At 40.4% G+C, this 72,089-nt stretch overlaps 2 protein-coding genes across 3 annotated transcripts; one reads left to right on the forward strand and one right to left on the reverse strand.

The window, feature by feature from the left end:
* Nucleotides 1-373: 373 nt before the first annotated feature.
* LOC131227341 (uncharacterized) lies at nt 374-11,784 on the forward strand. Of its 2 annotated transcripts, XM_058223125.1 has the most exons (9): nt 374-452; nt 614-766; nt 844-1,048; nt 1,374-1,464; nt 7,150-7,295; nt 7,706-7,952; nt 8,113-8,400; nt 9,769-9,970; nt 10,700-11,784. In XM_058223125.1, exons 1-9 carry the CDS (start codon nt 389-391, stop codon nt 11,248-11,250), a joined length of 1,947 nt encoding a protein of 648 aa, XP_058079108.1. In that variant the 5' UTR covers nt 374-388; the 3' UTR covers nt 11,251-11,784. The 2 variants fall into 2 exon arrangements, with proteins under 2 accessions (XP_058079108.1, XP_058079107.1); XM_058223124.1 differs by having other exon boundaries at nt 421-766.
* A 48,144-nt stretch (nt 11,785-59,928) lies between these two features.
* Nucleotides 59,929-62,886, reverse strand: LOC131227908 (protein XRI1-like). The gene is made up of 5 exons (XM_058223742.1): nt 62,740-62,886; nt 62,376-62,518; nt 62,210-62,288; nt 60,445-60,633; nt 59,929-60,342 (listed from the first exon to the last, which is right to left on the reverse strand). The coding sequence occupies exons 1-5, from the start codon at nt 62,828-62,830 to the stop codon at nt 60,062-60,064; spliced, it is 783 nt and encodes a 260-aa protein (XP_058079725.1). The 5' UTR covers nt 62,831-62,886; the 3' UTR covers nt 59,929-60,061.
* Between the last annotated feature and the right edge of the window lie 9,203 nt (nt 62,887-72,089).

Below are 72,089 nucleotides of genomic sequence, written 5' to 3' on the forward strand. Positions count from 1 at the left end.
GGTGGGGCCCACAGAACACCGACCACCAGCCAGTGGCTGGTGGCAGGGAAGTAGCCAATCCGTTTCCGACTCCCTCTCCCTCACGAATCCTTTTTCTTTCTTCCTCTTACGGCGCACGAAACCGTGGGTCCTGTACCTATCATTATCTTTAGATGAATTTACAAACATCGAAAAAATAAAATAAAATCAATGGCTCTCATTCTACTCTAATAATCAAAGGTTAGGATCATTACTGAAGCATAATTATAAAATGTTAGGTTATTTACAGCAGTGTATAGATTATGGACGGCTCAAATAATCATAAAGTTTCATCAAGTGGGCTCCACACGGTGACGACGCACGTTGGATCCAGTGTCGCGACAGACGCAAAACGAAAGAGCGCGCTTTAATGTCCCAGCTCTCCAGTATATATTTGACGATTCTTTCAGTGGTATTCATATGTCTGAAGAAAAGTTCCCAAAATTACAAATACACCCTTCCCTCTTAAGAAAAAAAAGAAAAGATCCCATGCAAACCATGGCACCCAAAACCGTACGCCCTCATCTCCATCTCTCTCTCCTTCTCAGCTTTTTCTTCCTCTTCTTCTCTCCCACGCTTTCATCATCCACATCAGAATTCAAAGCTATCTACAAAGATCCTACGGCTCCGATCGAAGATCGAATCTCCGACCTCCTCTCTCAGATGACAATGCCTGAAAAGATCGGCCAGATGGCCCAGATTGATCGTTCCGTCGCTTCCAACGACGTCCTACGTGATCTTTTCATCGGTCTGTCCATCATCCATCTTCTCCTTCTTGGATCTGTCCTGAATTTCAACTTCATTTCATTTATTTATTGATTTTAGGGAGTGTGTTGAATGGTGGAGGAAGCGTACCGGCCCCCAACGCTACTCCGTCGATGTGGGCGGATATGATCGACGACTTCCAGAAATCGGCCATGTCATCAAGGCTCGGAATTCCGATGATCTACGGTACAGATGCAGTCCACGGGCATAACAATGTTTTGGGGGCCACCATCTTTCCACATAACATTGGCCTCGGAGCTGCAAGGTAAGGGGTTCTTGAAAGATAATCAGTGCTGTAGTGTAAGTCTTTCACCATTTCTTAAATTGTTGTGAGTACGATTCATCTACGGTATCCATTGCTGTTGCATTCAAGAACGTGGGCCACCATCAAGATCACAGCGATCGGACGATCGGACGTGGTTATTCAACGGCTGATATCAGTCTCGATTGATGTAGATGTGGGCCGCACATGGTTGCTATGAATCACCACCATTAAGAAATGGTGCATAAAGCATATATTAGTCTTGCATGTGTTGAAATTATGATAGAATTTATGTAATTTATCCATGCATCCATGGTTTCTTTTGAAGAGACGAGGATTTGATGGTGAGAATTGGAAGGGCCACTGCGTTGGAGGTTCGAGGGACGGGAATACCATACGCTTTCGCTCCCTGTTTGGCTGTAAGATTTTCGTGATTTTCACTTTTCCTTTTTTTTTTTTTTTTTTTTTTTTTTTAATTTTTAAAATTTTAAATTTAATTTAAATTTTTAATTCCTTTCTGCAACTAGGTGTATAGGGAATTAGGTGTATAGGTGTAATAAAAAAAAGGGTGTATAGGGAGTGAATTAGGTACGGCCCTGGCCTGTGCGGCCCTTACTGTGGGGCCCACCTTGATGTATGTATTATATATCTGAACCGTTCATCCGTTTTCCCAGATCAATTTACGATGCGAACCTAAAATTAAGTGGATCAAACTCTCAGGTGGACCATACCGTAGAAAAAAGTGGTGATTGACCATTAATGGGCTACATAAGTTTTTAATCAAGCTGATGTTTTCTTTTACCCTTCATCTAGGTTTATTTGACCTTATCAATAGGTTGGATGACTAATAAAAATTAAATAAATGTTACTTTGGGTGCTAAGAAGTTTTTAATGGTAGTACTCTCAATCACAACCATTTCCTATGAAATGGTCCACCTGAGATTTGGATCTTCTTAATTTTTGAGTACATGACATAAAAGGATCTGGAAAAACGGATGCACGGAGTGGATATGGAATACGTATATCAAGGTAGGGTCTACGGTAAGGCTCGTACCCTCGCGGGTCAGGCCGGGGCTACACCTAAATCGCTTCCAGGTGTATAGGGCAAGGCGCGGATTGGGTACTACCCCCGCCGGTTCACCTTCATGTTAACGGTTATATCCCCACCGTCAATCCATTTTTTCATATCATTTTAAGGATATAATATAAAAAATAAGATGGATTCAAGGCTTAAGTTACCGTGACGGTTAATTGCCTTACAACCTGTTCACACAGACCTGGATGAAGGGTAAACACAAATATGAGCTTATCCGAAATTTATGTGACCCCGAAGAAGTTTTCAACAGTAGATGTTTAATCTCAACTGTGTGGTCCACTTGAACCATGGATCTGCCTCATTTTCAGGCTTATTTACTAAAATGATATGAAAAAAAATGAATGAACGGTTTGGATAAGACCCAAAAATCACAGTGGCCCGTGAGGGTTCCTACAGGGCCTACCGTCATGTGTTCATCACACCCACTCCGTCGGATGCGGATTGCATACTGACTCGGCCAATATCGAGTCGCTACTGGACGGTGATATGTGGGACCCACACAGTACATCCAATTTGGATAATTATTGTACAGTACTAACCTAAAAAATGAGTCCGATCCAAAACTCGCAATAATGGTGATTGAACACCCACCGTTGAAATAATTACTGTTTTTAAGGGTGAGAGTTCAATCATTGGTCCACTTGAGATTTGATCTACTTCATTTTTGGACTCATGTGCTAAAATAATGATCCAAATTTGATGAACAACATAGACAAAAAAAAAAAAAAAAAAAAAAAAAAAAACCATTGTGGGGTCCACAGAGCACCGTCCAGCAGCAACGTTGCTATTGACAGCGTCAGTACGCAATGCACGTCCCACTCCGTCAATTATGCGATCCCATCAGGAACATCTAAAAATCAGGTGGCCCACACCATGTCAAATCATGACTAAAACTTCTGAACTCACCTCGCGTGGCTTACTTGATTTTTGTAATGGCCCCACACACAATGAAAAGTGTTTTGGATGGTTTTCAATCGGTCTGATTTCCTGGATACCGGGGGAACAGTGAATTTGAAGTGGGGCGCCATATATCTGGAGTGTATATGGCCCCCACATCACCGTTGGCCCACAAGCGTCGGTGTAGAATAAACTATTATATAAGTGGACTGCACGGTGATTGAATGCCTGCCGTTAAAACCTTCCGTGTCTGACCTCACAGGTTCGATGGAAAATAAACATTATAGGCCCTGCTAAGGTTTCAACGGTGGTTGTCGTTATCCCAACGGTTTTCTATGTTGTGGTCCACTTAGCTAAGGTTTCAACTGTGGTTATCGTTATCCCAACCATTTTCAATGTTGTGGTCCACTTGATCTTACGCTGTGCTGTATTTTTGGGCTCATGCCTAGGGTTGTACATGAGCCAAGTTAGCTTGAAAAGCTTGACTGGCTTGGCCCGATCAAGCTCAACCTGACTAACGCTCGAACGAAGGCCTGAGGCAAGCCAAGTTTCATAGGACTTAACTCGTTTTGAAAGCAAGTTGTGTTCGATCGCAGTTGATCTTGGCTTAATTTGAACTTGGTTTGGTTAGAAGCTCGAGTTGGAGCTTGGCTCGATTCAAATATATATTATATTATATATGAAAATAAAAATAAATTAATATAATAATTTAATATAATTAATTAATTAATTAAATATTTGATTTAGGAGTTGGGTCGGTGTGGGTTATAATAATTGGGCTGGGTGGCTATGTTGAATCGGGTGCGAGTTGAGTTGGGTTAGAAGCAAGCTTAACTCAACTTGACATAAAGCTCACCTCGGCTTAATCTACTAGCTCGCTTCATGCTCAACTCCAAATTTGTAAAATATAAGTAAGTTCCGATGATAAGCACGAGCTTAAATTCCAGGAGAGCACGGAACAAAAACAAGCCTGCTATGTGTACAACCCTATCATGTCTTGAAATGAGCTTGGGAAGCGGACTTAAATGGATGATGTAAAATTGATGAAACCGGATTTACTCAAAATAAATGAACTCCTTTTTTTCCTAAACTGTGATGATCCATGTCATCATTGCTATATTAAATACAGTCTCATGATGTGGTTCAATCATATCCCGTCGTCATTGCTACATTAAATGCAATCTCATAAATCATCTTCCATTCATGACAAACAGACGATCGGGACTCAAAACAGATACGTCAAGGGGACGCGGATTAGATACTGACACCTTGAGTAGCGAGTACGCGACTGAAGTGACGTCACCAAGCGCCCACTATGATGCATGGTGTGGTATCCACGCTTTCCATCCATTATATTATTTTAGGGCATGAGCCAAAGAATGAGGCGGATGAAAAGATACAGTGGACCCGCCACAGAAATAAGTGGGGAGAGTGATTCCCACCGTTGAAACTATCAGAAGGCCCATTATAAGTTTTATTTGAAATCCAACCCATTCAAAAGTTGAAAATGATATGAAATAAGGTAAAACAAAAATATCAGCTTTATATGAAACTTTCGTGGCCTTTAGAAGCTTTTAATGGTGGGCGGCACTATCCCCACTGTTTCTGTGCTGGGTCCACTGGAGATTTGGATTTAATTCATTCATTGGATATTACCCTAAAATGATCTTTACAAATGGATGGAAGGTGTGGATACAAAACATAAATTATGTGGGCCCATGGAACTTGGTGACGTCACTTCAGTAGCCAGTCTCGCTACTCAACCTGTCAGTAGCTAATCCGCGCCCCATCAAGGGTGGGCAAGACGCTAACCCCACCTATATCAGTGGGGCCCACAGTGCTTGGTGAAGCCACCCAATCAATTTCCAGGCTAATCCAGGCACGAGAGGGATAGAGCGTAATCTGCGGGTGATTAAGAGTTCGTTTGTCGCGACTCAGGAACAATTGTCTGTCGCTGTCTTGATAAATTTAGAGAAATGAGAAGAAAGTTTCAATGGTTCATATTCGATTCTACAAATCGAAGGTGAGGATCACCGTTAACACTTGATTGTGAGAGAGTGGCTTAATTGATAACGAGGGACGGTTCAGATAATCAGACCATCTTAGCATGAATCCAGTGGTGATTGATCGTCGGTCTCGACGGAGGTAAAAGGATTTGATAGGACGCGGTGGTTTTTTACCCGTGATGATCTGAACCGTTCATGTTCACATTGCTAGCTTATAGAAGCTATGATCTTATAATCATGTTTTATTTATGACCCTACCCTTGACGCCTGGATTTGAATATGAGCCATTTAAATTTTACTTTTCAACGGTCCAATTTCATCTTCACAAACGACCATCCACTCAACCACTCAAGGGTTCCGTAACTGACGGTCGTTGAATCTTCAATCTCACCAATGTTTTGGAAGCATGCGTATGTTGGGGAATCTATCTCCCCCTCATCTCCGGTGGAAATCGGATTGAGTACTGAGTTACTCAGTACGCTTTTATCGTACTGATTAAACTCAGTTGCGCCCACTGTGAATGTACGTGGTTCATCCACACCGTCCACCCATTAAACTCAGTTGGGGAATCTATCTCCCCCTCCTCCTCCCCGGTGCGGTTCAGCCAGGTCATGGTCCAAATCCTCAAACGACTTAATTAATTCAAGGCTTTACTGCTGGAATGGTTCAACCTGAGTGTGACCTTGCTATCATTAGGGCACCCCTGATTCTCCTGGTCCGCTTATTTGTTGTCCAACCGTGATAACGGCTCAAGTGGGTCATGGTTCGATTGTTGGAATGGGAAGGTCCTCTTGGTCCTTCCATTATTTTGACTCTGTTTCCTCAAAGGCTATGTATTGGAGGGTAATCGGACTCGGGAGGGTATCAATGAGATTCTAAGGTTTCTAAATCATTCAAAGATTTCAAAAGGTATAGCAAGAGTGAGATTTGAGGTTGTTCGAATCGGATAAGCTATCATCTATCACTTTGTGCTATGGTTTTTTTTCAAAAGAATTTTTTCATATTAAATCGTTATGTTATCTTTATGTTTGTTTGATGCTATTGAATTGCTATCTTAAATTCATCTCTGTGTGCTTCCGCAATCCCCCATCAATTAAGGCTATATCGACTACTCCTCACCTACTAGCGCTAACCGTTGTCTTTAACAACAATATCATCTCTCTCTCTCTCTCTCTCTCTCTCTCAGCCTTTCTTACCACGATCTTTTGCATGATAGGATGATGAGTCAACAAATTCCAGTCGGCTATTTTGGTTGGTGAGTCAGCCATAGGGTTTAACTCGGTTGAAAGTTGTTAAATACCTCTTAAAGAAATTATCAAGCACTAGGGTGAATGCCTCTACTTAAGCCCCGTTGCCCTATGCAATCTATCGTAAATCTTCTCACAAGTTAAGAATGTGATTCACAGTGTTTGCTAGAGCTGGTTGAGAAGAGGATACTGCCTCCACGTATACATATTCGTACACATATTCGTTTCGTTGTTCCTCGTCTGATGACTCATCCGTAACCTCAGGAGATTACTTGCCTTTTTTGTCTTCGAACCATATTCACTCTTCCATAATCTTAGGGCTTATTTGGCACCTTGGATTTGGGGGGATTTCAAAGCTCCTGGTTGTTTGGCACTACAAAATAACTGAGTTTTTCAAATCCAGGGCGTTTAAAATCCCCCTCAAAGAAGGGGTTTGAAATTCACGTAAGAGCTTGGAATACATCTAAAATCCTTTCAAGAATTACATGTGTAACATGTATGTCACCAGACTATTATTCTATCGAGCACATGACCTACTAATGATGTCCCAAAATAATTACATTATCAATTGCATTACTTTAATTACTGTCATATAATGATCAACACCATCCCATCATTATTCATGTAAATCAATGGTTAAAAATAGTTGGTTAGTCACTCAGATACGATTTTGTGCTTGTGGCCCATCCGGGACTTAAAAATGACAATGCTCAACGTTGATGACGTCGGCTGGGCCATTCGTAATGAGCCAGGCCCAATACATTAAGATGAGCTAAGCTGATTAGTCCAAGAGCCGGGCTTCACCTCTGGCCCATTGCCAACGCTAATGATTTTTCATGGGCTTTTTTTTTTTCTTAGGTATGTCGAGATCCAAGGTGGGGCCGATGTTACGAAAGCTACAGTGAAGATACAGAGATTGTCCGAAGCATGGCCCAGATCATCAAAGGATTACAGGGTTCTCCACCCCAAGATCACCCAACAGGCTACCCTTTTGTAGCCCAAGGGTAAGTGGGGCCCAATTTTTTCCTTCTAGGGTTGTTGAATTTTCAAATGGCCCAGCAAATCGGCCCATGAGAAAAAGGACCATGGCCCATTCCAATCCCAGCCCTTGCCTAAGGTGGACCGGGTCCCCATTTACCATGCAAGCCATAGGCCCCTCTAACAAGATCAATCATCTTGAAAACAAGCTTCATCCACTCATTGGATGGGCCACACCTGTATGTTGAGTCCTGCTGTAATCTATCCATCTATTCCAGGGTGACCCACCTGAAGATCTGACCAGTCTGATTTTTGTGCTACGTGATCTTGATGGTGGGACCTAACGTATGCACGGTACAGATTTTCTGCATGGTGCACGTCGTGTGCAAATTAGCAAATGACCCGTCGTTCATGCAATCTGTGAAATGTGGGGCAGGGGCAAGAGCGTGGTCGGATGCGCCAAGCACTTCACGGGCGACGGTGGGACCCAAGGAGGGGTGAATGAGAACAATACCATCGCGACATATAAGGAACTGTACAGTGTCCACATCCGGCCGTACATCGATGCCATACGTATGGGCGTATCTACGATCATGATCTCCTACTCGAGCTGGAACGGTATCAAGATGCACGCCAATGCGTACCTCCTCACTAGGGTCCTCAAAGAAGAGATGGGCTTCCAGGCAAGTTCCTCGATTTTTTATTTTATTTTATTTTATTTTTTTATCAAGGTGGGCCCATGGTATCAATGGTCGTGATCGCTTAGTGGGCCCCAGTTGACGGCTCATGGTGGGAGTTACCACTTTAACGGTTCTGATCAAATTGTGTGTGGTCCCATTGCAGGGATTGCTGATCTCAGATTGGGAGGGCGTCGATCGGATCGCGAGTCCTGCTGGATCGAACTACGAGGAGTGCTTGATGGCTGCGATCAACGCGGGCATAGACATGATCATGATCCCGAAAGATTATCAACGGTTCATCACGGATCTGACGGACCTGGTTTCGTCTGGCAAGGTCTCAACTGCCAGGATCGACGATGCCGTCAGGAGGATCTTGAGGGTCAAGTTTGCATCAGGGCTGTTCGAGCAGCCGATGGCCGATCGATCACTCCTCCACATGGTGGGACATGAGGTGGGCCCCTGATCACGTTGCAATCACCCACACCATATATTAGGGCTGAAAGTCGGGCGGTTTGGGGCCCTAGTCCAACCCCAGGTTTACCTCAACCCTAACCCAACCCAACCTAACCTGATACGCTGGATAAATCTTGAAACGAGACATGACCCACAACAAACAAACTAAACTATGTGGTTCGATCAAAATGTATGTTTTGACTAAACAGTCATGGATGAATTGACAATTCCAATTCATTGGAAAAGGAAAGAACTAGAATGTATCTATCTCGAAACAAATGAAAAGGATTAGAAAGATAAAACATAGGAGTACGCGTAATCGGACCGTGGGTTAGGAATTCTCAACCCATTCTTGACCCAAGCAGGCTCGGTCAGGTTGAACCGGTAGATATATGCTAATATTTTTATTATTACATTAGTTTATTATATTTTAAGTATACGTCTTATTTTTTATACCTATAATTTTATTACACACACACACACACACATTTATCATAAAAAAGTTCATTTTTTCTAAACAAACAAGTTAAAGTATAGGATAAATATTCATTTAAAAGTTTTATTGTGTATCAAGCAATTTATTTTGGAGAGAGAAATCTGGAATATCTTGTTCGCTTGAGTAATTGGAAATGACATCGACCAATGAAACCCGACGGCATTGGAATTTCCTGTGCCTTCAACACAAACGATCCATACTCAATTATAATTAATTTATAAAGAATTTATATATTGATCGGGTTCGAGTTGTGTTGGGCAACTCGAGACCTCAACTTGAGCCCAACCCAAGTTTTATTGGGTTAGTGTTTGTATGGCCCAAGCTCAAGACCAGACCCGATACATCCTGCCCAATCCCAACCGTCGGGTTGAACCCGCCTAACTTTCAGCCCCACCGTATAAGTGTGGTAGGAGCTTTGAGTGACCACTGTGATGCTTATCCATACCGTCCATCCATTTTTTCCTATCATTTTGGGATCAAATCCGAAAAATGAAGCAGATCCAAGGCTCCACAGGAAGTAGCGGTGACAAAGATTCTCACCGTTGAAACTTTTCTAGGGTCCACTGTGATGTTTAATTTCCATCCAACCTATTCGGAAAGTTACAAAGCCCTGGATGAAGAGAAAACACAAATATCAGCTCCATCCAAAACTTCGGTGGCCCCAAGAAGTTTTCAACCGTAAGAGTTGAATCCCCATTGTGTAGTCCACATATGTCTTCGATCTACCTCAAATTTGGGCTCATGTCCTGAAATGATACGAAAAAAATGGATGGACGGTGGATTAGACCCATACATCACGTCCTGCTTCGATCCACAATTTTCTCAGCATTAGTAACACGTATTTTTTTAAATTGTTATGGTACAAATCAGGAGCACAGAGAATTGGCTAGAGAAGCAGTACGGAAGAGCCTTGTTCTGTTGAAGAATGGTAAGAAGAAGAAGGAAAGGATGCTGCCATTGAGCAAGAGGGCCCGCAGAATTCTCGTCGCTGGGACCCACGCGAACGACATCGGCTACCAGTCTGGCGGGTGGACCATCACTTGGGAAGGTGGCCAAGGAAACACCACCACTGGTAAGTTGGGTGATATGGTGGGTCCATGAGTGAAAAGTCCAGTGAATGGATGGTTAAGATCTACTTAGTTGATGTCCCCCACGTGTATGGATGCCTGGTCAATGCTATGTGGGCCTCACCATGATCTATTTGTTTTATCCACACCGTCCATTCATTTTTAAGCATCATTTTAATAACATAGTAGGAAATTGAGGCAGAAAAAAATCTCAGGTGGACCACACCATGGGAAAACAGTAGTGATTGAACGTCTACCATTAAAAACCTCCTAGGGCCCACTGTAATGTTTATTTGACATCCAACCTGTAGATTAGGTCATACAGACCTGGATGAAGCAAAAAAACAAATATCATCTTGATCCAAAACTTTTGTAGCCCCAAGAAGTTTTTAATGGTGAGAGTTCAATCAAGACTCTGTGGCCCACTTGAGATTTTTTATCTATCTCAGTTTTGGTTTAATACCATAAAATTATCTTGAAAAATGGATGGACGGCATGGATGAGACACATACATCATGTTGGGGTCCACAGAACACCGACCACTAGTCATTGGCTAGTGGCAGGGGGAGTAGCCAATCCGTTTCCGGGTTGGACCTACTAGTTCGTCCACTGGGCCGGTCTTGGGCCTTCTGTTTAGGCCCATACGTGCTTGGGCCCGTCTGGGCCTCTTAAATAAAATGACCAATATATCATCAGGACCGTGGCCCACTCATGATAATTTCTTTCGTATTCAGGGACGACGATCCTGGGAGGGATCAAGAATGCAGTCAGCAAGAGGGCCCAAGTGGTCTTCGAGGAGAAGCCGGGCCCACATTTCTTCGAGTCCAACGGTAACTTCTCATACGCGATCGTGGCCGTCGGTGAGGTCCCTTACGCGGAGACCCAGGGTGATAATTCAGAGCTGACAGTCCAGCTTGGTGGTGTGGAAACAATCCAGACCGTATGCCGCAACGTGAAATGCGTGGTGATCATAGTGTCGGGTAGGCCGCTGGTCATAGAGCCGTATGTGGATGCGATGGACGCACTGATTACTGCATGGCTGCCGGGGAGCGAGGCTGGCAAGGGGATTGCCGACGTTATCTTTGGTGACTATGATTTCAGTGGGAAGTTGCCGAGGACATGGTTCCGCCGGGTGGACCAGCTGCCGATGAACGTTGGGGACCCGCATTATGACCCATTGTACCCGTTCGGGTTTGGGCTCCGTATGGGTGTTCGGCCACGCAAGCAAACGGGCATTCTTTCATCATCATCATCATCATCACCATCTTCATCTTCTTCTTTGTGATTTGTTACGTTGTGATCAATGCATGGAGTTTCACACGTGGACATATATATATATATATATATATATATATAGAGAGAGAGAGAGAGAGAGAGAGAGAGAGAGAGAGAGAGAGAGAGAGAGAGAGACATGTATACATGCACATTGGTACAAAAATATATGCACTGGGCTATCAATTGCTCAGATCGTCTGTTGGGCTTTTGAGCCGTGTTTGGTATCGTGTAGAAGGCCCAAGGACTGGGCTCAAACCTTAAATTCAAGATCATCTATTAATCGGGCCTTGCCCAAGCCTTAAATTCGGGTTCTGTTCTTGGAATAATTCAAGGATTGGAGATGTGAACCGTATGATGTACACTAATTTGTGAATGGATCGGGTCGTGGAGTACTTGCACCCGGGCTTATTAGGTTCTTAGGTTCGGGGCTTGTTTTTATGACACAGACATGGGTCTGATTGGGTCTGGGCATCCATCAGGTCTTTGGACCTTAGTTTCGAGTTGGATTCATGTAAAATAAGATCATTTAAATGGTTGGGGCCAACTGATGGGTGGATTAGATTGGACACAAATGTGGCCCTTTTACACATGCATGATGTGCAGGGCTATTTTTACGTATGCATCACTTGGCAAACATCATCGAAATCAATCGATCAAAGTCGGATAGGTTTTGTCTGTTACACGATCTTTTTCATAGAAATTTTAGGGTTTCTATTCCATCTATTTTCCTTTTATAAACTTGATTAATAAAAGGGTTTGACCCAAAACTAATTACTGATTTTCTATCAACAGAAACTAGGGAAACAATGGGTTGTTCGGATCCGTAATATCCGGCTTGTGAAGTCAAAGTGATTCTGTGACATTGTTTATCATCAACAATACATTCCGTTGATCGTTGCGAGGAATCCATTCATCATATCAATATAGTATTAAAGTCTCTAAAATGATTTGGCCTTTAGATTCATAGGTTTGAGTTTCCATAGACCAAGACGACTGGATTTCACACAACCGATCTCTTAAAATACAGAATCTCGGTTGAAAAATTAATTCTAAACATTAAAACTTCCACGGGTGCCTCTACTACTAGTCTTTGTGCTTGGTTTTTGTTAATGTTGGCCTTTAGATTCATAGGTTTGAGTTTCCATAGACCAAGACGACTGGATTTCACACAACCGATCTCTTAAAATACAGAATCTCGGTTGAAAAATTAATTCTAAACATTAAAACTTCCACGGGTGCCTCTACTACTAGTCTTTGTGCTTGGTTTTTGTTAATGACTAGAAAATCAATTTATTAGTTTGGTTTTCATATCGGTATAAAAAATCAAGGTCGTTACACAAATGGTCGGATATTCTATATGTGAGTGTCAAGTCTTTTATCATTTGCAGGTAGCGTAACACTTTCTTAACAACTATCCAATGATTCATCCTTATATTGCTAATGTACATGCCCAACATTTCAACCATAAAAGGGAATATCCAGACGTGTATATAATTGAGCATATATGATACTCCTTATTGTTGACGCATACGGAATATCTTTCATATTGTTCTTTTATAGGTCATTCGTAGGGCACTGAAATTGGCCAAACCTGCCACCTTTTACAATAGGTGCTTGGTTAGGAGCATAACCTTTCATGCCAAACCTTCCGAGTATCCTATCAATATAGGCCTTCTGCGATATGTCAGGAAATCCACGTGATCTGTCATGGCAAATCTGAATGCCAATGATAAAGGAAGCATCACCAATATCTTTCGTCTTAAAATTTTGTGATAGAAATTTTTTAGTCTTACACAACAATCTAATATCACTACTGGCTGACAAAATGTTGTTAACATACAAGATTATATAATAAACTTATTCCTACTGACTTTTACATATATACACTCATCTGGAGTATTTGCAATGAAACCATATGAGGAAACAACTTCATAAAACTTTAGGTACCACTGTTGTGATACCTGTTTCAATCTATAAATGAATTTCTTAAGCTTGCAGACCAGATGTTCTGATCCTTTAGCTTTAAAACCTTCCGCCTACAACATATATACATTCTCACTTAGATTTCCATTGAGAAACGTAGTTCTCACGTCCATTTGATGCAGGTATAAATCTATATAAGCTATAAGAGACACAATGATCCTAGAGTCTTTCTTAAACATATTTGAGAAGGTCTTCTTAAAGTAAATGTCATCGTGTTGACTGAAATCCTTTGCAACTAGTCTAACTTTATACCTTTCAAAATTGCCCTTAAGAGTCTTGTTTAGTTTTGAACACCCACTTATAACCAATCAGCCTAATCCCTTCAGGCAATTCAACTAGGTCCCAAAGTTTATTATCCTTCATGAATTTCAAATCATCTTCCATGGCATCGAACCAATGAGAAGAATTTGTACTTTTTTTGACTTGTGAAAAAGAAATAGGATCCTTTTCTACCCCAATATCAAATTCATGCTCTTACAGATAGACAAAGTAATTGTTTGGAATCACATATCTTTTCTCTCTATGTGATCGTCTTAAGGGCTTATTATTTTAAATTGGGTTTGTATTTCCTCGTTAGTGAGTGTATTTGAGGCTCTATATGACCATCCATGAGGATTTCAAGGTCCATTGTTAGATGGACGACACACTACTCTGAATGATTATGGTGGAAATTATAATATGGTTTTCCTCAAATATAATATTTCTTAAGTCTGTACTCTCACTATCTTCAGTATTCTCAATAAACTTGGCATTCACAGTCTTAATTACTCTAATTGAATATGAATGACTAAAATGTGAATTTTTTGGATCTTTCTGGGTATCCAATAATGAAGCAACTAACGGTTTTTGGGTCAAGTTTTCTTTTATGTAGGTTATTTGGTTTGAGTTTTCTAGAATAACCCATACATTAAAGTATCATAGACTGGGCTTTCGCCCTGTTTACAATTTATATTAAGTTTTCATTACAACATCACTTGGGACTCTATTTAGGATATGCACAACTATTTACAGTGCATTACCCCACAAAGATTTTGACAACGTTAAATTACTAATCATATACTACATTATGTCTTCTAGGGTGTGATTACGCCTTTCCAATACACCATTATGCTCCGATGTACTAGGCATGATGTACTGGGCGGTGATACCACAATCATATAGGTATCTAGCGAATGAACCTGGATTTTGCCCAAATTTGTCATAACTTTCGTAGTACTCGTCAACATGGTCAAATATGACGACTTTGATTTTTCTGTCGAGTTGATTCTCAACTTCTGCCTAATAGATCTTAAATGTATTTATGGCATCTGATTTGTCGTTATGATGTACAAGTATTATAATGAGAGTAATTTTTTATAAAAGTGATAAAATACTTCTGCCTATTCTAGAATACTATAGCGAACGGTCTGTAGATGATTTTATGAATTACTTCTAAGAGTCTTACACTCCTACGCCACTCTTTTTCTGGTTCTAGTTTATTTACCTTTAATGCAATCTATACCGATTTAAAAGTCTAAGAAGTCCAAAGAGTGAAAAATTCCTTTACGCATAAGACATTTCAATCTCTCATAAGAGATGTGGCATAATCGCCCATGCCACAGCATGGAAGAATTTTCACAATCCAAACTTCGCTTGATGCCTTCAGTATTTTTATTTGAGGAGTTAATGCTATAGACATGTGAAACATCTAAATTTAGTTGATAAATGTTATTAATTAAAGTGTCAGAATTAATCACAACTTAATCATAGTAAATGCTTAATTTTCTATTTTCAAATTTAAACTCATAACCACACTTGTTTAAATGAGAGACAAAAATAAAATTATACCTTATAAAAGGCATACAAATAATATCTACTAGATGAAGAAAGTGTCGTGACGATAACCTAAGCTTATAAACTCCAATAGCTTCCATGCCTACCATAATGTCGTTGCCCATATATATCAATCTTTCTACATTAGTTGGCGTCCAACTTTTAAGCATATCTTGTATGAAATTACATATGTGACTAGTTGAACCACAATTTATCCACTAAGAGTCTATGGATATATCAACTAAATTAGATTCAAAACAGACTAAAACTTGATTTTTTTCTTAAAAAATAGTTATTCTTTAAATTATGCACAAATTTTTTTTCTGATGACCTGACTTCTTACAAAAGAAGCAGTTATCTTTAGGACTCTGTTTTTTTTTTTTTCCTCAAAGTTAAACTGATTGGCACTCGCAGGACCCGTAGAACACTTTCCTGAATTGCGATACCTTTTCTTATTCCCCTTTCGTCTATGACCAGATGTCACTAGGTGTGCATTTTGTATTTTACTCAACTTTCTGAGTCTTTCTTCCTCCTAAACGCACTAATATATCAGTTTGTTTAATGTGTACTTTTCCTTTTAGGTGTTATAGCTAATTTGAAATTGACTAAACTATGGAGGGAGAGAATTCAGAACCAAGAAAATCAGAAATTCATCCTTAATTTTAAGGCCCAATGCATAAATTTTAGCCATCACATCGGACAATCTACTGATATACTCCCTGACATTTTCCTAACCATTATAAGTAGCTTGAGTCAACTTATACAGGAGCGAACTCATCTTAGCTTTATACGATTTCATAAATCGGTTATCTATTTCGGTTAAGAACACTTTAGCTTTCTTGGTGTTGAGCATGACACCTTGCATGATCTGAAAAATAGAGTTCTTTATGATCTTGAGACATATTTTATTTAACTTAGTCTAGGCCTTATAGTGCGTATTTTTTGATTCAGAATTGGAATAAGATGGAATGAGAGTCTCTACTTCCTCCAGGGCTAGATCCAAGTCCATGCAACTTATGACTATTTTAACAAATAACTTTTATTTTGGTTAGTTAGACCTCATAAGCTAATGAATAGAATTGAATTAGTTTGGAACATTGGAAATAATTACAACTGAACATATAAAGTAAAACACTCACATTAATAAATAAATACATTCCCCATAACATTACATGAATATAAACCACAAATATTATGCACGTACTAAAATTTGATTGATTGGGACCTTTAATCAAATGACTCAGAATGATGATGAGCCATAATCATTAAACATAATTGTGTTCAGAGCCCAGTGTATCATTGCGACTCATTTGGGCGAAATTACGACATACATGAGGCTCTACTAAACGTAAGGCTAACCAATGCTGGTGAAATAAATTTAAGACGCATCAGTTGCCTTTAGGCAAAATGAATCTCTCAAAATTATATTACCATCACCAATCACTTTACCCTGCTCGTATGCTGCTTCCTATTTCTTCTGACCACCACCCGTAATGGATACGAACGCAACTTAATGCAATCTTATAATGGAGAGTCACTAAATTTCATATACGGAAGTCTAAAAGAAAATATCTTCACAAATTGATATCACTTTGGTGGCTATCAAAACTAGCTCCAATCCTCACTCCCATACTCAAGTATTGTTACATGGTCCTACTCACAACAATCCGTTCTGTAAAAGTTATGATTCGGCTCAAAATATAGATGATGTTGACCGCCCCATAGGCTCAAACATATTATAAAATGATAGTTGGATTAAGTTCTTAACGGTTAATTACTAAATATCAGCCTCAAATATAAAGGTAATGACCCTATTTTAAGCCAAATCAGAACATAATATCATTATACCATGAATACTGAATTACTTAGACTAAGCAACAAGTGAAATCCACCAACCATCTACTTATTAATTTAGATTTTACTTGTATTAAAATAGCCCAAGTATAATTAATTTCAACGGTTGGAATCATCTTGGACAATAGGCCCAAGTACCGAGAGTGGGCCCCTAAAGGTCCAAAAAGATGCAAGACATTAGACCCTTTGGTTGGGCCCAAAACGAGTAATAAAAATGCCCCAAACATGAGCCTCAATTCGTTAAGCTATAGGCCTAGATTATACTCCAAATATGGTCACAAAACAGACCAAAAGTGTATTCAAAATAGGTCCAAAACCTAGCCCATTCATGATCTTTCAAGCCCATCACTCTAAACAAGTCCAACACCTGGTAAGTTGGGAGCATGATCTATAGAGACCCCAAATTAGGTTGAGACTAGTAGTAGCAACCCAGAAAATACGTACAAATATTGGTTGAAAATGGGCTTAAAGCCTATCCCATAATAGCCCATTCACCGCAAATTGATGTAGAGTGGGTCACGGATAGTTACATGGCCAAGATGGATAAAAAAAGGCCCGGTCGACGACAGAAGTGATTCAGACCATCAGACTTTAAATCGGGCGTATCTCGCAATCCGGAATGATTTATCTGACGTAAAATATATGATTTTAGGGTAGAACGAGCTACTTTAGCCAACAAACCCCGCTATGCCAGGTTGCCTAAGGTGGATTTGCGAAATACCTCCACATCGACGGTTGTTTTCCTATTTTAATTTCGTTTTTACTATAAATATTAAGTTTTAGTTTGATTGTAACTCTTCATCCATTGGGCTTTAGGAGTTGCGTTCAATGTGAAAAGAGCTTAGAAAAATTAGGAGAACGGTTTGGTGAAGCCAAATAGGACACTTACTATTTTTGGCCGAAAACCTTGCGCACTAGTAGACATCACGACCGTCTATAAAGAGTAAGTTTACTATTTATAGTAAGTCACGAATTCTAGGAGTTTTAGTTATAGTTTGATTCTGATTTCTTTCCCATTCCTTGGTACCCTTATTTAAAGGGTTGTGAACTCGTTTTTATTCATTCATTAATCAATCTTGAATTTATTTATATTTCTTGCTTTCTTTCCTCGTGGATTCGAGAAGTCTCTGTGAGGAGTCCAGAGAAGTTCCGTGGATTCAGAATAGTTATCCTCTTGAGGAAGACGGTGCTCGACCTCAAGTCCTCTCCTAAGTCACAAATTAGGGCCTGGATTGGGTAGGATGTTATTGCAACAATCTTCTTTCAAGGCCCAAAATAGAAAACAACAATGAAGCTGTTGAAACCTAGCCACCATGAGACCTCCACTACAGCAGGAAGCCGAAACTGCCGCATGCTCTGCCACCACTTGAGGGTCTACCCTTGTCCTTTTAGAACACCGACCTCATCATCACGAAAAATAGTGGCTGTACGACGTGGGGGGGGGTGTCCTATCAGAACATCCTGGATTTTCAAAAATCCATCAATTTTTTTAAATTTTATTTAATTAACCTAAATAGTACTTCATAACCATTAGCACTCAACGCGGTGTATACAGGATGGCACCAGAAAGAGTTGCACCGGTTCGATTAATCACCGTAGGAAGTCAATGAATCCGCCCGATTACTTGAACATCGGTGTAGTATAACGTCCCGCCAACAGAATAGTGTCCTGGGCGTCCATGTAGGATTTGCCACAGACCGTTCGTTTAAGCCACTCGTAGTGAGGTACACAAATAAATTAGACCAAGATTAGCCCAATTGAATAGATCAGACGGGCCTTGATAGAACCTGGTGCGAGCCTCCAAGCTAGATGACTGTTTACACTTAGCGACAGCCTGTGCGGGCTATACCGCGACACGGGAAGGTCAGAAAATTATAAAAATTTAGGAGAGCATAGATCTCACGGGCTTGGGGACCATCGTGGACCATAGACCCAGTGGACACCTAGAAGTAGAGTAGATGGTTCAATTGTAGTAGACAATGCCGAATTGGAATCGACCGCCGGCACTAAAACTTAAATGTAAGACATTTTAGCCGTCGAATTTCTTCATAATTTACGATGAGGGTCAAATGTATTTGTCTACGCCCGCCCACAAAATCTGGGTCACGATCGTGGCATGGTGATTGTTGATCGCGAATCGGACCTGTGCGACCAAACCCCATATCCGATCGTCCCTAAATTTTGAATGACCCTTCATCGGGCAATGGAGCACCTATCCTATAAGTTTCATGGCCAGAGGGCCACCAGAACTGTCTCGATTCTTCAAACAAGCTCTAGAACGCTCGTTGGTGGGCCACTAGTTCCAAAATTATAAAATAATGTCCATCTTACTGGGCTTGACGCCCATCATAGGAGTTAGACCGGGGTACTATCTAGAACTGCTCAACTTGAGCTGAAGGACGAGTGCATGAGAAGTGCAAATACGCTAAAGGAGGGAGTTGGAACTTAAGTGAATTAAGTCATCCACTCTTATGCAAAGTTGAGGATTTCGGACCGTCGGTTTGTGACCAAATTTTACCTGTGGAGTAAGAATATTTTTCTACTCATATCCATAGAGCCACGGCCCTGATCGACTATCGGTGATCGTTGAATAGACTTTTAATCATATCTGTCGATCGACGCATCCAAATGGTGGACCGATCATATACATACGTAGATCATCATTAGGGCCAATTATCCAACGGTGGGTGTCGACTCCTACGCCCTATAGTGGGCCCTAGAGCTTAGAAAGACCCTCTCATAGGTCTAGTATAGTAAAAACCTAGCACTTGGGGCCATTTGCACCAAATCTGGCATTATAAAAGGGCCTCATTTGGGGCACCCCTCTCCCCATACGAATTTGCCCTAGGGAAGGAAAGAGAAGAGAGAAAAGGGAGAAAGAAGAGAGGAAGAAGAGGGGAAGGGAGAATGAAGGAGAGTGAAGGTGGGCCATAGATCAAAGTGGGGCCTAAGGGAGTCCCATCTTGTAAAATCCCTCTCCCTCAAGGAAATCCATGATCCACAACCGGGAGAAGCCCTCTCCGCCGATTGGGTAGATAAATCTCTCATCTTTTTGAAAACTCCTCATGTTGAGGGAGGTTTTGCATGAGATTCTAACATGCAAGTGCAATGTCTTAGGATTCCGGCCGATCAACATCGAGTTTGGCGCTTCTAGGTCATTTTTCAAGATCTCAACGATCCATAGGTGCGGACTATTATCCTTAGGTGGCCTAACACCAATTATAGTTGGAGTTTAATGATTTTGTTTGCTTGGTATGTTGTATGGAAAAATCTAGAGGAACCTAGGGATAATACGTTGTTGGAATTGTATGAACTGCATGTTTATTTCTCTTTGATGTTAATCTTGCCTCTCTCATGATCTAGTGTATGGATGATTACATGCTCATGTTTGGTTGATTTCTTTTTCTCATATGTGTTGCTTCATATTGTGTATGATTCATTTGCTCTTATGTATTTGATCCCTTGAGGTGTAGGAAGTGCTTAACTTCCTCACCAACCCACACCACACACATACACCTCATTCATGATATTAATAGTTTGCTTGCTAGAGAAATTTGAATTGTATGTTGAGCAACATGAGAACATGGTGTTGAATATGCTTGATGTTACATTGGTAGTTGGCATGCTATGAATCACTATTCCTACCCTTGGGTTGGTCAGGAACATGAGGAGAGACGGTAGTCCCATCGGTAGGACTATGCTATGGCTAGACCATGGGTTTGGGCGAGTGCGTGTGGGCGGCAGTAGTTAGACTACATGGGTCGCTTGTACCCGATGTCGTTCCGCCACGTACTTGCCTGGGCTCGTGCGGTTTAGTCCACTGGCTGACCCACCTGGTTTGTTAACCTTGTTTGCTCACATATGTATGGAAACTGGAATACCCTACCACCGTTGTAGCCCATCGATAACGAATTGAATATCGATCCACTGTCTCGTGAGCCGGGCATGGTGGAATGGGAATACTGTCCGAGGTGACGGCTACTGCCGGGTGATGCGCCTCCGTAGTGATCGCGAGCGATCCCACATTCAACACCCTCCATGTTCTTGAAGTCGGGGATTGGGGAAACCCGACGGGGTAAGGACCAGGGTCTTGGCCTCACACATTGGGGGTCTTGGCCTCGTAACTAGTTCGGGACATTTGATATATGGGGTGTATCAAATTTTCAAATCTTTGGATGAATGGACTTAACTAAGAACCCGGTTAACATCATCATTGCATGGCATTAGCTAGGTTGGCGACTCGGCAGTCGAGGTCGCTCTGAGGGAGTGTTGACATATGCGATCGTTAGACGGAGTCGCTCGAGGGAGAGTTGTGGTGAGGGCATACATCATATCATCCACCATGCATGTGCATTAATAAGATTAGTTAGGTATTTGTGAATGATTGCTTTTCATTAAATTTCTATTATAACTGATGCTTGTTGCAACTTAAGACTAATAGCACCCACTGAGTTGATCACTCACTCCCACTCTGGGACGGTGTTTTAAAACACCAACCAGACCCGCTCGTAGATGCAGGAGATACAGATTATGTGGAGCTCGGTGATGCGAGTCTCGAGGAGGAGGACGAGTTCCCTTACTTCCAGTTGATGAGTGGGACCCCGTCGGATTAGTAGATGGGTCGTTGGATCACCGAGCAGCGGCTTAGCTTTATTTTTTTTGGTCATGCCATTCTTTTTGTGATTTTGTTGGGCGTCACCTTGTGTGCCCGTTTATATTCTTTAGGATATGTATATATAGGTATAGTTGATTTTCTTCCATTTCAGTAGACTTGTGTGGTTATGCTTCATGTTCCAGAAAATTTCAGAATGTGCATTTAGACTGGATTAATCGCATATTAATGAAAACCGGTTATAAGTGACCCCGAGAACTCGGAAGTCAGCGTATGCACGGTCTTTTACGGCCTTCTCTCCTACTTCTTTCTTTAATTGACCATTTGGCATTGATGTTGTAACCGTGGATAGTGGCCCGTTGCCGGAGATGATGCTCAAAATTGACATTTCTAAAAGTTTTTGAAACTTGATGTGTTTAACAATGGCTATCGTGGCCCCTTGTTCACGAGACAACCAACACAAAGAGGGCAGTGAAGATAGATCTTAATGGGGGGTTTCACCCTTGTTTTCGTCGCCATTAATGGCAGTCAGTGCTGACGTAACAGGGTTACAACTGGATCTGGCATAATCTAGGGCTATGGGTGTGAGGGATCTGATATAATCAGAGATTAGGATTGCCAAATATCACATAATCTCAAGACGATGGTTTAAGAAACCCCTATTCAATTACACACACTGATAGTAATAACACTCAATGGATTTCAACGACAAAGAGGATTATAGTTCGATTTCAAAAGAGGGGTTATCGATTATCGACACAAACTAATGCACTAGCCACCAATACCATAAACATGCTCTTGCACGGAAAAAACGGTCAATGATCGGTAATCCGGAACATGAATCGTAACGAAGTAGGTATAATAGAAAAATTCCTTAAATTGCTATAAGATCTACCACATTATTGCAATGTTTGCTTTGATACAAATTGTAATATGAATATTACAGAATATATGGATCACCTATGAATACATAATGAAGATTCTACACTGAAATCTTAAAGGCGTACTTGATTGGAAAGATATTCCTGATGTCGTGATATAGTCGAGGGATACTTGGTCTACGCACCTTATATCCTTAGGAGAAGCTCTCAATAGGACTAGGGTTTTCTCTCGTGTGTGGGTGAGGGGACCAAGACGTGTATTTATAGAAAAAGGCCCAGTGAAACTCATCTTTCTCCTCTAGGGTCTCCGCACCGTAAGTTTCTATATCCAACTTAATAACCATATATAGGGACCACGGTCCAAGCATCCCACCCTAAACTTATCTTTAATGATTTCAAATGTAATGAAGCTCATTGAATCACTCAATTTGAATAATCTAACGGTCAAATCTAAATTGATGATCATGTATGGCCCACCTAATAGAGTCTTACACACCCATTAATGAAACTATTATGAATTGCCTTATTTCCTTTTGTGTGTAGCATGCACATGTGTATAACTGCACCTCTTCTTTCCCTCCCTTCCTCCATGTAATCTCTCATATGTATAACCATTGCCTTTATCTTAAGTTCCTCTCTCTCTCTCTCTCTCTCTCTCTCTCTTTAAACATGCGTTGATATATTCTCAATTAATTGTATTAATCATAATAAAAATAAAATTAATAGGACCAATCTAACCTTGGTGGGAGATGATAAACCTGAGGCCCACATTATTAGATCCAATTTTTAATCACATGTATAAGATGGTGGACCCAACCCACGCGATTTTAAATGGGTCTTGAGAGGTGGACCTAGACCAAAAAAAAAAGGTGAAGGTATCCATTGACATCCATCTATATTGCATGGGCCAACTCAAAATCTATTAAAATAACGAGGTTGATACAAAAATTTTAATTTTTTATTTTTATTTCTTTTTTACCCAAAACAAGCGTTCAAACATGGCACAAGCATGAGAAATTTATGACTATAAATCCCACCTTTTACCAACTATCTTTTCCAGACACTCCCAAACTTTACTTTTCCAAAATAAACTATTCTGTATGGACACACTATTTTTAGACGAAAATACCCTTGCATTCGGTATAGTTGCACTATCCATACTGTAGACTTATGGCTACGGATCATAACTGTAGCTATTGGTAGCGTAGGTATACAAGGTATCTGTGCAAAGGCTTGTGTAATGGTTACTCTATCAATGGCTACGGTTAGCCATATGTCTGCAGAATGGATGGTGCCACTCTGCTGAATGCAAGGGTATTTTCGTCTGAAAATATTTTGTCCGTCCAGCATGGTTTAGTTTGGAAAAGTAAAGTTTGGGAGTGTCTGGAAAATACGGTGGGTAAAAGGTAAAGTCTACAGTTGAAAATTTCTCCACGAGCACTGGTTCCGTATCCACTGGCACATGCACCGAGGCTGCCACTGATGTCTCAAATCATTCCCACAAGCGTGCCTGCGCACGTGTTAAGTTCCTGCCACGATGTCACCCCATTGCTTGTGATGTTCCCAAAACTCCCATCAACGGCTGCTTGTTGAATCCATGATAACATGTATATGGTAGAGCCTATCTCGTCACCGTACACGTGGCATATTGGGACGATGCATCAATCGGGTCCATCTATACATCGGGCCCAAATATGGTTGCTTATGTCTCCAAAATCACACTCCCAGTGGAAAATCCTACTCGTCTGATCGGTGGACATTCTCAAATATTCATAAGGGAAAATTCTAGAAAAGTGATGGATGTGATTTTCTAATAGGTTTGATCCTTCAAACAACAGCCATCCGTCCTAGTGAATTATAAATGAATGGACCCGATCAATAACATCACCATTCCACGTGTACGCTGGAGAAATGGGTGTACACCATTCCGGTATTTCTGAATCTACCGTATTATGAAACAATTAGGTCGGGTCCGTTTTGGGCAGGCAAGGCAATACTGCAAAGTCGGGAATTGTCATTAGAAGGTCTGCTCATCTACAGCGTTTGAGCTTATTCTAAGAAGCGGTTTTGGGGCCCACCATGATGTAGGACTCAGATCCAATCCGTTCATAAGTTCAGGCCCATGAGAAAGAAAGGTGGATCAGAACACAGAAACATTTGGGATGGGGACAGCCACCATAAAGAAACTTTGAGATTGTGTGTGATGCCCACCGTATAAAGATAAGATATCCAATCCATTCCGAAAGTTTTCCCCGCCAGGATGAATGGAAAAACAAAAAATTCAGGGCTTTCGGAAACTTAGGTGGAGCACATAACATGATTTTAGAGTTTTTATGAAATGATTTTACATTGTATGGTCCATCTGAGTATTAGATCAGCCTGATTTTTTGGATTCCATTGAGAACAGAGATTTCATACATGATGAACGGATTGGATGTCATAAACAAATCATGATGTTTTACAAGCGCACCAGATGAACGGGCCTCTCGCTTATGGGCGTGGCTTCGGTGGATCCGACGTGGGTGGATCCTTGACTGTGGGGTCCACATTGATGTATCTTCATTAAATCCACACCGTCCATCCGTTTTTATACAGTTCAATTTTGGGTATGATAAAGCATATCCAAGTATCAGGTGGACGACACCACAGGAAACAGCGGTGATTGAATACCCACCATTAAAACCATCTTGGGGCCACTGGAATGTTTACAATATGTGAATGAAGGGACCACATAAATATAGGAAACGGATTGGCTACTCACCATGCCACTAGCCAATGGCTAGTGGTCGGTGGTTGTGGGCCCATCATGATGTATTTGTTTCATCCATACTGTCCACCCATTCTTCCAATTCATTTTATGGGATGAGACCAGAAATGAGATTGATCCAAATCTCAAGTGGATCGCACATTGTTGATTAAACTCACATCATTAAAAACTTCTTAAGGGCCGTGAAAGTTTTAGATCAAACTAATATATATTTTTATCCTTCATCCTAGTCTGTATGACCTAATCAACAGGTTAGATGTCAAATAACCATTATAATGGCCTGCAGGAGGTTTTTAATGGTGGACATTCAATCACTACTTTTTTTTCTCATGGCGTGGTCAACATGATATTTAGATTTACCTCATTTTTGATATCAGGCTATAAAATTATCTTTCCAAAAGGATGGACGGCGTGGATAAAACCAATACATCATGGTAGGTCCACATAGCACCGACCACTAGCCAAACCGTGTCCATAAATATCAGCTTGATCCAAAACTTGCGGCCCACAGGAAGTTTTTAATGATCAATCACAACTATTTCTTGTGGCGGGTCCACCTGAGATTTGGATCCGTTTCATTTTTAGTATCATGCCGTAAACGCCGTGGATTTAAGGCAGCTACATCAAGATGTAGGGCTAGGGCCCACCATGATTTTTGAATTACATCCAATCTGTCAATCACGTGAGCCTCATCATTTTTTTACTTGGACCCCAAAAATCAGAATTATTAGAAACTCAGATGGGACACACCATGTAAAATTATGCCTGAAACCCCTAAAATCATGGGTGTGGCCCACTGAGTTTTGTGATGGACTGTCTCTTTGGGTTGACCGTACATCCTTGTGCATTTCATCTTATGAATGGATTGGATGGTATAGATAAAACACGTTGGCCCAATAGACAATCCGAAATTTCTTAATGGTGGGTGTTCCCATCTCAACCGTCGCCTCTAGTGTGACCCACTCATTTTCAGATGGTCTGAATCTTGGGGTATTGGATGAAAATGAAGGTGAAGCACCTTACGGACGGATTGGATGTGTCACCTACTACACGGCGGGACCCACAAAACGAGTTGTAGAATAAGCTTATTACACGAGGAGTGCAAATTTCTAGCAATGGCCAGTCACAACTCATACGTGTTTGCATACAAGTGAGAGATCCAAGCCACCCATCAGGAAGGCCTCATCGTGAAGATACATTCATCTGAAAATCAGGCTGGCTTGTTTATCAGGTGGCCCACATTTTACAAAAGAAATAGACGGTTAAAGGAATTTGACCAACAGTGACACTCGGAGGAGATCTGTGGCCCAAAACACGAGTCGATCACCGCGATTTCTATACGGAAGGCATCCAGGTGCTGCGTCCTGAATGATGAACAGCGTAGATCTTGCACGTGTGCCATGTTAGCACATGTGAGAGCTGCCTTCCGTGAAAGTGAACATTTCTCTTTGCAATTATTGCATGGGCGTTGTACGATAGAGTCGTCTGACGGAAAGCATCTTAGAATGGGAATAATTTGCACGGATTCTCTGCATCGCATCATGCGTTTTGATTGTATGTAAGTGGGCCTGTTGCACGGAGCCAACGAGAGTTCTATTTTGGGGAGCTGATTGGCTGGTGTATCACACACCACCGAACTGGCTGATGTGTTGAAGTCACCGAGTTCCGTGGGTTATATCCAAACCGTCCGTCCATTTGGTGAGCTCGTTTTAAAACTAGAGTAGAAAAATAAGACGGATCCAAAGATAACACACTGCAAAAAGCAGTGGGGGATTGAACGTCTACCATTGAAAGCCTTTTGGGGGTCATAAAAGTTTTGAATCAATATGATATTTGTTTTTACTCTTCATCCACGTTTGCGGGACCTTATGAACAAATTTGATGGGAAATAAACGTTATGGTGGGCCCTACGAATGTTTTAATGGTGAGAAACATTCTCCCCAATGCTATTTATTGTGTGGTCCACTTGAGATTTGGATATTAATAATTTTTGGGATCGTGCTTATGATGACGGTGGGCCACAAGTGAGAATTAATCCACACATGATGACACTGGACATTTCCCTTTCGACTGCGGAGATTTGCTAATTCCATGGGTGGTCACAATTGCAATTATGAAACACGTGTGTGAGACCTGAGCTTTCCATAAGGTTAAAGATATTACTTAGATCCTATGCCTAAAACACTAGGCTTATTTCCTTTTTAGGTGACCGAGGTACATCATACAAAGTAAAAGTTAGAAAAGTAAGTGTTTCTCTTATACAATGGAGGATAGAAGAAAACGATAACAAAACGATCGGATCTATCGGGTTCAAGGCTCGACTTGAACAGTCAATTTTTCAAGACAAATTTCCTTTTTCTGGAATTTCCAGCAAATTCAAATGAAGGAAATCTGTAAATTGTCTTCAGGATACAATGAACTCTCAATCCGATTTTCAACATGAAAATTTGCACATTTAAGTGTTGACCAGATATCTAGTTTTAACACTGATATGCCTTAAGACGTTTAGAAAAAATTCAGCAAAAGATCAGATCGAGAGTAATTGCACGGAAGATGATATAATCTCAAGGATTAAGAGTATATTCTTCTGGATTATAATATCCAGGATTTATATTAATTGAAAGGTTATAGATTTCTTCCTGAAGAGGTGCTAAAGTGCCTCTTCAAGAAATCCATACCCATTCACAACAAATAATTGCCTTCCATGAAAGGACATGACTCTTTGTCCTATGACAGTTATTTCTGTACCCATTCAGATAGAAGCAGTTATCCAACAGGAAAAACTGTATCTACATAAGCGACACATGGCATAGGTGTCACATGTACAATCATGTTACAATTACTCTCAATTAGCAAAAAAGGTAATAAAACATTAGGGTACCATGGCTCAAAAAATTGAACTGTGTACCAAAAAGACTAAGGCTCTTATTGCTCCTTGCGAAGTGCTAAGTGCGCCTAATAAAGCGCCCAAGCAGCCCTACAGCCCACGCCACGCGCGCGTGTGCGCAGACGGTGCTTCGCACCGTCCTCGAGGAGATTTGAACCCTGGTTGCATAAGTAAAAACCCATTCTCTTACCGACTGGCTATACACATTATTTATGAAAAGTTTAAATAATATATTTATTTACTTTTTAAAAATAACTTTTATTTTTGAAATTTATTTTTATTTTAAAAAACACAACAATCCCCCACAATTTCAAAAATAAAATATGATTATAGAACGAATGACATATCAATATAAATAGGTGCATAAGTAAAGGTATCTTTTGGATTTGAACATTTACTTTAGTGTATATATATCAAAGTTATGCCAAGTACTTTATGACCCATTAGTCTTGAACTAGGGACCTTATATGACTCACCAGACACATAACATACATCTATTCATATATAACTGGAGATCTAAAAGTTCGCACATTCTGGCCTTGTGCGTATCCTTATTTCATGAGTATTCTAAAGACGATCCTAATCTCTTCAAAAGCGGCCTCACTTCTCTACTCATATAGGTAGATCTATCAAAGATGATTCTGCTTCATCTCAGCAAAGTCTGCTTATAGATCTATTAAGAGTTAGTACTCAGCCTCTTATGAAATGCAGAAACCAAACACTAGACTTTTAGGAATGAAACTCAAATTTTCTTTTTCTAGTGTATATTTCAGTCACATACTTGACTTGTTTGTTCCTTTGAACCTAGCTTATATTTTAAAACATAAGTAGGGTTGCAATCAAGAGTGAAAGTTACATCTTTATGGATCATAGTGCCATTCCTTTAGTGGTTCTTCTTATTTGATCTCTTGCCAAACCTTTTGTCAAGGGATCTGCTAAGTTCAGGATGGATTTAACATATTCCACTATGATTACTCCATCTCTGAGCAATCCTTTAACAAAGTTATGCCGTAGACCTATATTTCTAGATTTACCATTATAAGTCTTACTCATAGCACGATAAAGAGTAGTCTAACTATCACAAAAGATAGATATGGCAGGAGTAGGTTTTGGCCAATATGGGATTTCTAACAGTAAGTATCTTAGCCATTTACCTTCTTTACAAGTAGCACCAAGTGCAATAAACTCACTTTTCATTGTAGAGTGAGATATACACGTTTGTTTCTTAGATGCCCATGATGTTGCTCCTCCTTCAAGAGTGAATATCCAGCCACTTGTAGATTTAGATTCTATGCTATTTGCATTCCAACTTGCATCATTTTACCCTTCAAGTACAGCGGGATATGATTTATAATGCAGTCCATAGTCTATGATTTTTCTTAGATACTTTAAAACTCTCGAAATCGCATTTCAGTGTACTTGTCCTGGATTACTGGTATACCTGCTTAGCATTCCTACTGTGAATGCTATATCGGTTCTAGTGCAATTCATTGCATACATTAAACTCCTAATAACACTCGCATATTCTTGTTGTGCGTTACATCTACCGGTATTTTTAACCAATTTAATACTTAGATCAAATGGGGTTGAAACCGGTTTACTATCATAATGATTAAACTTCTTTAACACTCTCTCTAGTTAATGAGATTGTGTTAAGGCTATTCCATCATTAAGATTATAAATCTTAATACATAATATTACATCGGCTTTGCCCATATCCTTCATGTCGAAGTTGGTACTTAGAAACTTTTTAGTTTCTTTCACATAGTCCTCATTTGGTCCAAATATTAGCATATATCTACGTATAGGCAGATAATGATTTGACCTTTAATATATATGCACTTATCTGCTTGGTTTACTCTAAAATCATTAGATTGTACTACTTGATCAAACTTCTTAGGCCATTATTTAGGAGCTTGCTTGAGCCCATAGAGAGATTTGACCAGTTTACACGCTTTCTTCTCTTGCCCGGGTTGAACAAACCCTTCAGGTTGTTTTATATAGACTTCCTCATCTAGATCACCATTTAAGAATGCCATTTTGACATCCATTTGATGGATTACTAGGTGGTGAATTGCTGCAAGAGCAATTAAAATCCTAATGGTAGATATACGAGAAAAAGGAGTATATGTATCGAAAAAATTGATACCTTCCTTTTGTCTAAATCCTTTGACTACCAATTGAGCTTTAAACTTATTTATGGTTCCATCAGGATTGAACTTTCTTTTAAAAATTCACTTACATCCTATAGACTTTGAACTTGGTGGAAGATCGGCCAAACACCAAGTGTTATTTGAGACTATGGAATCCATTTAATCGTCTATAGCTTCCCTCCAAAACTGTGCATCAGGAGATGAGAGAGCTTCACTAAGCGTTGATGGATCACTTTCAATACGTAGTGGTAGAGTAATCTCCTTTCGTATTTCATTTCTATCGCCATCTATAAGGAACATATAGAAATCTGGGACAAGATGTTTCTTTTCTTGCCCTTTTCGATCTCCTTGGTTCATTTCCTTCTAGATGAATATTAGATTTATCATGAAAGTTGTTAGGCTCTTCGTTCATTGGTTCTATTATATTTTCATCAACCTGCCTTTTTGTATGATTATTTATATTGTTTTTGTATACTGTATTTTCAAAAAATATAGCATCCTTAGACTCTATAATCATGTTTTTGTCAGCAAAAGAAGTTTGTTCTAGAATCAGGAATCTATATACGGGACTATGAATCCCATAACCCATAAAAGCACACCTGATTCTTCTAGGACCTAACTTTACTCTCTTAAAATCAATAATCCTAACTTCTGCTATACTTCCCCACACTTTGAAGTAATGAAGATATGATTTTTTCTTTTTCCATAATTCATATGGGGAGATATCTCATTTTTGGTGTGGGATAATATTTAGAATACGATTTGCTGTTAACAATGCTCCCCCCCACAAATTCAGTGGTAATCCAGAATTTAATATCATACAGTTGATCATCTCAACTAATGTCCTATTTTTGCGTTCCGCTAGACCATTTTACTGAGGTATGTAAAGTGCCGTAAATTCATGGATTATACCATTTGATTCACAGAAGTCGTTGAATTCATTAGAAGAGTACTCACCCCTTCTATCACTTCTAAGGGCTTTAATTTTTTACATTCAACTGATTTTCCACTTCGACCTTATAAAGCTTAAACTTTTCAAAGGCTCCATCTTTAGATTTTATCAAATATACATAGAAAAATCTAGTGAAGTCATCGATAAATGTGATAAAATACCTTTTTCCTCCACGAGTTAAGGTATTATTTAAATCACAGATATCGGAATGAATTAACTTTAAGGGTTATGATTTTCTCATGCCATTCCCAAATGGTTTTCTGGTTATTTTAGAATGGGCACACACGTCACATTTTCATTCTTGTTGAATTTCATGATTTGGTATAAGGCCTAGGATCATCATTCTTTTCATTGAATGATAATTAACATGACCTAGTCTAACATGCTATAAAGATACAAAATCCACTATATAAATGGAAACATCATAATTATTATTAATATTCAGTTTAATCATACCATTACATGAATATCCTTTGCCTACAAACATACCATTCTTGGTGATAACCAACTTATCAGACTCAATCACTATTTTGAATCCTCTTTTATTGAGAAGATCGCCTGACACTAGATTTTTAGACATATCAGGTACATATAATACATTTGTTAGTGTCAGTCTTTTGCCTGATGTAAACTGAAGCTCTACTGTTCCTTTTCCAACAACATTTGCAGGAACGTTATTACTCATCTTCACTTCTTGTTCAGTTATTATACCTTCATAGGTCTTGAAGATGTTTCGGTCCTTCAATATATGAATGGTTGCACCAGTATCTAGCCACCATCCACCATCAGATATTACTGTGTTAGCTTCAGTAACCATTGCTACAAGTTGATCTTCTACCATGTTAGCCTAAGCTTTCAGTTGTTACTTCCTGTGTCGACATTCCTTTATTTAGTGTCCAGGCTTATTGCAGAAGTGACACTTGCCTTTTTTCTTTCCTTTTTTCTTAAACTCTGTATCTTTTTTTAGGGGAATAGATTTGGAGTTTTGAGATTTTGGCTTGTCATCTTCTACTATATTTGTTTTGAAATGATTTTCCGAAGCACTTTCTTTCTTGTCTCGGTTTCTAGACTCTTCTTCTATACGAAGATGTCGTTGAAGCCCTTCAAGAGTGTATTTCCTTTCATCATATTTCAGTTTCTTTTTATAATCAAACTATGATGAGGGTAATTTTACAATTAGTACACTGACCAGGAATTCTTCAGGAAGATCTATCCCACCAATCTTCAATTCATCAACCAAGTTCTATAGTTCGGTTACTTGGGAGAGAATTGGCTGATCATTTTTAAACTTGAAGTAGACATAATTGTCGATTAGAAATTTCTGAGTACTGATCTCTTCAGTTTTATATTTTTGATCTAATTTTATCCACAGATATTTAGCAAAGAATATTTTATGGTACAAATTATAGATAGAATTAGAGAGGGCATTTAGGATATGACCTTTGCATACAAAATCATCCTCCTTCCTTTTCTTCCGTTCTTCCTTCACTTGATCTGAGTCGTCTTATTTTGTCTCGGGTAGAGAAGACAGATCATCATCGAGAATGTAGGATAACTTGAGAGTAGTCAGAAAGAAAAACATCTTCTGCTGTTATCTTGAGAAGAATTGACCGTCAAAACGATCCAGTCGCACAAAGTCTTGTTTCATAACTTGAATGGAATGAACTGCCCCCATTGTGAAAAGATAATAAATTTGTCTTGAATGTTAGAAAAGTAAGTGTTTCTCTTATACAACGGAGGATAGAAGAAAATGATAACAAAACGATCAGATCTATCGGGTTCAAGGCTCGACTTGAATAGTCAATTTCTCAAGACAAATTTGCTGCCCTTTTTCTGGAATTTCCAGTTAGTGCAAATGAAGGAAATCTGTAAATTGTTTTTAGGATACAATGAACTCTCAATCCGATTTTCAACACGAAAATTTGTACATTTAAGTGTTGAACAGATCTCTAGTTTTGACACCGATATGCCTTAAGACGTTCAGAAAAAATTCAGCAAGAGATTAAGAGTAATTGCACAGAAGATGATATAATCTCAAGGATTAAGAGTATATTCTTCTGGATTATAGTATCCAGGATTTATATTAATTGAAAGGTTGTGGATTTCTTCCTGAAGAGGTGCTAAAGTGCCTCTTCAAGAAATCTATACCCATTCATAGCAAATAATTGCCTTCCATGAAAGGACATGACTCTTTGTCCTATGACAGTTATTTCTGTACCCATTCAGACAGAAGCAGTTATCCAATAGGAAAAATTGTATCCACATAAGAGACACATGGCATAGGTGCCACATGTAAAATCATGTCACAATTACTCTCAATTAGCAAAAAAGGTAATAAAACATTAGGGTACCATGGCCCAAAAAATTGAACCGTGTGCCAAAAAGACTAAGGCTCTTATTGCTCCTTGCGAAGTGCTAAGTGCGCCTAATAAAGCGCCTAAGCAGCCCTATAACCCACGTCACACGCGGACGGTGCTTCGCACCATCCTCGAGGAGATTTGAACCCTGGTTGCATAAGTAAAAACCCATTCTCTTACCGACTGGCTATACACACTATTTATAGAAAGTTTAAATAATTAATATATTTATTTACATTTTAAAAATAACTTTTATTTTTGAAATTTATTTTTATTCTAAAAAACACAACAGTAAATTCATGGTTAAATTTTTATTTTTTTCTTTTGATTTTTTTTAAAAAAAGATTACGATGGGAAAGCCCGTACTTCTAAACTATTGTATAGAATTGACTGTAATTTCCGCTATTATGGTGTGGTGATGAACCCTTTCCTAGTAAGAGATTGTTTATCTCTCCGCGTCTCTCTAACTCTATCAATGTGTGCATTGTTGGGGGACCATAGAAGCACACAGAGAAGAATCTAGGATAACAATCCAATAGTACTAAGCAAACGCAAAGAGAACATAATGATTTAACGTAGAAAAACCTTTTCAGAAAAAAACCACGGCACAAGGCAACAGATGATCACTATGAAAGCAAAACTTACGAAGAGAGAAAGCTTACCTGATTCGAACAACCTCGAATCTCACCTTTACTACACCACATTGAAACCCGAAGATGATTTAAAAACTCTTAGAATATCTCTCAATCTCGTTTACATCCATATATATATATATATATATATATATATATATATATATATAGCTTTGGAAAGAATCCCAAATGAAACTAGAAATCAATCCCGCAATTTTGCAGTTTTGCGAAAATCTATGCAGAATATGTCGATGGCATCAAACTAATCCTGTCGATGGCATCGAACTAACACCTCAACTGTCAAGAGACAAAACATGATTTTTCAAAAATTCTCAATGACATCGAAAAAGTGCTCAGTTAGTCCAGCACCCAACTGAAGAAAATCTAGAAGACATCGATGAGATTGAGAATTGTTCGATGCCATCGAAGGTGATATCGAACAAACTGTCGATGACATTGATAGACCCAGTAAGTAAAGGTGTACACGAGTTGATCCGAGTCAAGCTTGGCACAACTTGACTCGGCTCGGCCACTAGCTGACCTCAGCTCGAACTCGGCTTGGTTAGGTCCTTAAGCCTGACTGGTTAGCTCAGCTTGGTTTGGTCAGCAGCTCGGGCCAGTTCGAGCCGAGTTCGCATGTGTAGTATTTTCACAAACACATAAATTGCACCTTCAAATTCTCACTGTATGTAAAATACCATCAGCGGTTTTACAAGTATTTTATCAAAAACCTTGTAGGCAACATCAAAATCAAGAAAAAATGATATTTGTTTGATGAAACATACCTTCCTTGCCACCAGCCGACACTTCGTTGAGTCATTTCATCAAACACTTGGTGAGCAACATCAATATAAAAGTAACTGAGTCACCGAACTGGTTCGATCCAAGTTCGATTCAAGTTGGGTTTGATCCAAGTCGAGTTGAGCTCGGGCAAGCTCGAACTCGATTTGAAATTTTTTTGAGCTAAAAAAAATAACTCGACTCGGCTCGAACTCAGTTTCGAACCGAGTCGAATTGAGCTTTTTCGAGTCAAGTCGAGCGAGCTAACCTAGTTAAGTCGGTTCGTGTAACAGACTTGATTTAAGACATCTATTACAACATACATATGTTATACGTCCGCACATATGACCGTTTATATGAGGTGAAGTCTATTTCTCCAGGCTTTGTGATATACTTTCTCATGGTGTGATTCATATAAAGAGGACTATAATAGAAAGAGGTATATGCAGTTCCATTGTATTAATCTTGTGGGATATTCTTTGGTTGGGATAGAGGTAAGTTTTATATTTATGTTTCTCTTGTTTATAGTGAAGAAGAAAGTACTGTGTTGCTGCCCCATAGAGTATGTATATTGTCAAACAATGTAAATCATTGTGTCTCTTATATCTTGTTTTGCTTTGGTTCTTTTGGCTTTTGTTTGGTTTTTTTTTTTTAATTTTGTTTTGTCACTGTCTACATTGATCATATGCGGGCGTTTTTCCACAATAATTAGTATCAAAGCTAAAGGTTGAGAAACTTTTTGGCATAATATCAGTATTGGTATTTTTATTTTTATTTTTACAATTGTGCTTTAAATGGTTGGATTGAGTTCTACCATATTTGAGGTGCCGAAGTTTGATGGATCCAATTATTTATCGTGGAAACTCAATATGAACACGATGTCACTGAAGGAAGGAGGTGCATTTGTGATTTTTTTTTTTAAAAGAAGAAGAAAAGAAGCTTGAAGAGATGAAAGACGAGGTATTTAAGGAAAAAATCAATTAGGCATAATGGATCTCTCCTTCTTGCACTAGATGATTTGGTGTTGTTCAACATGTCCGATCAACCCACTGTAAAAGGGTTGTGGAACAAATTATGAAACCTATATGAATGAAATTTGATGTCGAACAAGCTATTCCTCTAATGACGATTGTACAACTTGAAGAAGACATGTCCTATTTGTAACAACACTTTAATAGTTTAACACCCTAATTAGCATATTGGCGACAATCGATGTAAAAATTGACGATGGAGAAAAGGTCGCATTTCTGCTCTATTTGATGTCAGATTTGTGGGATGGTCTGATTATGAATCTTAGCAACGATCCAAATCTCATCATATAGTTAGCCGTGCCTACATTACTTATCGAAGAGTCTCGCAAAAGAAAAATGCATGGAGAATCTGGTGGTGATGCTATGATGGTCAGATGAAGATATATTGAGAATGGTATTGGTGGGAGAGATAAGACGAGATCCTATGAGCAAATATCTTTACCATACTACTTATTTTCATCATCATAGTTGTAGCCATTGTGAAAATCAATTGAAAAACAATTAGAAGAATTACTTTTTATAAAACTTATTTTATTTTTTCTTTGAATGTTGATTTTTCTTGTGATTTCAATTTGTTTATCGAGATATGAATAGTGGTTTAGTCCAAGATATATGGTGAAATTGAGGTAGGGTCATCTTATGCAAACACTTTAATATAGGGGAAATGACTTCACATGCATGAAATATACCCTGTCCATCAGATACATCACCATTGCTAAACCTTGATCCAAAAAATCAGGTTGATTCAACACTCAGGTGGGCCACCACATAAAATTATACCTAAAACGCCTCTAAATTTGCATGGTATGGCCCACCTAAAATTTGGAATATTATGACTATTGGGCAATTCTTTTATCTTGATGAGGTATCTCGGATGGATGGCATATAAATACTATGGTGGGCCTTACATAAACGTTATGGTGGGCATTCCACCCTAACTTTTAACTAGGGTGTGGCCTACCTGAGATTATTTCAACTAATATAACGTGAAGTAAAAGAATTAATGGCCTGTTTAGAATGTTTGTCAAATGTGTACATGAGCCTACCTAAAACCACACCAAATAAGAATGGGGTGATATAGGTCTTTCACTTTCTATTTCCTTTCTCATTTTAGCCTAGATTGTATGAGTAAAGTGTGTAACACATTTGACAGTGTAATCTACATTTTATAAACTATAGTGAAAAGAGGTGAGCCTCGTGGCACCATTACTACTGTAAGCTTAAGGCAGTATCAGGCAAATGTGGGGCCCATATGGTGTTTGAACACCATCCAACCCTTTCATCCCACGACGGGTGTCCATAACTCTAGGCTTTAATTTAATCTCACATATGGTTTATGAACTCAAACTATTAACAAAAGAAAATTCTTTTTCAATTAGTTTAGGGCATACGTTTTCAATATCTACACTTGCAATCGGCTTAGGGTGTGCATTTTCAGTATCTACATTTTTAGTTGGTTCATATTGTGCACTTTTGGTTTCAGTATCTACACTTTCAGTTGGGTTTGAGCATTAACATTTAGTATCTACACTTTCATCAATAGCTTGATAAGACTTTAGAGGAAGTTCTTTGATCATTTTCATGCATTTCATCACTTCACCGTGTAATTTATCATAATATCTATCAACAAATTTGAAGACCTCATCATGTTCTCCAACCATTGCCACAATTTTAAGAAGCTTATGAGACATATATTGTACTACTTATCCAATGCAATATTGAGGTCACGTTGTATTGTTAATCCAACCACTTCTTTAGAAATACTTAGCTTCGCATCTCTATGCCATCTTTTTATAATATAATAGGGAGAGAGAACTTTTATATTATAGTAATCTAAAACTTTTAACACATGATTCCATAAGGTCCCTACAAACTCAAACTTGTGGCCGTTATATGTTATTATATTGTCTAATGAGTCAAACTTAACAGTATGTCATTTAACTTTATTGTTATCAGTAACTTAAAACACTGTAACGATGCCAAGCCCACTACATTTAAAAAGTGAATGACTAAGCATTTTCTTAAACTCATGTTAAAAAATTCAAACACTTTCGGAGTGTATGCATTTGTTGTTTCCTTTATCACTTTTATATGAAGAACTAATATTGGGGTACTTTGTCGCATTTTGAAATCAATTACGTCTTCTTGGTATTGTCTATGAGCCAACACCCACTTATAATGATTAACGAAATGCAAGAGATTGTATTTAGAGTTCAAATATCTTTTCAAAATAATATTCATGTTCTTGCTCTGCTTCATACTCTTCACATTAGTATAGAATGTATTTCTTACATAAACTAAAGTCAAATTTTCTTTTTCTTTAAATAAATTCAGTACCTACTTATTTTATATTAAATCATACTTTTCAAGCATTTTATTCAATGTAGTTATAAACTCTTCTGCCTCTCCATAATCATATATGCATGTATTAAAATCATGTTTAAAACTTTTTGAACGTTTAAATATATTGTCAAGGTGCTTGATAGCATTTTGATTGATATACTAAATACATAGATGATGATATATTTTCTACATTACTAACGTTATTGTATTGGTTATTGTAGTATCTTGGTCTGTTAGGATTAGGGTGGGCCGTACGGCCACATTCTTGTCTTTTTGGCTTTCCACTATCCTGCATCAAAACCCTACTTTCTTTTTTCCAAACCCTAACCCCATACCTATAAATCCCAAATTTTATTTCCTCCAAATTACCAAACCATAGTTCTTCCAATTCTTCAATTAAGCCCAAATCCTTATACTCCCTCTATCCAAAACCCTAATTCCCTTATCCTATAACCTAAACCCTTTAACTCCTTTATCCAATTTACCCTATTAACCCTAATTTCAAAATTTTCTCAATTTTCATAAATTCTAATTTCAACCTAGGTAGTATTAGACCTTCTCCTTTGAAATAGGCCTTACCCTATGCTATTTGGATGTTCATATTAGATTTTAGTTTCCCTTATTTAATAGTCTTGTAAGATGATGTTTTGTAACCTAATCTAGAATTGTGCATGACCTTCTCTTGGGATTTTGGTATTTGTGATGATGATAACAAGTTTTATTTTATTTTTATTTTTAATTAATTAAGTTAATTTTACTGATTGATCTCACACAATATTTGAGTTCATGCATTGGTCCTACGTAAAAAACTTTCTGTACAAATATATATAAAATTGGGTGGACATATTATTCTTCCTAAAAGCAGCATTGTCAAGTATGCTGGTGTATTTTGTGTTTCTTTTTCAATGCCTTGTTGATGAGATATGCTATATCCAAATAATTCAAATAAATAAATCATTATTAATTATTATTATTATTACCATTTTGGAGAGGTAGGTAAGATTAAAAAAAGTTCCACTTGGTTGGGTGGAATGAAGTGTGTCATCCACAAAAAAAAAGTGGGGGTATGGGAATTAAAGATATTAGAGTGATGAACTAGGTTTTATTAGGTAAGTGGTTTTGTAGATTCTATATGGGGGGCAACCATTTCCTGAAGCAGATTATCTCAGCTAAATATGGGGTTTAGGAGAGGGGATGGTCTACCTTTATCTCCTCACTTTGGAAAGTGATAATGCGCATCTCATGATTTTATGAAATGAATCTTGTCACGCCCCAAACTCGGAAACCGAGCTCATAAAATTTTCAATCGCTGAATCCGGCGCCGAGAGCCTCCGTAGAACCCCATTATCGGCTCCCAGCGCCCATTCGCCAGGTTCCGATCCTAGGATGCTACGAGGAAGATTTTCAACACCAGTTTGATTCCTAATAAGCATAACCAAAGGCATAGCCCACAAACAACAACCAAAAACTCCATCACATTTTCACTATAATAAAAAACTTTACAAATATAATGAGCATAAAGGGAAATACAATGATAATGGACAAAAGGCTCCAAGATGATCTGCTATGCGCTCTTGCCTCAGCGCTACTGTGGTCCAACGTCACCTGCACGCAACGGTCATACATAAGCTAATAGAAAGCTTAGAGGGTGGTGTAAGTGTGTGCGTAAGGTAGTAATACAATTATACAGTATCAGAGTAATGCGGAATATGCTAATGAATCCATGAATACCGTTAGCCATACCAAAGCTATGCGATGAAAGGCATGAATGGTGTTGGCCGTACCTAGGCTATGCGATCTGTAAGGCCCGTATCCTAGTCCGTACTGTTCCGTCAACTCCCACTATCCTTCCCTTCGAATTTTGGTAATCCGCAACCTATAATCGACATTTGCATGTGACCTTGAGACGTATGCCATCAACCTGAGTTGACTAAACCCAAAACTTGTACCATTATAACCGCACCATCGCCGCGGTTTCGATGCCGCGTCTTGCATAACGATCCGATACCCTGGCAGGGAGATGTGGACCCGCGTTCAGTTTCAGGAAAACAACGCGCATTGCGAATCCTAACAGAATCTCTACAATATGTCACATCCATCAATCCCATCGATCACTCCATCAATCAATTAATCGCCACATGCCAAGTACAAGAGCAACTCATGCCTTCTCTCTTCAAAGTCAACTCTTTCTCACCCTCTCTCTTACACACCCATACATGTCAAGTACCATATCACCTCACATCCATCACTCCATCACACATCACCTCTCCTTACAACTCTCTCTCTTTCTCATTTTTCAACACACTTTCCAAGCAAGGGAAGAGAGTGCACGTCCAAGCCATATTCAGAGAGAAAAGAGTGAGTTGTGTGGCCCACTTTTCCATCCCAAATCTATCATCCTAACCATTCAAACCTTATCTTCCACCATCAAAGTGAGACACAAAGAGATTGACTTTCCAACGGACCGAGAAGATCCAATGGTGGGTGCTTTTATAGGGTAGTTTTCACGTTTTTAAGATGGGTCAAGTGAGGCCTATTGATCAATGGTATGGATCTCACTTTAGATCTTAAGATGTGGTTGATGGCCCACCTTAATTATCAATATCATTCCATGATGGGGCCATTCTCCATGGACCCTATCATGATGTTTACCTTCCTAGCTTGTATATGGGTCATCTAGACCGTCTATTTTTGTAGAGAAGGAATCTCCACCGTTGGATTTTTTTTGAATTAATAGGCCCACATATAATGGGACCCACTTGATGTATGATTGATTGCAACGGAGGGCCCATAGTGTCGGTGTCTCTCCATCACACGCGTGTCTCACTCTCTTTCCCTCTCTCTCTCTCTCTCTCTCTCTCCCTCTTTCTATTTTTTTTAATGTGATGATGATGTGGTTGTGTGGCCCACTCGGATGGACCCCACCACGAGGCATGTATTTTATCCAAAACATCTAGAAGTGGGGCCCACCTTATATGTGTTATACCCACACCATCCATCATGATGTGGCCCACTTGAGCAAAGCCCACCTCCATGCATGTGTTGTGAGAACCCGTCGAGCGTCCCTGGACGCTGGACGTCACTGGTAAAACACAAATATTAGCTTGTTTCCAAGATCATGGGGTAGCCCACTCATATAGGCCCCATCTTGATGTATGTTTTTAATCTATACAGTCCATTCCATTCCCTAGCTCATTTTAGACGTTGAGTTGAAAACTGGACTCAATCCGATGGTCTGGCGGGCCATAGCATAGCAAACGGTGGTTTTTACCATTAAAAATTCACCTGATGTTTTAATACACCAAAGATATTGAATATTGGGCTTGTTTGACTTGTCTTGAGATATGGGAACCAATGGGCGGGTTGGATTCATCCGATGCGGGCCCTACGTGTGAAAAACCATGGAAAAATAGTTTTCTTTTTCAAAAAAAAAAAGAACAAGCAACAGCCGCTGCTGTTGCCAGAGGCACAGGCAGCGCCTGCACTGTAGGCGGATGGGCAGAAGGTAGGGACCCACGGCCCCTGTCGTGGGCCCCACCATGATGTATATTTGATATCCACACCGTTCATCGGGTGGGCCACTCCCTGAAGTGGACCCACTCCAAAAATCAGCCTGATCTAGAGCTCAGGTGGCCCACACCATAGGAAACAGTGAGATTGAACGTCTAGCATTGAAACCCTTTTCTGATTTTTTTCCCTGCCATCCAGGTCCGTGTAACCTCAACAACAGGTTGGATGGAAAGCAAACATTATGGTGGGACCCACGTGGGACCCACATTGATGTATGTGTTTTATTCACACCGTCCAGGTGGACAGTGGAATCCCATAGTGATGTATGTGCTTTATGCACACCGTCCACGGACGGTGGAACCCATGATGTATGTGTTTTGTTCACACTGTCCAATGACAGTGGGACCCACCATGATGCATGTGCTGCATCCCATCCACCCAACCATTTTAAAAGCTCATTTTATGACAGGAGTTAAGGAATGAGCCAGATCTAAAATTCAAGTGGACCCCACCATTCAAAGTAGTGGTCAATGACGCCCACCATTCACAATTTCTAAGGACCATAGCAGTTTCCCATCAAGTTGATATTGTTCCCACTTCATCTATCACTATGTAAATTATGAAAGGGGTTGGATGGGAAACATATTTCATGGTGGGCCTTAGGAATTTTAATGGTGGAAATCATCACCACCACTTATGTTGGGTGTGGCCCATTTGATGTGCATGGGGCCTAATTGGTGTGGCCCATTTGATATACATAAGGCCCATGTGATTAGGCCCATTGTGATGTATTCTAAGGCCCATGGGTTATGGCCCATTGCAATGTACATAAGGCCCGTTGGTGAGGCCCATTAATGTGGCCCATTTGATGAATGTAAGGCCCATGTGATACGGCCCATTTGATATATTGAAGGCCCAATGGGATGTACCTAAGGTTCATTGCAATGTGTGATCCCAACATGGTTTATGTAATGATGTTTACGACGGGCCATGCCTTGGGAGCAATGATGGTTTGACATCCACATTGCAAGTATAGTGTTGGTTAAATGTCCATATTATGACTCTCCCTAGGGCCCATTGATAGGCCTGTACATATAATGTGTAGGCCGTCTAGGCCAATCTTCGTTGCGAACAGAATTCATCGCCATATAACATGTTTGGTATAGTTCCATGATTCATGATCATGCGTATCATATGTATGCTTGATATGAGAAGTGATTGATCATAGCATATGCCTTCGGGCAGATTGTTTAGGGGCTCCCGAATAGGCGGTGTCGTCTTACATGAGCGCACGATATGCACAGGATTGCTGCATGACTGGATAGTGTGATTCATGCATTCGCATTGTGTGATATGGTTACTATATGCCCTAACGACATCAGGGTCATAGCCGCCACAGGCATATTGTGGTTGGCAGGATTGGATATTAAAAATCTTATTCTATATGAGGTGCTATAGATATCCTTGGGTAAAAGTTCCTAAACCCTTATGGTACCAGGAGGTTTCTCCAACGTCTAGACCGAGTGGGTGCAAAAGCGCCGAGTGCCGATTACCAGACGACTGTGTTTTTCACTGTGTAGTGGTCGGTTGGAAGGGGGTGCGGCCTTACCCGCCCGAGTGGAGAGGGCAAAGCTAGGTTGAGTTTGACCAGCTTGAGAAATGGTCCGCTATCGACGAGCTGAGCCCGATATTGGTAGGCGGATAGTGAGGTCTCTTCTACTTACCTTATTGCGCATGATGGGGCGACAATATGGTTGGAGTGTACTAGACCCCGGTGATATCCCAGAGTTGAGCTATATTAATGTGGACTTAGATGGGGATTTGCATGCTTGAATTGCATTTTGCACCGCATGGCCCTGGTATGGCCGACATCATTCATGCCTTGTACCGCATGGCCTTGGTACGGCTAATAGCATTCATGGATTCATCAGCATATTCCGCATTACTCTGATACTGCATAATTGTAATACTACCTTATGCACACACTTACACCACCCTCTAAGCTTTCTATAAACTTATGCACGACCGTTATGTGCAGGTGACGTTGGACTGCAGCAGTGCTGAGGCAGGAGCGCTTAGCAGATCATCTTGAAACTTTTTGTCCATTATTATTGGATTTTCCTTTATGCTCATTGTACTTGTAAAGTTTTTTATCATAGTGAAAATGTGATGGAGTTTTTGGTTGTTATTTGTGGGTTATGCCTTTGGTTATGCTCATTACGAATCAAACTGATGTTGAAAATCCTCCTCTTAGCATCCCATGATCGGAACCTGGTGAATGGGTGCTGGGAGCCGAGAATGGGGTACTACAGAGGCTGTCGGCGCTGGATTCAACGATCGAAAATTTTGTGAGCCCGGTTTCCGAGTTTGGAGCGTGACATGATGTGAGATGCAAATCAAGCATACGATTCCTCATCTAAGTTCACATATCAATACAGCTCAACTCTGGAATATCACCAGGGTCTAATATACTCCAAATCAGATTGTCACCCCATCACGTGCAATAAGGTAAGTGGAAGAGACCTCACTATCTGCCTGCCAATATCGGGCTCGGCTCGTCGATAGCGGACCGAGCTGGTCAAACTCAGCATAGCTTTGCTCCTTCCTCTCGGGTGGGTAAGGCCGCACCCCATTCCAACCGACCTCGACATAGTGGAAAGCGCGACCTTCTGGTAATTAGCACTCGGCGCTCATGCACTCACTCGGTCTAGACGTTGGAGCAACTTCTTGGTACCATAAGGGTTTAGAGACTTTCACCTAGAGATATTTATAACACCCCATGTAGAACAAAATTTCTGGTATCTAATTCTGCCAACCACGATACACTTGTGGTGGCTACGACCCTGATGTCGCTAGAGCGTTTAGTATACATGTCACACAATGCAAGATACATGAATTACGCAATCCAGTTATACGACAAACATGCGCGTATCGCGCTCTCATGTGGGCAACACCACCCATTCGGGAGCCCCTAAACAATTTGCTCGAAGGTATATGCTATGATTAGTCACTTCTCATATCAAGCATACATATGATGCGTATGATCATGAATCATGGAACTATACTAAACATGTTATATAGTGATGGATGCTGTTCATAACGAAGATGGGCCTAGACGGCCTACAAGTATGGGCCTAATAATGGGCCCTAGGGAGAATTATAATGCAGACATTTAACCAACATTATTCTTACAATGTGGACGTCAAACCAACATTGCTCCCAAGGTATGACCATCATAAACATCATTACACAGACCATGGTAGAGTCAAACATTATAATGGACTTGTGTACATCCAATTGGGCCTCGACCCATGGGCCTTAGATACAACAAAGGGGCCACATCACATGAGCCTTATGTATATCAGGTGGGCCTCAATGGATGGGCCATAACTACATTAAGATGGACCTAATCATATGGGTCTCATATATATCAGGGTGGGCCTTAATGGATGGGCCACAAATAAACCAAGATGGGCCTCATACATATATCAAGGTGGGGTCTCAATGGATGGCCACAAATAACTCAAGATGGGCCCCATACATATAACAAAGTGGGGTCCACTTGAACTATAGATCTGACTCATTCTTTAGCTCATGCCATAAAAATGAGCTTCTAAGATGGTTAGACGGATTGGGTGCAACCCATGCATCATGGTGGGTCCCACAGACCTTGCTGATGTCAACAGCAGTGGGACCCCTTGTCCCTGTGGAATGGGTGGACGGCATGTATAAAACACATACTCCAAAGTGGGTTCCACCGTCCGTGGGCGGTGGGAATAAAACACATGCATTATTGTGGGGCCCAAGTGGGGCCCACCACAATGTTTGTATGCCATCCAATCTGTCCATACAGTCACAGAGACCTGGACGAAGAGTAAAAACAAATTTCATATTGAATCCAAAAATTCTGTGACCCAGAAAAGGGTTTCAATGGCAAACATTTAATCATCGCTGTTTTCTATGATGTGGGCCACTTGAGCGCTGGATGTGGTTGATTTTTTTTGGAGGGGGCCCACTTTAGGAAGGGGCCCACATAATGAACGGGTTGGATGACAAATATACATCATGGTGGGGACCACAGCTGGAGCCGTGGGTCCCTGCTTGTGGACGTCCAGCGCACCAGGACGTACGCGCGTCCTTGCCAACAACAGTAGCAAACGCTTCTTGTTTGCTTATTTATTTTTATTTTTATTTTTTTTTGAAAATAGGTTTTTCTAAGGTTTTTTGCGCGTGGGGCCCGCATTGGAAGAATCTAACCTCGCCACTGCTTCCCATATCTCAAGACAAGCCAAACAAGCCCAATATTTAATATATTTTGGGGTATAGAAACGACATGGGGATATTTCAATGGTAAACCCGCTGTTTGCTATGCTATGGCCCGCCCGAAAGTCGGATTGGCCCCATCTTTCGGCTCAACGCCTAAAATGAGCTTGGGAAAGGAATGGACGGCGTGGATTGAATACATACATCTAGGTGGGGCCTATATGAGTGGGCCACCCCATAAGCTTGGAAACAAGCTAATATTTGTGTTTTCCCTTTTGTCCAGTGTCCCTGGATGCTGGACGGTTTGGCGTTGCACATGCATTGAGGTGGGCCCTGCTTAGGTGGGCCACCAAATGATGGATGTTATGGGTATGACATATTTAAAGTGGGCTTCACTTATAGATGGCTTGGATAAAATACCTGCCTCATGGCGGGGTCCATCCTGATGGGCCACATGACTATATTAACACAAGAAAGGAAAAATGGAAAAGAGAGGGAGAGAGAGAAAGAGAGAGTGGGACACGCGTGATGGAGGGACCCCGACATTATGGGCCCTCCCTTGCAATCAATCATACATCAAGTGAGTCCCAATACATGTGGGCCCATTAAATCAAAGATCAACGGTGGGGATACCTTTCTCCACCGAAATAGAAGGTCTAGATGACCCCTTTTCAAACTAGAAAGTAAACGTCATGATGGGGTCCATGGAGAATGGCCCCATCATGGAATGATATTAATAATCAAGGTGGGCCATCGGCTACATCTTAGGGTCCAAAGAGAGATCCATACCATCGATCGGTATGCCTCACTTGGCCCATCAGGAAAACATGAAAAACTAGCCCATAGAAGCACCCACTGTTTAATCTTCTTAGTCTGTTAGAAAGTCGGTCTCCTTGTGCTTCACTTTGATGGAGGGTGATGAGGTTTGAATGGCTAGGATGATGGTTCTTAGGGTGGGAAGTGGGCCACAAAAATCACTCTCTTGGGAAGGGCTTGGACGTGAGCACCTCTCTTTGCTTGGGATTGTTGCTTGGGAGTGAGTTTGAAAAGAGAGAGAGAGAGAGTTGTAAAGAGAGAGAGAGAGATGGGTGATGGAGTGATGGATGTGTTGATGTGGTGAGTGATGGGTGTAAGAGCCTTTTTTGACTTTTGTGGTAAATTGTGTAAGATGGTACCAGAGGAGATGATGACTCCAATGTCGAGACCGAGTGGGTATATGAGCACACGAGGGCCGAATACCGGGAGGCCGCGTCTCCCACTGTGTCATGGTCAGTTGAAAAGGGGTGTGGCCTTACTCGCCCGAGGGTAGGGGGCAATACTAGGCTGAGTTTGACCAGCTCGCGAATGGGTCTGTTATCGACGTGTCAAATAGGTATTGGCAGACTATTGGCCAGGCGGATAGTGAGGTTTCTTACGCTCACTTGGACTGTGCGGCTAGGAGAGCGACAGTGCCATTTGGAGTGTATCAACCCCTGGATTATCCCGAATAAGAGTCAGATCGATACATGATGAGGTTTGGCATGCTTGAGTTGCATCTCGCATCGCATGGTCGTGTTATGGCCGATAGCATTCATATCTTGCACCGCATAGCCTTGGTACGGCTGATTGCATTCATGTGCTCATTACCATGATTCCGCATCACTCTGACCTTGCATTTTGAGCACGCTTATAGTGCACACACACTTACACCACCCTCTAAGCTTTCTATAAGCTTATGCACGATTGATGCGTGCAGGGACGTAGTCGCAGCCTTATCTCGCCGTATTGGAGCGTGCAGCCGAGCTTCTGGAGTTTTGTTTCTTTTATTACATTGTATTTTCCCCTTCCAGTCGCATTGTACTCAAATGTTTTTGATCATAGTGGATTTTGTGGTGGTGTTCTTGTGCTTATTGTTTGTGGGTTATGCTTTTGTTATGCTCATTATGAATCAGACTAATGATTTGAAACCCTCCTTGTAGTATCCCAGGATCTAACCTGGTGAATGGGTGCCGGATCCGAGAATGGGGTCCTACGGAGGTTGTCGGCAACGGATTCGGCGATCGGGAATTTTGTGAGCCTGGTTTCCGAGTTCGGGGTGTGACATAAGGTCCATTGCAATGTGTGATCCCAACATAGTTTATGTAATGATGTTTATGACGGTTATGCCTTGGGAGCAATGATGGTTTGACATCCACATTGCAAGTATAGTGTTGGTTAAATGTCCGCATTATGACTTTCCCTAGGGTCCATTGTTAGGCTTGTACGTGTTATGTGAAGGCCGTCTAGGCCCATCTTCGTTATGAATATTATTCATCGCCATATAACATGTTTGGTATAGTTCCATGATTCATGATCATGCGCATCATATGTATGCTTGATATGAGAAGTGACTGATCATAACATATGCCTTCGGGCAGATTGTTTAGGGGCTCTCGAATAGGCGGTGTCGTCCTACATGAGCGCACGATACGCGTAGGATTGCTGCATGACTGGATAATGTGATTCATGCATTCACATTGTGTGATATGATTACTGTATGCCCTAGCGACATCAGGGCCATAGCCGCCACAGGCATATCGTGGTTGGCAGGATTGGATATCGAAAATCTTATTCTATATGAGGTGCTATAGATATCCTTGGGTAAAAGTTCCTAAACCCTTATGGTACCAGGAGGTTTCTCCAACGTCTAGACCGAGTGGGTGTAGGAGCGCCGAGTGCCGATTACCAGACGACTGTATTTTTCACTGTGTCGTGGTTGGTTGGAAGGGGGTGCGGCCTTACTCGCCCGAGTGGAGGGGGCAAAGCTAGACTGAGTTTGACCAGTGCGAGAAATGGGTCCGCTATCGACGAGCCGAGCCCGATATTGGCAGACAGATAGTGAGGTCTCTTCTACTTACCTTATTGCGCACGATGGGGCGGCAATCTGGTTGGAGTGTACTAGACCCCGGTGATATCCCAGAGTTGAGCTGTATTGATATGTAGACTTGGATGGGGATTCGCATGCTTGAGTTGCATTTCGCACCGCATGGCCCTGGTATGGCCAACATCATTCATGCCTTGTACCGCATGGCCTTGGTACGACTAATGGCATTCATGGATTCATCAGCATATTCCGCATTACTCTGATACTGCATAATTGTAATACTACCTTATGCACACACTTACACTACCTTCTAAGCTTCATATAAGCTTATGCACGACCGTTGCGTGCAGGTGACGTTGGACCGCAACAGCACTGAGGAAGGAGCACATAACAGATCATCTTAGTACTTTTTATCCATTATTATTGTATTTCCTTTATGCTCATTGTACTTGTAAAGTTTTTTATCATAGTGGAAATGTGATAGAGTTTTTGGTTGTTGTTTGTGGGTTATACCTTTGGTTATGCTTATTACGAATTGAACTGATGTTGAAAATCCTCCTCATAGCATTCCGGGATCGGAACCTAGTAAATGGGTGTTGGGAGCCGAGAATGGGGTTCTATGGAGGCTGTCGGCGTTGGATTCGGCGATTGGAAATTTTGTGAGCCCGGTTTCTGAGTTTAGGGCGTGACACGATGCAAGATGCAAATCAAGCATACGATTCCTCATTTAAGTCCACATATCAATACAACTCAACTCTGGAATATCACCGGGGTCCAGTACACTCCAAACCAGATTGTCACCCCATCGCATGCAATAAGGTAAGTAGAAGAGACCTCACTATCCGCCTGCCAATATCGGGCTCGGTTCGTCGATAACGGACCCATTTCTTGAGCTGGTCAAACTCAGCCTAGCTTTGCTCCCTCCTCTTGGGTGGGTAAGGCCGCACCCCCTTCCAACCGACCTCGACACAGTGAAAAGCGCGACCTTCTAGTAATTGGCACTCGGCACTTATGCACTCACTCGGTCTAGACGTTGGAGTAACCTTTTGGTACCATAAGGGTTTAGGAACTTTCACCCAGGGATATCTATAGCACCCCATGTAGAACAAAATTTCTGGTATCCAATCCTGCCAACCACGATACGCCTGTGGTGGCTACGACCCTGATGTCGCTAGAGGGTTCAGTATACATGTCACACAATGCAAGATGCATGAATTACGCAATCTAATCATATGACAAACATGCGCGTATCGCGCTTATGTAGGGCAACATTGCCTATCCGGGAACCCCTAAACAATCTGCTCGAAGGCATATACTATGATCAGTCACTTCTCATATCAAGCATACATATGATGCGTATGATCATGAATCATGGAACTATACTAAATTTGTTATATGGTGATAGATGTTGTTCATAACGAAGATGGGCCTAGACGGCCTACAAGTGTGAGCCTAACAATGGGCCCTAAGGAGAATTATAATGCAGACATTTAACCAACATTATTCTTACAATGTGGACGTCAAACCAACATCGCTCCCAAGGTACGACCATCATAAACATCATTACACAAATCATGGTAGAGTCACACATTTAATGGACTTGTGTACATCTAATTAGGCCTCGACCCATGGGCCTTAGATACAACAAATGGGCCGCATCACATGGGCCTTATGTATATCAGGTGGGCCTCAATGGATGGGCCATAACTACATCAAGATGGGCCTCATATATATCAAGGTGGGGTCTCAACGGATAAGCCACAAATAAACTAAGATGGGCCTCATACATATATCAAGGTGGGGTCTCAATAGACGGCCACAAATAACTCAAGATGGGCCCCATACATATACTAAAGTGTGGTCCACCTGAACTATAGATCTGACTCGTTCTTTGGCTCATGCTATAAAAATGAGCTTCTATGATGGTTGGACGGATTGGGTGCAACCCATGCATCATGGTGGGTCCCACAGACCCTGCTGATGTCAACAGCAGTGGGACCGCCTATCCCTGTGGAATGGGTGGACGACATATATAAAACACATACCCCATAGTGGGTTCCACCGTCCCTGGGCGGTGGGAATAAAACACATGTATTATTGTGGGTCCCAAGTGGGGCCCACCACAATGTTTGTATGCCATCCAATCTATCCATACGGTCATAGAGACCTGGACGAAGAGTAAAAACAAATTTCATATTGAATCCAAAAATTCTATGACCCAGAAAAGGGTTTCAATGGTAGACATTTAATCACCGTTGTTTCCTATGATGTGGGCCACCTGAGCGCTGGATGTGGTTGAACTTTTTTGGAGGGGGCCCACTTCAGGAAGGGGCCCACCCAATGAACAGGTTGGATGACAAATATACATCATGGTGGGGCCCACAGCTGGAGCCGTGGGTCCCTGCCTGTGGACGTCCAGCGCACCAGGACGTACGCGCGCCCTTGCCAGCAGCAGCAGCAAACGCTGCTTGTTTGCTTTTTTATTTTTATTTTTATTTTATTTGAACATAGGTTTTTCTAAGGTTTTTCGCGCGTGGGGCCCGCATTGGAAGAATCCAACCCCGCCATTGCTTCCCATATCTCAAGACAAGCCAAACAAGCCCAATATTCAATATATTTTGGGGTATAGAAATGACAAGGGGATATTTCAATGGTAAACCCACTGTTTGCTATGCTATGGCCCGCCCGAAAGTCGGATTGGCCCCATCTTTCGGCTCAATGCCTAAAATGAGCTTGGGAAAGGAATGGACAGCGTGGATTGAATACATACATCAAGGTGGGGCCTATATGAGTGGGCCACCCCATAAGCTTGGAAACAAGCTAATATTTGTGTTTTCCCTTTTGTCCAGCGTCCCTGGATGCTGGACGGTTTGGCGTTGCACATGCATTGAGGTGGGCCCTGCTTAGGTGGGCCACCAAATGATGGATGGTGTGGGTACAACACATTTAAAGTGGGCCCCACTTATAAATGGCTTGGATAAAATACCTGCCTCATGGTGGGGTCCATCCTGATGGGCCACATGACCATATTAACACAAGAAAAGAAAAATGAAAAAGAGAGGGAGAGAGAGAGAAAGAGAGAGTGGGACACGCGTGATGGAGGGACCCCGACATTATGGGCCCTCCCTTGCAATCAATCATACATCAAGTGGGTCCCAATACATGTGGGCCCATCAAATCAAAGATCAACGGTGGGGATTCCTTTCTCCACCGAAATAGAAGGTCTAGATGACCCCTTTTCAAACTAGAAAGTAAACGTCATGATGGGGTCCATGGAGAATGGCCCCATCATGGAATGATATTGATAATCAAGGTGGGCCATCGGCCACATCTTAGGGTCCAAAGTGAGATCCATACCATCGATCGGTATGCCTCACTTGGCCCATCATGAAAATATGAAAAACTAGCCTATAGAAGCACCCACCATTTGATCTTCTTGGTTCGTTGGAAAGCCGGTCTCCTTGTGCTTCACTTTGATGGAGGGTGATGAGGTTTGAATGGCTAGGATGATGGTTCTTAGGGTGGGAAGTGGGCCACAAAAATCACTTTCTCTCTTGGGAAGGGCTTGGACGTGAGCACCTCTCTTTGCTTGGGATTGTTGCTTGGGAGTGAGTTTGAAAAGAGAGAGAGAGCTATAAAGAGAGAGATGTGATAGAGTGATGGATGTGTTGATGTGGTGAGTGTATAAGGCCTTTTTGAAGGCCTTTTTTGACTTTTGTGGTAGATTGTGTAAGAAATGTATGGGTGGTGTAAGAAACTTTTGACTTTGGGGTTGCTTAGGGATGGGTGAGAGGTGATGGTGTACTTGACATGATGGGATTGATTGATTGATGTGACAAGTCATAGAGATTCTCTCAGAATTTGCACACGCGGTATTTTTCTTGCACTGAATGCGGACCTACATCTCCTGACCAGGGTATCGGATCGGCGCGCGAGTTACGGTATCGGAACCGCTGCGAGGGCGCGGTCGTTAAGGTACAAGTCTCGGGTTGAGTTGACTCGGGTTGACGGTATGTGATTTACGGTCGCGCGCAAATACCGGTTAAGGGTCGAAGGTTACTGGAATTCGACCAGGAAGACTGCGGAAGTCTATGGAACAGTATGGTTCAGGATACGGGGCTTACAAATCTCATATGAAGGGGGAGCAATTGAACATGCCATGCTTGTCTCTCAAAGCATCTAGATCATGGGAGTAGGACACAACATAATATATAGTATCCACATAAGTTAAGTTCATAAGACATCATCTCTTATGCACATATTTTTCTTACATACCTTGACCTTTGTATTTTGAAAAATAGTGGAGAATTTTTGAATTTTTATTTTATTTTTTTATTTTATAAAAGAGAATTTAGAGAAAAAGTTGTGGCTTTTGGTGATTGTTGGTAACTATTCATTTGTGAATGGTGGTACCTCTTGGTAAAGAAAGTATCATTTGAATTTGAAATGGTGGAGGGATGCCACTATTGAAAAGACACCATGGAAAAAGACACCATAGAAGAAGATGTCTTTTCATGAAAAATGGTCTTAAAACATCTTGATTCTATATAAACTCATCTTTGGGTCAATTCGAAAATCACAATTCTAGCAATCTCCTCCCTATCTTCTTCTTCTTCTCCATTTTCAGTTTTGGATAGTTTTTGAAAAGTTACAGTTTTCGGAGGCTAAATTGCAAACAGTTTTCAGGGGATAAATTGCACGTAACATCATAGAAGTCAAGGGTGTATACTATAAAAGGGTGTTCGGGGTGCAACTTTTCTGTTTTGCAGGCCGAAACTCACATTTCTCCGGTCTTGGAGAACAGGCTTATTATATCATGGAGGTGGATTTTTTGTAACCCTCTTGCAAATTGGTTTAATCACCAGTAGGGTGCGAATATCGCCTTAATAGCGACATCGTAACGCGCATTAAGCCAATCTTTAAGTGATTAATTTTCTATCTTTCCACCTCAACTCTAACAATGAACCCTAAATTCAATGCTATAGTTAGAAGCCGAGACTCTTAAACCGGCAGTTCTTGAATTAGAAAGATGCATACGCCACATCACCAAAATTGCCATATATCCCATATACCCCCACTCACCAAACAACCTGTCCTACCATATATATAACCACTTCTCGGTAAAAATGCCACCTTAAAAAAATATATTAATTAGTAGGCTTCATCAAGATATTTTATATTGGTAAATGTTATTGCCATTAATTTTCTTCAATGTTTTTTTTTGAATTGATCTGATAAAGGACATTACAGTTATGGGAGCTGTAACGGACTTGGACTCACGGTCTTGTAACACATAATGGTATCTACTATTTATATTTATATTGCCTCATGACTACCGGATCAACACTGAGGTCTTGGCATAGATTCCCTAGAGAGGGTGGCTGACAGTGAAGTGTGAACTGACCGTGGGTCTACTAACAAGCTAACAAAAAGAAAAAAAGAGTTAGGGATTCCCTACGACCAGCACTGTTATAAAAAGTGTTGCTGTCTCAAAAAGTTGAAAATTGAAGACCATCAGGCGTCCCATGATCCAACCTACAGTCACGCACAAGGGAATCTGGAGCATTGATATTTGTGTCCATGACCCAATTGCAACTCCCAAAGAAATGTGAAGATTGTCTTCCGTGGCCAACATGACATTTCTTGCATGTTCTGCGACATTCCCTGCAATCTTGACACTGGACGGTTTAGATTGGCAGGCATGTACACGGATATGTCCAGTGAATATTAACATGTTTCAACTACAAAATGGACGGTCAGAAAATCCCTTACAAAGGATCATTTGACATGACCTGTTCTTTTTCTCAAATAAAGAGAAAAATGTGAATTGCACTCACATGGGACATGCGCATGCTGAGATCGATAGGTGGACCGCACTGTGGGGACGAGCACACGAACACGGAGGAAGATTTTTAGGCCGTCCATTTGTTTCAAACATACATCGTGGCCCATGTAACAGTGCAAAATAAGACTGATCCATTAAGTAATGGTGGATCTAGAACCACTGAAGTTGGTGGATCTGTGACTGTGGGGCCAACCGTGATGCATATGTTTGATATCCCGTTTCTAGCTACGAATGGGCAGTTTTCTGGGCAGGCCCACCGTTATGTATCTGTTTATCCACGCGGTCTATACTTTCTTTCAGATCATTTTAAGGTATGTGCCCAGCGCTCAAGTGGACCACACCAAATAATAAGCTTGGGTTGCATTAAATGCAAGAGTCATCTATGGTATGGTCCACTTAAGCGTTGGATCTATCTCATTTTTGTGCTCATACCTTAAAATAATATGAGAGAAAGGATGGACGGAGTGGATAAACAGATAAATCATGGTGGGGCTGCCCAGAGAATTGTCTGTTCATGGCGGAGACGGGTGGGGCTAGGACACAATCCGCGTCCTTGATATCCACACCATCCATCCTTTTTGCGAACTCAATTTTGGGAGTGCTCCATAAAATGAAGGAGATCCAAATCTCATGCGGACCACACCACGGGATACAGTGGTGATTGAATACCCACCATTAGAAACTTCACGGTCCCAAAGGTGGAAAACACAAATATCAGCTTGATCCAAAACTTTTGTGGCTCCCGATAAGTTTTTATTAGTGAACTTTCAATTGTCACTGATTCCTATAATGCAGTCCACCTGATATTTGGATCTGCTTCATTTATTTATTTATTTATTTTTTGCCTCATTTCATAAAATGAGCTAGTAAAACAGATGCACAGCAGCGTAGAAAACACTTTCATCAAGGTGGCCATAGACAAGGATACAACGGTGGTTCCCCAATCCACTGAATCTATGTCCTCAATTCATCAGTTTGGTTGCCCCATGAAAATCAACTCTCAGTCTATGTGTGGTTATCCCGATGAATGGATGCATGGGCCTGATGTTTGTTGCAGGCAATTTCCATGGTGGGTGCTCTGAGAGAGAGAGAGAGAGAGAGAGAGAGAGAGAGAGATTAAAATAAAGCACCCTTGATTGAAACGTCCAAAACCAAATATTAGGATGTTAATAGATGAATTTATGGCCATCAATTTAAGAAAACTTGAATATTATTAGACTCACGTGCACACATGCGTGCATGTATTCATATAAAAGAGGAATTGGGAAGTCTAAAACTCCATAACCATATAGCTATCTATATAAATCATGAGGCTGGTGAGACTATTCTAACCATTCAAATATAATCGGATTCATGCACCTGCACGTATTAGTTGTCCACGGAGAATCAAAATCTGTCTATATGGCTCACCTAATGAGTGGATCAGATTGATTTTATTTCCAATGGTCCAAGAGGAAAAGGTCGAACAGATCAAAGGGTTGAAATATTCTCATTTAGTTTTTTCTTTTTTTTTTTGCTGATTAAAGGGAATGTAGGACTGCCCAGCATATTGACGGCTTGGATCATTGAAAGATAACCGCGAATCTATCAAAATATAAACTATTGTTACAATATGGTTGGAAGTTTTCTGGCAGAGCTCTGTCAATAGATTTAACCAGCTTGGACGCAGTCTGGCTAGTGACGCTGCCACCAGCCAGGTGACTAGTGGTCGGTGTATGTGGGCCCATCATGATGTGTATGTTTTATCTATGTCGTCCATCCATTTTGAAAGATAATTTTAGTGCTTGATCCCAAAATAGAGATAGATCTAAATCTTAGATGGACCACCCCATGGGAAAACATTAGTGATTGAATGTCCACCATTAAAAACCTCCTGGGGCCCACTATAATGGTTATTTGACATCTAACTTTTTGATTAGGTCATACAGATTTGGATGAAGGGAAAAAATATATAGCAGCTTGATCCAAAACTTTTGTGGCCTGTAAGAAGTTTTTGATGGTAGGCATTCAATCAACACGGTGTGATCCACTTGAGATTTGGATCAACCTCATTTTTGGGCTCATACAATAAAATGATCTGCAAGAATGGGTGGACGGCATGGATGAAATACATACATCATGGTGGGTCCCTCATAATCCATGCGGTCCACCCATTCTTCACCTCCAATATCTTCTGGTCCCACTTGCTCTCCTCATGCACTTCATGCGCTACATTGAAAATGATATTGAACCCAACGCTGCCAAGCTTGGGATGTAATGATTCTATGAGGCCCACCACTGTTATGTAGATTGTGTTTTATCCACACTATTCATCCATTTTTTCAGCTCACTTTAGGGAAGGAGACCAAAATTGAAGCATATCCAAAGCTCAGGTGGACCGCACCATTAGAAGAAGTGGGAATAAAACACATACCATTGAAAATTTATTAAGGGCCACAAAAGTTTTCAATCAAGCTGATATTTATGTCTTCCCTTCATCCATGCTCGTGTGACCTTATGAATAGGTTGAATGACAAATAAATATTACTGTGGGCCCTATAAAGGTTTCAACAATAATTATCATTATCCCCTCTGCTTCCTATGGTGTGGTATGCTTGACTTTTGAATATACTTTAATTTTAAGCTCTTGCCCTAAAATTAGCTGAAAAAATTTACTGCGTGTATATGATATATACATCATAATAAGCCTTATAGGTATCTATTCAAAATATCACGTCTTTTCCATATCAAGCTTCAATCACGTATTAATCACGTATTTGTAAGTTTGCTTTATTTCTTTTCAAAAGATGACATGCATTTGTAGACTATTAAGATATTATTGTGAAAATGATGGCTCGAAATAAATGGCACCTTAGAATGAGAAATCACGGGACAAAAGCGGCGGAAGCTAATTGGTTGGGATTTTCAAGATAATCCTGTAGCCTACGTCACATAGGCTAATGGACGAAATTTCAATTGTCATTAGCGTTATCTGTCTAAGAATTTGACATAATCTCCTCTCTGTGGACATGTGACCGGCTATTGAAAATGGTCTTGACAAATCAAAACCGACTGGCCCACCAGAGGCCAACAAGATTGAAAGAAAAGAGCATGGAATCCATCCGGACCGGGTGCCTAGCTATGGAGTACTTAAGTGTGGCGGATGTGAAATTCTCTTTGGTGGTTGGTATGTTGGACAGTTGCACATTGTCTATGGTCCAAAAAGCCTTTCTCAGATGAATTGGGTGGTCTGGATCCCAATATTTTTCTCCTGTGGGTCCGAATTTGATGTAGAGGTAGGTCCCGAATAGTTTCATGGTCAAGATGGACCAAAAAAGGTCTCATCAGAGATGGAGGTGATCTAGACCATCAGAACTTAAAACGGTCGTATCTCGTAGACTGGAATGAGCTATTGGATGTACCATATATGATTTCAGGTAGGACGAGCTACTTTAGCCTCTCAACCTTGGTGGGGTTGCACACGCTGAATTTGCGAAATACTATCCGATCGACAGGTGAATTCTTATTTTAATTTCATTTTTATTGTTTATAATAAGTTTTAGTTTGAATATAACTCTTTATCCGTTGTGCTTTAAGAGTTGCGCCCAACATAAAAAGTTCTCAGGATAATTAGGAGAACAGTGTGGTTAAGCTAAATAGGAGACTACTATTTTTGGCTGAAAACCGTGAGCACTAGTAGGAGTCATGACATTCTATAAATAGTAAGTTTACTATTTATAGTAAGTTGCAATTTTTACGAGTTTTCATTGTAATTAATTCCGAAACTTCTTCTATGGATCAATATACCTATTTAAAGGAGGTGTAAATTCATTTATTCATTCCTCAATCAATTATAAATTTTTTAGAATATTATTTTTATTTTCTTACTTCTTTTCTTTGTAGATTCAAATAGTCTCTGTGAGGAGTCTAGAGAAACTTCGTGGATGCAAAGTAATTGTCTTTGAGGAAGATGGTGATCGACCTCATCATGTTCATCCCTACCTCAAGATTGAAGGCCATGTTAATGGGTGAGATTGATATGAGCAATCTGATTTAGATTCTTTGAAAGAGATTTCTATTAGAATTCGGCTAATTTTTACATAAATATGAAAGAATTGTATTTTTATCCTTTTAACAAATTAATTTTTTAGTCTTTTGACCTTATAGGGGTTGGAATTCAGACAGGTGGGCCATAATGAAATATGGTCCAGGCCTCATCGTTACATTCACGGTTAGCAATGACGGACTGGTGATCCGAAATACGGCTTTGGAGATTACTAACCGAACCTGAACCCGACCACAGGCATCTTTTATGAAACGAAGTGAAGTACGGGGAGAAATGGTCTTCAAAGAAACACATGCTTCCAGTGGAAACGGATTACCTAGTGACACTGCCACTAGCCAATGGCTAGTGGTGGGTGTTATGTGGGCCCCATCATGATGTATGTATTTCATCCATGCCATCCGTTCAATTTTTTCAGATCATTTTATGATATGAACCCAACAATGAGGTAGATCAAAATATCAAGTGGACCACATAGTATTGATTGAACGCTCACCATTAAGAACTTCTCGCGGGACACAAAAGTTTTGGATCAAGCTGATGTTTATTTTATTTTACTTCATCCAGGTCTGTACGACCTAATCAACAGGTTGGATGTCAAATAAACATTACAGTGGTCCCTAGGAGGTTTTTAATGGTGGACATTCAATCACTATTGTTTTTTGGTGGTGTGGTCCACATGAGTTTTAGATCTTCCTCGTTTTGATGGAGAGCCCTATAATGATCTTTCAAATTGAATAGACGGCATGGATAAAACATATACATCATGGTGGGGCCCACAAAGCACCGACTACTAGCCAAACTGGGTTGGTTCCAGTGGGCAATACAGCCGAGCCTCATACATGCATGTAGACCCCGACGGTCGAAATGAAGACCCCAACATTGATGGGTCATGGCCAACGTACCGTCGCAATATTCAGCCGATCCCAACCATTCAATTTTGATCATTTAAGTTGAACCATTGACCATTTTATTTCAACCGTCCACTTGTTGACAACCGATGAGATGGGTAGGATATCCATCATTCCTTTTTTCTCACTATGGTCCACTGAAAGTATGACCCACATTTCGGACGGTCCAGATTAATTACATGCATAGACAGTGGAGAGGCTTATAAATCATCCATCATCATTTAAAAGCTCTTTCTACTCAATGCTTAGACTAACACTAGCATTACTCCACTTGTTTATTAGAATTACATGCAGACATTTATACACACTTAAATACATGCAACCAAAATAAAAAAGCTTTACACCAAATTATGGTGTATTTCTCTCACCCTTTTGTCCTGATAATGGTGACCGTGCCCCTCCCTTGTGTGTGAATTCGAGTAAGGGCCACAACAGCTTTACCCGATAGGCCAGGCCCATCCGCAGACACACATGGAAGGCAGGCAAATTCTCCGACCGGGTGCCGGACGGGCCGCACCGGACGCATGAGGATCCTCTCGTTGATGTCGTCGAGCGTCACATCATCGTCGGTCCCACCTGGTTTCACAAGTGCAAATGGGTATGCCACTCTCTTTCCTACCCTCTTCCTCCTACGACAAGGACTCCCTAACAACCACCCATAGAAGAAGAAGAAAAAAAATAAAGTCAGAGGTGGGTAGTTACACCATAACTTTGGTGTATTAGATTTTGTGTGTACATGAAAATGACCTGAAGATATTGGGTCCCTTGAAACCAACGTGTGCTTTTCATCAGGGCCTTTGGTTACTGAGTCCTTGTATGAAGATGGTGAGGAGGACACTTGTTCATTTCCATGTATGGTCACTTCAAGTGCTTTTGTCTCGATCGATGATTTTGGGCCGTTGCTAACGCTGTTTAGTGAGGAGTTTAAAATGTCATCTGTCATCATAAGGAATTGTAGTAAGTAATGGTCTTGACGATAGTAAGTGGGGTCCACCACTTTAGGTGTAATGGGGCCCTGTTTTGTGTTGTAAGTGGGGCCCACCACTTTCTTCGGGCCTGTGGTATGACCAAAGAAGGTTTACAAGTCAAGAAAGTAATGGGCCCCACAAATCACTGCCCTATTAAATATCACCATTTGAAAATGATGGTGACTGGTCTGCTTCAAATGTGTCATAGTCGTACAGCTATATCCAGACCATCCAAAATTTTAGTCTCCTCCTGAATGGAGTATATCTATAAAATAACACTGGTCAAGCGACTCTAACCATCCAATTAAGGTCTATCAAATGGGTGGTTAATAGTAAATTAGTGAATGACCCAAATTTGGATTTTTAGGTTATGGCCCATCCACAGTTGGATAAGATATTTGGACGGTCTGGATTTTCGTACAACTATGCTACGTGTAAGATTGAAGAGTCACCACCATTTTTATACGGTGATAACTCACATAGGGGTCTAGCCCTTGTTTTCATATATATATATATATATATATATATATATATATATATATATATATATATATATATATTTATAACAGGCGGAGAGATTTCGATCAGATAAGGAAGAATCAATAATTAGTTATTAATGATTTTCTCATTCCATGCATACCATTTCTCAGAACTCATCGAGACCGTTATTATATTCGAGTTCAGCTAATCCTACATGCGTGTGGAATCCAGGCCGTCCAGACGCAGGCACATGTGAAAAAATAGTAAACTAACGGGTGAGATCTGAGCCTTTCATATTATTGGAAACAATTCTTAGATCTTCTGTCTAGCAAATTAGATTATTTTGTTCTTCAGGTGGACCATAATTTTAAGAAGGTATCTGACGGTTTAGACACTTCCTTTTGTTTGTCATAAGCTGGGGCCCGCCTGAGATATGATAGGGCGTGATTTTCAGGCCGGAAGATCTGAAGTGTATCTTGATGCACAGCTCAGATCTGAGATGTTTGCTCTATATTCGCACGTGCAACCGCATGTGGAATCAACCAACCTCCTTGTAAAATCATAACATTGTAATGATGAGAGCCAATTCATCCATGTGTCCCAAAAATCTCCCAATGGAAAAACGAGCGGGAATCCCGATGCACATATGGATTTGAAAATTTCAAAATTGCATATGTGCATAGGATTCCCGCTTTTAGTTATATACGTTGTGAGGTGATTTGGAAGCGCAATCTGTCTCTTTTTTCTTTTTTTCTTTTTTTTTTTTAAATTTTTTATTTTTCATTTTTTTAGCACAATCTCTTGGATTAATACGTTGGCAGACGATGTAATTTTCCATATTAATATGTTGGGAGGAGATCCAGTCCATTCGTTTTTGTAATCTCTTGGTTGTTCATTTGTCACCTTTTTATGATGATCTGAACCGTTCATCCATCTGGGACAATCATGGATTGCAAAGGAAAAAATTTATGGGAATCGGATAATCCTAACCATTGAAATTTTTTTAAGAAAATGGTGTAATATCTAAAACCTACAAAAAAGGAAAAAGGGACATATGATTTTACCTGAAGCTATAGTATTATCCTCACTGAAGCAACTAAAACTTGCAAAGGGATCTTCATTGTGGATGGGATTCCAATAGTTCTGTGGCCCAATAAGATCAATGGATTGGAATCAGTGTCTCGAATCAAATAGGAATAGAAGGAAAGTAGAAATAGATTCTGGAATTACTTGAATAAGATGATCTGATTCATTTTCGGTTTGATTATGAGAATATAAGAGCATTCGTCTACGCTTGCAATGACTGGTCCATTCGGTGATGGCATCTTGAAGATATCCGGTAGAAGAGTCTGATGAGAAGGAAGATTCCATAGCTACAAAAAAAAAAAAAGAAAAAAAAAGAAAAAAAAAAAGAAAAGAAGACGTGGAATGAGAGAGAGAGAGACCCAAATCACCAAATGATGTTTGCATGTGTATCAGTGTGTGTGTGGGGAGAGAGAGAGAGAGAGAGATTTGCATGTGTATCAGTGTGTGTGTGGGGAGAGAGAGAGAGAGAGAGAGAGAGAGAGAGAGAGAGAGAGAGAACCAAAAATACCCAAAGGCATGTCTGCATTGAAGACTTCAAAGGTGTGGAAATCCCAGCCCAAGGAAGGATAGGGAGTGTGTGGACTGCTGTCAAACTCCATTATCAGACCCTTTTCCTTTCTCAAAGAACCATGGAAACTTGTGTATATTTATATGAATTGAACCTAGTCAGTCAATGCCTATAGCCAATCCAATTCAATTATTATTACAAAATATAAATAAATAAATAAAAGCTCGTGATTTTTCCTTCTTTCTGTTTATTTTTATCTCACAACCCAAGTGTGCGTTTGCTATACACTATTAAACCATCCCAACTCAACCACAGGACACATGCCATACATTCATCTCAATCCAGACCGTCCAAATCTCAGCTCCAATCGTGTACAAAACATAGCCTAAAAATCACACTCACCCAATTATTCTACCCATCCCATTACTACTCATCAAATGGATGGTTGAGAAAACCTACTGCCTTAAAGATCACAACCCATCATGAGATCTTCAGTCCATGCTTGATCTAAGTGGGACCCACAACCCTAACGGACCAGATTGTTAACCCGGGCACGGTGCATGTAGAACACGTGAGTGGCACGATATTGTGAGCTGTCATTTGTGTCAAACCAAGATCTTGGTGTGGCCCACCTTTCTTTTATTTAATGATTTTTTAAAATGGATGGTGTGAGAGGACTGTGGAGGGGACTAAATAATTGCAAGGCATGATGTTAGAAAACACGTAAAGGAAGAGGACGTGCTCGACAGAATTCAAACACTAGCTTTTTTTTTTTTTTTTTCTCTCTCTCTCTCTCCCTCTTTTCTTTTCTTCTCTGCCTTCTTTTTCCTTCCTCAGGACAGGTGACAGATCTAACCAACCGTTTGGCTTTTCCCACGGACCTGTGGACTTTTATCATCGACCCACCCGTTGTGGGCCCCACCTGTGGTGAGGTGGGCCCCACCTCCCTCCACGTCGGAATCTGGGTCTTTTCGCTTGATTTGTCGATGGGGACCACCACGGTTCCCCACCACACCGCCAGGATGACGTGGCATCGAGGACTCTATGTGTGGTGGCCCCACGTTGGCATGAAATACTTTCATCTCGTGGCTGCCACCTGGTGGAACTTTCTTCTATTTGATACTCAGGCTGTGTATGTCGCTTGATACACATGCACTCAGAATTTGCACACATGGAATTATTAACTCAAATAAAACCGACTAGATTGTGCAGCTCACTGTCTCGAATTTATAATCCAATTATCATATTGATTGAACAATCTTAACCTTTGATTCCTGGACATTTGTTCGTTGAAACATGACCGTTGGATGTTTTCATTTTAAACCGTTTAATAAATCTCCATCATTCCGATAGTCAGATAATCAAATAAGCTTAAATAAATCTACACTGGGATATATAATTTGGACGGTTTCATTTGACAACTTGTATACCACGCGAGCAATTTCTAAGTGCCTGCGTATCATCCATCACAATCTGGCGGAGTATCTGTGTTTCTCTTTCTTTTTTGGTTCGGCTTGAAGGAATACAGGAACTTAAATACTCTGGCAGGGTGTGTCGGATGATACGCAGGCACTTTGAAATTGATTACGTCGCATATGTGTAATTCGGATTAAATGTCCAAACTATTATTAGATAGATATATCATGAACCGAAATTCGTGCTTATTTGATTTTTTTAGTATCGTATTACTGAACATTTATTGGACGGTTAAAAATGAAATAAAAAATATCCAATGTTTCTTTTTCAACAAACCAGTGTCCACTAATCAGCGGTTAGGAGTAATCAACCAATCTAATTTTAAGGCTGTGATTTAGTTACAGTAGGTTACGTAATTTAGTCGGTTTGTTTTGAGATAATCTATGCCATGTGTAAAAATTCTGATGCCCGCATATTAAGCGTCGTACGCTGCCAGAGTATCAAACAAGTCCCTTTGAAAGATGCCATCGAAAGGCTGTTGAGCACCTGACACCGGAACCGTACTAGGCCGTCATAACCACTGTCAAAATGTCAACTTCCATCATTTGAATTTTTTCTTTTTTCGGGTGTGTTTGGTTGTACCAAATATCATTTAAATGTCATGATATTTGATTATTAATCAATGTAATTTGGTGCAAAATCTCATGTATTTCATGAAATTTTGAGCAACCAAACACACCCACGTAAAGTTTGCTGAGACTCTCAGTTCTGCATTGCTGAGCAGACCATCAGATGATCCAGACCGTTGATCTTTTGAGCGCCTTGATGGATGAGGGATAACCCAAAAATCCCTTAGATTGGAATATCTTTGGCCTTATTTCCTGTTGATTTGAGACGTTTCTATAGGTTTTTTTTTTCTTAATCATCCATTCTACGGGGAGATTCTTGCTTCCATGGTGGGGCCCATCAAATAAACGAAATGGATCACCGAACCATGGGCCCCACATTCACAAGCATCATTAAACTTCAGTCTCTCATAACTTGCTGTTATAACGGCGTTATTGCCAAGTTCGTTTTGTCACTGTCGCCATTCAGATTTCTGCGTGTATCGCCTCGCTGGGGCCTCCATCCCCAGAAGGTCCGATGATTTTAACCGTCCATATTTCCGTACTACCATAGATAAGAAATTTGACCATAATCATCCTTCCTTGAAGGTTACATCCTTAGACTTTTAGAGTTGAATGAAAGCCTTTGAAATTTTCTTTTATTGTGTTGAATTCATCTGCATATAGTGGAGATCGAAAACACTTTTTCAGCATAAATTTCTTTATGGTCGTCCATATATCATAGATTACATAATATGGACGGTTCCGATCTCTAGACCACTCATCATGTGGGTCCCAGTTTACAGATACATACGACTGATTCTTAGTCGCGACACAGGGAAAACGAACTCGTTATTTGCAAGCCAGCATTTGTCATGACAAGTTGATGATGGTCCACCATCTGTTGTCTCATTCACCGTACGTGTATGCAGCATACATGCCCGCCCAATCCAAACCGTCCAAATGGTATGGTCCTACACCGTCGGATGCAATATATCCCCAAACTCACACTAATCCAAAATTCTCAACCGTCCGATTGTGGTCCAAACTCAACAAGTGAAGTAAGGTGCCTACTCATCCACTGAATGCGACAGTCCTCAATGCAGGTGGGCCCACATTTTGGACTACGTAGATTTATGCTAAGTCTAAAGTGGACAAACAACAGTACTTAGATGTGGATTCTACAGGTGCAAAATACAAATAAAAGACATATGATATGCCAATGGATTGCTTTCCAAAGTTGCAGTGGAACTTAACTACTGTGACCATGGGGCCCACCTCGACGTATAGATTATAGATCTACACTGTCTATCTGTTTTTCCATATCATTTTATGACAGGAGCTAAAAAATGAAACAGATTCAAATATCAAATGAACCACATCATAAGAAACATCGGTGAATGACCATTACAAACTTTCCATGGGCCACGACAGTGTTAGATCAAACTGATATTTGTATTTTCCCTTCGATCACGTCCGTGTGATCTTATCAACAATTTGGATGGAAAATAAATATTATGATAGGCCTTAAGAAGTTTTTAATGGTGGGTGTTCACTTACCACTATTTTCTATAGCATGGTCCATGAGATTTGAATCCACTTCATTTTTTGGTCGACGTATTAAAATGAGATGATAAAGTGAATGTAACTATTTTTCCTATAGTATAGTGTGTGTATATATATTTGCTCGCAATTTAAAATGAACCGGCAAAACGGATGGATGGTATAGATATACAATGCATACAACAAGGTGGGCTCTATAGTCAGGGTCCCACCCACATCATTGCATTTGGGTTTTAACATACGCATACACTTTCACACTTACACACACTATAGGGGTACTCGAACATATGATTTCAATGTTGAGACTCACAGGATCTACCATTAATATCCATGAGTAGGGAGTCGGGTCGTGGCTAAGTCCTGTCCCACTACATGCATGTTATTGCTTGTACTTCACTATCTTTGTTTTATGACATGTTTGGCCTGGTATGGTTTTCACCGTCTCACTTCTTTTTTTTTTCCTGTTGCCCTATGTTAGATTTTAGTACCTATAAACAGGGAACCATGCTGGCCATGTTAGACACCTGTGGCCCCAGTACTAATGCTACGTATGATAGTGACAAGTGCCCCTTCCTACTTTACTGACAGGACCTGATTCAGTTAGGTCAGGGTAATCTGAGTCCCAACAGTTTGTGCCATTTCATTGGCTCGTAGGACACTTGTCAGGATGGTTCACCAACTTTCAAAAGATTATTGGGTCTTATTTCACTATCTGGTGGGCCAATGAAATGATGCCACATTACAGCTTGAGGAAACTGAAAATTACCTTAAACTGACTGAAGCCGCCTCCTTCAATACAACATAAATATCTGTGGGCCCACCATCATGTATATGTGAATCCATCTCATTTTAGGTGGTGTGTTAGAAAATCATGCAGAAAACTCAAGTAAGCCACACCATAGGCTAATGTGGGAATAGAGCTATCCGGCCACCCCTGAAATCTTCAAAGGTCTGCTGTGATTTTTATATGAAATCCAAATGTTCATGAGATGAGGACATGTAGATAATAGAAAAGGCCAAGTATCTTAGTTATCCAATATCAAAATAAGGTTTCAATGGTGTGAGTCTTATTCCACTTTTTTGTGGTGTGGCCCACTTGAGTTTTAGATAACTAATTTCTGAGATTGATCCTTATTCATCAAGATTAAGATGGACCTCATAGGCATTTATATTGCACCCACTACCTCCTCCATCCTTCACGAGTAGAGGAGTGATGGGGTTTGGCTAGTAGGTGGCTAGTGGTTGGTGCTCCATGGGCCCCACTATGATGTATATGTTTTATCCATGCTGTCCATTCATTTTTAAAGATCATTTTAGGGCTTGATATCAAAAATGAGGCAGATTTAAAACTCAAGTGAACCACACCAATGGAAAACAGTAGTGATTGAATATCCACAATTAAAAACCTCCTAGGGCTCACGGTAATGTTTATTTGACATCCAAACTGTTGATTAGGTTGTAAAGACCTAGATTAATGGAAAAAAAATAATAAAAATAAAGAAACATCAGCTTGATCCAAAACTTTTGTGGCCCGCAAAATTTTTTTAATAGTAAGCGTTCAATCAACACCATGTGGTCCACTTGAGACTTGCATCTACCTTATTGTTGGGTTCATATCATAAAATGATCTGGAAAAATGGACGGATGGCATGGATGAAACACATACATCATGATGGGGTCCACATAGCACTGACCACTAGCCATTGGCTAGTGGCAGGGTCACTAGCTAATCCGTTTCCATAAAATATGGTCTAACTAGCAAATAAATAAATAATCTTCAACCTACTATGTGAACGAGAGATCAGAAAACAATCTCTATCCATTGATAAATAGCAAGATATAAATTGGGCCTGCTCAATATACTGAGTATATGAGGTTTTCTTTCTTGTTTTGTTTTGTTTATTTATTTATTTTTTTAACACACGCACACGCACAGCCACCAATGGGTACTCGAACCCTTGACCGGCTGTGGTAACTCAGAGAGTCTACCGCCCGAGCAAGAGTAAGGACCCATATTCTGACCGCATATGATGCTTGATATGCACGCACTTAGAAATGGTACATCTGAAATTTATTAATCTTAATTAAACTGACTAAATTGTAGAACCATCGATTGCTAACCTAACCTCTTATTTGCGTATACTTATTTTTGCAAATAAAATAAGACATAAAAAATAGGATATTTTGCAATTTTGACCATCCAAAATTGTCCATCACTTAAAATGTCATAAAAACCTGGTAAAAGTAATTTTTAGTTTATAATAAATCTAAAATTATACACATTGTTTATAGTTTAGTTGAATAACTTGTACACCTGTACCTATAATTTGGATGGTTTAGTTTGAATTATGTCCACCACGTGCGCACATATATAAGCCAATGCTCAGGTGCACGCCAGTCCCAGGGAACTCATGCCAAAGTTTTTTAGAACTTATCATACTTGATATGACTCCAAAATCTAAACGGTCCATGTGAAGCAACATCTCATGAAACCTCCTTAGCCTAATTTTTTACTTTAATCCAAAACTTTGGTGGGCCATGAAAAAAGAATACAGTTTGCTCCCTTGATTTGCATTTCTCTTTTCTATGGCTCACCAGAATTTTATATCTAGGTGAAAATTTGTCTCTTGAGGTTTCATGGAATTCCATATCACATGGACCGTTTGGATTAGACCCCATGACATGTGTTCAAAGGTGTGCATGTGAGCGACATGTGTTCAAAGGTGTGCATGTGAGCATGAGCCCCCTCCCCCCCCCCCTTTCTATATATATATAGTTTGAAAATCACTGAGCACCCTAATATTTAATGTTTGGAATTTTTCTATAGGATAATTCATGATTTGAACTCAAATTGATTGTCTAGTAAGTACGCTATAATTTAAGATGATATTATTCTCAAAACTGTCTTAAAATTTTGTTATTTGGATAACTGAAAGGTTATATCAATCACAGTGCCATAATTTTAACGTATATCTCTGTTTTGTTTTTTGTTTTTAAATAAAAAGAGTAGTTGAGTATGGTTTTTAGAGTATTAACCAAATTGAGTTTTATGAGGGGCCACCAATCATGTGTTAACCAAATTGGCCATTAATTGTATACGTGAATTGGAGATGCAAATCGGGCCGTCAGATCATATGATTAGGGATGGATTGCTGGTCATTTGATCGTGTGTGGTCATGTGATGGGTTGCCGACTTGCCGGCCACGAAACCTTATGAAATTGAGTTACAAATCTGGTTGTGCAATTGTGACCAAGTGATGGACATCCAACCCTTAAAACATGTAGAAATATTATGCTGAGTCCAAGAGTTTTATATTTATAGAAATAGGGGCAGGGTTTAGTGATCAAAATCATCCAGATGATGGGTCCCACTGTGGATGGCCCATGCACTGAAATTTATAGCCAAAGCCTTTAGCAGGAAGTTCCTATCCTGGGATGTTAGGTGGAGCCCACTATGATGCTTGTGGGAAATCCACCTCGTCCATATGTTTCGAGAGCTCATTTTAGGACATGTGACCAAAGATGAGGTGGATCCAATACTCAAGTGGGCCGCACTAGAGGAAATAGTGAGGATTTCGTGACCACTGTTTGAAACATTCGTGTGGCCACAAATTAAGTAATCAAGCGAATATTTTAGTGTTTTCACTTCATCCCAATGGAAATGACGTTATAAACAGTTTAGATGGCATATAAAAATCAAGGTAGATCCTTAAAAGGTTTCAACGAGTTTCCTACCTCTTTTCACAGTTTCCCGTCTCCTATGGCCGGCTTAACTTTTGGATCCACCTGATTTTTGGTCTCAAGTCCTAAAATTATTTAGAAAAATGGATGGACTAGGTGGATTTCTCACAAACATCACGATGAGCCTCACCTAGCATCCTAATGCAACAACTTTCTACAAAAGGCTTTCACAAGAAATTCACCTCCGCCTGGTGAATGTGGATTTTGTTTTCTTAGAAGTTTATGCGATGGGAAGCTAGGTTGGCCAACTGTGATATTTGTCAGAAATTCAAAAATGTTTACCATTGAAACTTTCTTGAGTTCACCATGATGTTTATATGCCATCCAAATGGTATATAAGGTTATTTCCATTGGGATGAAGTGAGAATACAAAAATCTTAACTTTAGACAAAACTTTTGTAGCCACACGAATGTTGTAGCAGTGGTTGTTCAAACCTCCCCTCTATTTCCTTTGGTGTGGTCCACTTGATTTTTGGATTCTTCTAATTTTTGTCTCATGTTTTTAAATAAGCTTGCAAAATGAATGAATAGAGTGAATTTTCACAAACATCAAGGTGAGCCCCACCCAGCTTCCCACTGTGCACTCGGAAGAGGCTTTAAGGAGATTGGTTGTCTGCCAAAGGCTTTTGTAGGAACCATAGGGAAGCGAGGTCGGCTTATGAGAAATCCACTCAAGGATATGAAATGTCTACCATTGAAACATTCATGGGGCTACAGAAGTTATAAATGAGGCTAATATTTTGTGTTTTTAATTCATCCTAGTAAAAATGACTTTGTGAACTATATAAATTGTATATAAACATCATTGTGGGCTTAGAAAGGTTTCAACATAAAGTATTTTTCTGCCAAAATTTTGATGTCATGCGGTTAAATTGAGTTTTAGATGTACCTCATTTTTGGGCTCTTTGGGTAGAATTCTCACAAACATTGCAAATTGACTTTTGGATCTACCTCAATTTTGGGCTCCTTGGGCAGATTTCTCACAAACATTGCAGACCCAGGAACTTCTTGTCATCCCTCAGACACATGTAGACGGCCAATGAATTGGTCCATTTTTGACACTATCCTGGTCAGGAACAACATCTTAAGAGGTGATCTGACAATCAATATTTATATTTGAATGTGAATCATCAATCAGAAAATCTCCAATGGCTCACATTAAACCTCACAAATCAAAGGTTAAGATCATCCTTTTAGTAAGATTATTGGATCATAGGCCGCTAAAATCAGTGTCCATACAAGATGGACGGTTGCGACCGTCGGGCCACGTGTTGATCACGAGTAGGGGAAACCTCCTGTGCTAATGTAGTACCATTCCCTCTACAAAAGGAACGATCTCATCCAATTACACCGGCCTGCCACGTAGGGATAAGAAGAGAGATGATGCAATTGAGAGTTTTGGGCCAGGATCCATCTACAGTCAATCTCATCAGACCAACGGCCTAGGATCACTTAACCATGGGACCCACATATATAAGTAGGTGGATAGTACGGATATCCTCGGGCCGAGTATCGTTTTAGATCCTCCCATATGAATTTCACTCATTCCAAGTCTAAATATTCCCACCTGACTGCGTACATTAGTACGGTCTCTATCATACGCAGACAATGCGTGTCGCTCGACATGCTCTCTGCATTATCAGACGGCACTAGCTCAAGCCACTGAGCTAGACTCGGAGGAGCAAAGCTGGAGTCGAAGCCGAGCCGAGCCGATCGGAGCTGAATCATTTTGCCTCTGTCGCATCTCACCATCCATTGTCAGTCGCCGCCCACTGGGGCCCACATTCTCAGACGCTCCTTTCACTTGAACCGTCCATTTTATTTTTACTACCTTAGAAAACGTCTTTTTCTTTAATCAACGTCCAGTGATGATCCTAGCCTTTGATTTTTACAGTTGAATGAGAGCCATTGAAAGTTTATTTTTCATTCCGGTCATTATCGTACCCGACACCACACGTTACATACCTTCGTGTCCATCCAAACGATGGACCAAATCCCAAAATTCAGATTCGATGGACAACTATA

The sequence above is a fragment of the Magnolia sinica genome, chromosome 15, assembly GCF_029962835.1.
Source record: "Magnolia sinica isolate HGM2019 chromosome 15, MsV1, whole genome shotgun sequence".
NCBI classification, from domain to species: domain Eukaryota; kingdom Viridiplantae; phylum Streptophyta; class Magnoliopsida; order Magnoliales; family Magnoliaceae; genus Magnolia; species Magnolia sinica.

Coding starts and splice junctions, on each gene's coding strand:
- LOC131227341 (XM_058223124.1), top strand. CDS start 439: ATGTCTGAAGAAAAGTTCCCAAAATTACAAATACACCCTTCCCTCTTA. Junction 7,953..8,112: donor AAGAAGAGATGGGCTTCCAG/GCAAGTTCCTCG, acceptor GTCCCATTGCAG/GGATTGCTGATCTCAGATTG. Junction 9,971..10,699: donor CCAAGGAAACACCACCACTG/GTAAGTTGGGTG, acceptor TTTCGTATTCAG/GGACGACGATCCTGGGAGGG.
- LOC131227908 (XM_058223742.1), bottom strand. CDS start 62,830: ATGGAGTTTGACAGCAGTCCACACACTCCCTATCCTTCCTTGGGCTGG. Junction 62,519..62,739: donor CAATGCAGACATGCCTTTGG/GTATTTTTGGTT, acceptor TTTTTTTTGTAG/CTATGGAATCTTCCTTCTCA. Junction 60,343..60,444: donor AAGGGACCCAATATCTTCAG/GTCATTTTCATG, acceptor GGTGGTTGTTAG/GGAGTCCTTGTCGTAGGAGG.